The sequence below is a fragment of the Thamnophis elegans genome, chromosome 14 (genome assembly GCF_009769535.1).
Source record: "Thamnophis elegans isolate rThaEle1 chromosome 14, rThaEle1.pri, whole genome shotgun sequence".
Taxonomy (NCBI): Eukaryota; Metazoa; Chordata; class Lepidosauria; order Squamata; family Colubridae; genus Thamnophis; species Thamnophis elegans.
Window position 1 is genome coordinate 11,408,167 of NC_045554.1, and position 68,425 is coordinate 11,476,591.

Sequence of the window (68,425 nt, forward strand, 5' to 3'; positions counted from 1 at the left end):
TATAAATAAAAAGCCAAAAAGAAGCAAAGTGGCCTGCTTCCTCCAGAGCCCCCAGGCAGCCCCGTCTTCGTCTGGTCAAAGCAGGGACTTTTGTCTGGGGCACGTCGGTCCAACCCGTGGTCCCATTTATGTGGCGGTTTCCTTTTTCCTACGTAGCACCGGCAATCCCCTTGAAAAAAACCAAGGATTAAAATGGCAGCACGCTGCCCTCCGTATCAAACCCCCGCCCAGCCCTTGACTCGCCCCCAACCCCCCCCCAAAAAAAAACAGAAGAAAAATTGACGCCCTGGAGGCTGCTTGTCCTTTCCAGCCAGAGAAGGGGAAGACCTATTGCATTCTGGGAAAGCTAGCGTGGTGCACCTTTGCCCTTCCTCGCGCCTGGGCTCCCACCACACTGAGCGCTTCTTTGCAAACCCGTGGCTGTTGAGGGCGACAGAGGAATGGGTGACGTGCGGTGTCGACATCTGTACATCGGCGAGCAGGTGCATGCGCTTGGAGGAGACAGCCCTCCCCCACCTGTCCCGGGGGGGGCACTTCCTCCCCGCTAAGAGATCTTGCAGTTGTTCCGCGAGCAGTTCTGCGGCGGGCTCTGTGGGGGCGGATGGACTTGGAGCGCTTCAGGCTGTTGCCCTTGCTGCTGCTGCCCCCTCCGCTGCTCGCCAGGGAGTACGAGCGGCCGTGCATCATCACAGCGTTCATGCCGTTGGCCATGGAGAAGGATTTGAGGTGGCTCTTGATGGTGACGGGAAGCGGTAGCTTATCGATCAGGTGGACCGGCGTGCAGGAAACGATGGCCCGACAACAGAGGTCTTGGAGGCTGAAGACTGAAAGAGAGGGGGGGAGGGGGGAAAAGGGAGAAAAGTTTAATTCTGGAAGGGTGGAGTCAAGGATATGAGCCTAGTGTAGTCTGGTGGATAAGACACCAGGAGACTGGGAATTCTAGTCCTGTCACAGCCATGAAATCCAGCTGGGTGACTTTGAGCCAATCACCAGGAGACTGGGAGTTCTAGTCCCACTTTAGGCATGAAAGCCAACTGGATGAATTTTGGCCCATCACCAGGAGATTGAGAGTTCTAATCCCACTTTAGGCACGAAAGCCAACTGGATGAATTTGGGCCAATCACCAGGCGATGGTGAGTTCTAGACCCATGAAAACTAACTGGGTGACTTTGGGCCAGTCATTGGGAGATGGTGAGTTCTAGTCCCCCTTAGGCATGAAAGCCAACTGGGTGACTTTGGGCCCATCACGGGAGATTGTGAGTTCTAATCCCACTTTAGGCAGAAAAGCCAGCTGGGTGACTTTAGGCCAATCACCAGGCGATGGTGAGTTCTAGACCCGCGAAAGCTAACTGGGTGACTTTGGGCCAATCACTGGGAGATGGTGAGTTCTAGTATGGGCTTATCCACAAAAGCCAGTTGGGTGACCTTGGACCAGCCACACTCTCTCTCAGTCCAATTCACCTCACAGGGTTGTTGTTGTGGGGAAAACAAGAGGGGAAAGGAATCTCTGGAGATGACCATTAAACTGGCTTCCCTGGCGGAAGACCGAATGTGAGAATCCCGGCCTAGTTTAGAGGTGGTCCACATAAGCAGCAAACCAGCAGCCCCTCACCCGGTGCAGACCCTGAAAGTCCCCCGCTTTCCAATGTGTCATTTGGCCTACGGGCCTCAAAAAGGGGTGGCAGAAGATTGCAACTTTCGGGATAAAAAAACGACGGGGTGCTTCTGTGCCAGCCAAGAGATTCGTATCCGGCACAGAAATTAGGCATTGCCATCTTCTGGCCAATAGATGAGCTGCACCTCCGAGGAAGACAAGGAAGTGGGCGTGCCAAGAAACGTTTGCAAAACAACAACAACAACAACAACTAAGGGGGCTATGTGGGCAGCTGGCAAGATGGTGAAAATGATCACCAAGGCCCTACCAATTTAGGGCTTTCCTGATTGGTGAATTGAATCTAATTGATTAATCCAATTCTCCTTCTGCTGCGGTGCCTGCCTTTACGGAACCTCCTTCCCCAGCCCTGGAATTAGATTAGCTTCATTATTTCTTTTGATGTTCCGGAAGGACCTCAAAAGCTGGTTATGATATCAGGCCTGGGGGCTGCAAGAGGAAGCGGAGATGTTCTTAGGTGTTTCCGTTGCTGAGCTGCCTATTTTTATTCCCTCTTCACTTAGGCACGTCTCTTGCTTTTATAATATTTACTGTTAATATGATTTATGTATGTATGTATGTATAAGTGTGTGTGTGTTTTGTCAAAGCACCTAGTATGTCCAAATATGTGAGGGTGCATACTGCTTCCCTTTTCCCCTTCAGCCCCAATCCAGGAGTCACATATTTGGGCATATCAGGTGCTTTGACATAACACTTAATCATTTCCTTGGCTCAGCTGATTAGGCTAATACAATTGCCTAACATGTAAAAAAAGCCCAGGTTCAAATCCCAGTAAGGGTATGGCTAGCCGATGAGAGCTAAATAGCTTGAAATAGATCTATACTAGTCTCCCTTCACTTATTATCAGCCAAAAAAAAGTAAGATGATAATATGTGTGTGTGTGTGTGTGTGTGTGTTTATTTGTGCTGATGAGCCGATTGACAGATAATGGAAGCTGTTAGTTTCCTCCCATAATTGGGGCTTACCAGGGGTTGTGACACTAAATATATACCTTCTTCCCTGGCTTCAGCTGATAAGGAGGAGAACTTGTGGCTTAGAGGCTAATACAATTGCCTAACATGTAAGAATAGCCCAGGTTCGAATCCCAGTAAGGGTATGGCTAGCTGATGAGAGCCTAAATAGCTTGAAATAGATCTATACTAGTTTCCCTTCACTTATTTATCAGCCAAAAAAAAAGTAAGATGATAATATATGTGTGTGTGTGTGTGTGGTGTGTGTGTTTATTTGTGCTGATGAGCCGATTGACAGATAATGGAAGCTGTTAGTTTCCTCCCATAATTGGGGCTTACCAGGGGTTGTGACACTAATATATACCTTCTTCCCTGGCTTCAGCTGATAAGGAGGAGAACTTGTGGCTTAATGGCTAAGACGTTTGCCTAAGAGGTAATATAGCACAGGTTCGAATCCCAGTAAGGGTATGGCTAGCTGATGAGAGCTAAATAGCTTGAAATAGATCTATACTAGTCTCCCTTTATTTATTTATCAGCACAATATAACACAAATATAGATATATGTGTGTGGTTGTGTTGTGTGTATACACATACATATACATATACACATACATGCATATCATATACATATACATACATATACATACATACATACATATACATACATAGACATACATATACATACATTACATATACATATACATAGATGTTTTTTTATTTGTGCTGATAAATAAATAATATCAGCACAAAATAAAAAACACACAATATAACAAAGGCAACAGTAACAATATTGGGTTTCTGTCATGATGGACTCTTGTGACAGAGCCGAATGACAGATGGATGAAAGCAGTTAGCTTCCTCCCATAATTGGGGCTTACCAGGGGTTGTAAAAAATCTAATATATTATATATATGGGTGTTGGCCGTAAGATGGCGAGTGAGACCTCCCTGAAAAGTTGCCAAGACAATCTTAACCTTGCATGGGAAAAGACCCGAATACAACAAGACCAGCATACCTACACCCGTGAAAATCTACGAAAATATATATTCACAGCATCCTCCTAATTCAGTCCCTTTATAAAGGATTAGGGATTTGTTAAGCCACGTCTGCAACTACGTTCAAGGGCAAACTCTGCTCCAAGGATTCACAGGAAGGGCACATGGCAGGGTTTAATTCTCAATACACAATTTTCTACCAATAGAAGAGAGTGTATGTAACTCGGGGTAGAATCCTCGGTGCTCTCTGAGCTTGGTTGTTTTCTCACAAGATGTTTCAATACCCAACTAGGTAACATCATCAGCGTTAAAATGGAGTGGGTTTTCTCTCTGCTTATATACAAATGGCTTGCCTCTACACAACACTCCTACTGACATTGACAGGGCAAACCACTTGGATATGAACAGAGAGCAAAACCCCCAACTCATCCCACTGATGACGTCTTCTCGCTGGGTAATGAGACATCTGTGAGAAAAACTCGGAGAGTACAGAGGAACATAACAGCAAATATGGAATGGAGCCTTTTAAATTATACGATAAATATGATGAAAGATTGCAGGAACTGGGCATGGCTAGTCTAGGGAAGAGAAGGACCAGGGGAGACAGGAGAGCAGTCTTCCAATATTTGAGGGGCTGCCAAAGAGAGGAAGGGGTCAAGCTTTTTTCCAAAGCACCTGAAGGCCAGACAAGGAATAATGGATGGAAACTGATCAAGGAGAGATTCATCCTGGAAATAAGGATACTCGACTGCCATCTGTCAGAAATGGTGTAGGGTCTCCTGTTTGGGCTGGGGGGTGGGGGGGTTGGATTAGATGACCTACAAGGTCCCTTCCAACTCTGTTAATCTGTTAAGGATTCCACAGGAGCGAATTAAGCTTACTCACCTCTGTTGGGCCTCCAGATCTTCTCCATGCCATGCCTCATCAGCACAATGCGGGACAACTCGGTGAAGGATTCGATCACATTGAAGTTGCACAACGGGCTGACCTCAAAGAAGGTCATGCAGTTCTTCTCTGCGTAGGATCGGGCTTGCTCCGTGGGCACCTGGCGCTTGAAGGCCAGGTGTAGGCGGTTGCCGACCAAGATCCGGGGCACCCCAGGGGCGTGCTATAAATAGACACAGAATGATGTCACACTCATTGTTACTCAGGTGCCATTCAAGCTTCTGTCTTAAGCATTTTTAGATTTGGCAGCCTATTGTACCCATCCAGCAGTTCTGTGGAACTTTAATTAAACTTTATAATTTAATTAAACTTTGTAATTTAAAGGAGGACTAGGGGTAACATGATAGTATTATTCCAATATACTGTGTGTGTGTGTGTGTGTGTGTGTGTGTGTATGTATGTATGTATCTATATCTATCTATATCTATCTATCATCTATCTATCTATCTATCTATATATCATCTATCTATCTATCATCTATCTATCTATCTATCTATCTATCTATCTATCTATCATCTATCTAATCTACAGTATCTCTCCCTCCCTCCCCCCTCCCTCTCTCTAAATTTTTTTGAACAGTTTTTTCTGGGTTTTGTAACACAGTTGTCATCTTTGCAACATTTCCGCATCAGTATACGTCCGTTATACCTCCAGTTTCCCTTTATATCCATACATGTATACATATAATTCTTTTATACATATTAATAGTGTACTAATTTATATACATCTTACAAGAAGAGGGAGTCAAACTATTCTCCAGGACACCTGAGTGTAGAACAAGAAGCAATGGGTGGAAACTAATCAAGGAGAGAAGCAACTTAGAACTGAGGATAAATTTCCTGACAGTTAGAACAACTAATCAGTGGAACAGAAGTTGCCTCCAGAAGTTGTGAATGCCCCAACCCTGGAAGTCTTTAAGAAGATGTTGGATAACCATTTGGTGTAGGGTTTCCTGCCGAAGCAGGGGGTTGGACTAGAAGACCTCCAAGGTCCCTTCCAACTCTGCTATTGTATTGAATAATCAAGGAGAGAAGCAACCCAAACTAAGGAGAAATCCCTTGACTGGACTTTCTTAAGTTTTTTTTTTTAAATGTTTTGCTTCTCATCCAACAAGCTTCCTCAGTTCTGGAACTGAAGATGTTCTTGGAGGAGAAGCGGAATGTTTTTGAAAAAAAAATAAAATAAAAAATAAAAGCATCTTCGGGTCGACCATTTGCAACTGCAAAAAATATATTGATAGAGTTAATGGAGCAGCTCTCCACTGATTTAGCTTTCCTTTTCTTTACTTCTCCAATGCCTTTCCTTTCCTTACCTCTTTAATTGCTTTTTTTTTTAACATGTCACGTAAGGTGGCTGACCTGAAAAACGGAGCAGTGTGGCTGGACCAAATTAGACCACTTTTACTGTATTTAAGAGCCTTCAAAAACCCAGCTCTGCCCTGCTTACCTCATCGATCTCCTTGATCCATCGGTCTATTCCATCAAAAGACCAGCGATTGGTGATGTCGTACACCAGGAGGATGCCCTGAATGAAAGAAAAACACACCGTTTATTGATATATTCGTTGATCAAATTAATACGGCGGCCCATCTCACAAGAGGGGACTACCCAACAGCAGTGGTCCCTAAATCTGTGGTCTGTGGCCCACTATCAGGCTGCGGTCTGTTGGCCACCGGGCTGTGTGAGTGGCTGGCCAGCGCACATAGCCACACCCATACCCACTTTGCGCTGGCAGCACTGCAAGCTTTGTAAGGGTGCTTGCGGCCATGCTCGTGTGTAAAGGTACCTGCCCTTCCCCTTCTCTGGGACACCATCTCAGAAAGGTTAAAGGTAAAGGTTCCCCTTGCATATGTGCTAGTCGTTCCTGACTCTAGGGGACGGTGCTCATCTCCGTTTCAAAGCCGAAGAGCCAGCGCTCTCCGTGGTCATGTGGCCGGCATGACTCAATGCCGAAGGAGCACAAAACGCTGTAACCGTCCCACCAAAGGTGGTCCTTATTTTTCTACTTGTATTTTTTACATGCTTTCGAACTGCTAGGTTGGGAGAAGCTAGGACACGTTAGGGGAGCTCACTCCGTTAAGCGGTGCTAGGGATTCGAACCGCCAAACTGCTGATCTTTCTGATCGGCAAGTTTAGCATCTTAGCCACTGAGCCACCTTATTAGGCAGCTGTAGAAATCGAATAAATAAATAAAATGAGTAAAACCTAGGTTTGCTCTGCCAAATGGCATCTCCGTGTCAGAATGTCTTTGCACTGAAGGCGGGCACGGAAGCTACCAGCCCTTTGGCTTCCATGTCATGCCACTGAGGTGATTTCTTTGAAGCGGCAGAATAATTGTGCCAGGCAAGAAAGCGAACTGCCAAATGCAGAAAGCTGACTTTTCGTTTTGCTTATTCCCCATAAGCATTTCATACTGGATATATTTTGCACACAGGGAGACAAATCAGATCATCGGAGCTGAGAAATCTGATGCTCGTGGAGCCCTCGTGGGACCTACTCCGTCTCCTGGCTATAAGTCACAGCTATTCTGTGAAGTGGGTTCCTGAGATTTATCAATATGGGTGTTAAACTTGCTCGTTACTATGAGTAAAACAAAAAACACAACTTAATAAAACAAGAACAAAACCATTGACATGTACTCATGACAAAATGAATCAGCCTGCTTTAATACTGAAAGTAATCTGAAAGTTCACACAATGCACACACACACACACACACACACACACACACACACACACACAGTGTTTCCCTTTAAATAAGACAGTCTTATTTCTTTCAACCCCCGAAATAAGCACTTAGCCTTATTTTTGGGGAGGTCTTATTATTTTTGAGGTACAGGAGATGGCGAGTGTACTCACCTCATGGTTGCTGCTATGTTGTAATATTTTCGGGGAGGGCTTACTATTTTTGAGGTGCAGGCGGTGGCAAGCGTGGTCACCTCATGGCTGTTGATGTGTTGCAATATTTTCGGGGAGGGCTTATTTTAGCACATGCACTCAAAAGCCTGATTGGGCTTATTATCCGGGGAGGTCTGATTTTCTGGGAAACAGGGTATTTGGATATAAACACAGCCCCAAGAGAGAAACGACCAGTTGTCAGAATTTAAGTTGAACAGGGAAGGAATCTTTTAAGAGCCGAAGTGGCGCAGTGGTTAAATGCAGCACTGCAGGCTACTTCAGCTGACTGCAGTTCTGCAGTTCGGCTGTTCAAATCTCACCGGCTCAGGGTTGACTCAGCCTTCCATCCTTCCGAGGTGGGTAAAATGAGGACCCAGATTGTTGTTGGGGGCAATATGCTGACTCTGTAAACCGCTTAGAGAGGGCTGAAAGCCCTATGAAGCGGTATATAAGTCTAACTGCTAACTGCTATTAAGGCAGTGGCCCCCAACTTGGGCACCAGGAGGGGTTGTTTCACACACTACCTAGGTCCCAGACATAGACAGATGAAATTTTGCTTGCTTGCTTGAGCAGCCTGGTTTCTAATGGGCCATGGACCAGTATCAAGCCTACCGCTCAGCGGTTGGGAACCCCTGCTTTAAGAGAAGCAGAAATGATTATGGCAGGACTCTCATTCCAACTGGTGTTGTGGCTCGCCAGTGGCCAGCAGAGCTGGCAGCAGATTTGGGCACTGAGGAGGTTGGGGGGGAACACGGGCCAGTCCTGGAGTCTGGGGAAGGCTCTGATGAGGGCTCTGTGTCGGAGGCAGAGAGGGAGCCAGGGCCGTATGCCAGTTATCAGCTGCCTTCAGAGTCAGACATCAGTGAGGCAGAAGAACAGCAGGAGCCTGTTCCCAGTGTGCGCAGAGTTGCCAGACAAAGGGAACAGCTAAAGGACAGGGGTTGACGGGAGTAAGGCCACAGGTGGACGATGAAGGGCCCCTCCCAGAGGAAATAAAAGGGGAGCGAAAGGGGAGTGGAGTTTGCAGGAGACAATTAGTTTGCTTAATTGTGACTCTCTGAGACTCCTTGCCAAGTTTTGCAGATATAGGCCTGGCAGCTCCCCAAGCCAGAGAAGGCCTGTGACTGTAAATCCTCCCTTGAAAGACTTTGCTGGATATGAATGAGCAGAATTCACAGTCAATTAATCAAAGGGGTTTTTTGTTGGGCCCAGGAGTCTGCTTCATGCTCTTGTCTGGACTGAAGAAAAATAGCAGCAGAATTTAATATTGCTAGTGGGACTCACCTGGGCTCCTCTGGAGTAAGATCGAAAAATAGTACAGAACCTTCCTTGGCCAGATGTGTCCCTGGAATAGAGAAGGGGAAGAGGGTTTAAATCACAAGCATATTAGGAAGCTTTGAAAGGTTTCCTCACCTCACCAAAGGAAGTATGAGACAGCTGTACACTTGATTGTCCACTGGCCAACATTGGAACATATTAACCTGAGCAATTATTTTAATTTCTGAACGTTGCTAAGCCATATCTCTGCTCAAAGATGGGGTGGGGGCTTCTTAGGCATGAAGGATCCTTGGTGATCTCTGAGCTTGCTTGTATTTATGCAGGTGTCTCATTAGCCAAACTAGTAACATCATCAGTGCTAGAAGGGAGTGGGGTTTACTCTCAGTTTATATTCTGGTCAGTGTTGGTGGGGGTGGCCTTGGACTCGGAGGTTCTACTGCCCCAATGGCTGTTGGTTAGGCTGTTAGCTTGATTCTACCCCTATTGGGGCAGCAGAACCTCCTAGACCACTCCCACCAACACTGACCAGGCAAGCCATTGGAATATAAACCGAGAGCAAACCCTTCTAGCACTGATGATGATGTTACCTGGTTGGGCCATGGAATGTCTTCAAGAAAACGACCAAGCAGAGAGAGCACCAAGGATCGCACATTTCAACCCTGAGTTACAAATGTTCTCCTTTTGTCGTCATCTAGGGTAGAAGTATGAGGGGGAGGGAGATAAGAAAAGACAACTCAAGCCTGTAAATAAAAAAAACTTTGTCCCTAGCCTCTCTTGTATTTTTGTTCTGGATGCTGTCATTATACAAGGGTCGTCCACTGAAATAACAAGTTATTTCTTTGAAAATATTTTACAATGCATGAATATGTGTCTGTCTGTCTGTCTGTCTGTCTGTCTGTCTAGATAGATAGATAAATAGATAGATATGATAAAGATAGCTAGATAGATATAGATAGATAAAGATAGATGATAGATGATAGATCGATGGATGGATAGATAGATAAAGATATAGAGATAGATAGATAGATAGATAGATAGATAGATAGATAGATAAAGATAGATGATAGATAGAAAGATATAGATGATAGACAGACAGACAGAGATAGCTAGATAAAGATAGATGATAGAGATATAAAGATAGATAGATGATAGATCGATATAGATGATAGACAGACAGACAGACAGACAGACAGATAGATGGGTGGATAGAGATAGATAGATAGATAGATAGATAGATAGATAGATAGATAGATAGATAGATAGATAAAGATAGATGATAGATTGCAAGATATAGATGATAGACAGACAGACAGACAGACAGAGAGCTAGCTATAAAGATAGATGATAGAGATAGATATAGATATAGATAAAGGGAAGCAGATAGATGATAGATCAATATAGATGATAGACAGACAAACAGACAGATGGGTGGATAGAGATAGATAGATAGATAGATAGATAGATAGATAGATGATAGATAGATAGATAGATAGATAAAGATAGATGATAGATCGAAAGATATAGATGATAGACAGACAGACAGAGATAGCTAGATATAAAGATAGATGATAGAGATAGAGATAGATATATAGATAGATAGATGATAGATCGATATAGAGATAGATAGATAAAGATAGCTTGATAGATATAAAGATAAGATAGATGATAGATCGATATAGATGATTGATAGACAGACAGGCAGACAGACAGATAGAGATAGCTAGATGATAAAGATAGCTAGATAGCTATAGAGATAGGTGATAGATAGAGATAGATACATAGATGGATAGATATAATACAAATGAGACCCAAGCACAGAGAATGTGTATAAAAAATATCCTATCAGCTTTGGCAGAGCAGAGGCCTTTAATGTTTTTGCCTGGTCATCCATATTAAACCAGGTTTCAGTGGTTCAGTAATATGTCATTTATTAACACAGATCGTTGTCCCCCCCTCCCCCCCCATTCTTACTGGCCGTTCTTTGCAACCCTTGTCAGAAATGATACTCAGAATCTCTGATCTCTTCTTCGTTGTGCACTTAAGACAAGAGGAATCAAGGCTTTATTCATAAATCGTCCTCCTGCTTTGGCCAAGCAAGTAGCTTTTTTCCCCTGGGCCTCTTTCTGAGCAGAGGTTCCAGCAGGACAGAAAGTGCTCTGAGCTTTATTATTGTATAAGCTATAAAAACAGATCTCCTTCTGTCCAGAAAAGCAAAATAGTGGGGCCCAGCCATCAAGGTCGACGGCCGAGGCCAGCGATACATCACTCGATGGTTACAACTGTGTTTGTTTAGGAGTACAACGTGTTCCGTAGTAAACAGATGCAGGGTGCCTTAAGGATACCAGCTGCCTCCACGCGGGCATCCGTGTTTTTCTCGCGCCTTTGAATCTACCTAAATAGGAGAGCGCACCAAGGGGTGTCTCCAGGCAGCTGTGATGTTACGGGGAGGGCGGAGGATACGCAACTGATGGAAAACGCAAGCGGAGGTCAGCTTCAGGGCGGCTGAGGGATCTCATCACGGTGCTTTGGGTCCTGCTGGGTTCCTAATGATCTCGGGAGGATCACGCCACCAGCCGCTGGAAGCCTCATTAGCTGACATTTCCTACGGGCCCAGGTTTTGATTAGATTTGTCTGTACCGCAAAACCAGAGGGTCCGCCACACTTATTCAATCGGCACTCATTATTATGGAACGCCTGCAAGGAGGCATTTGGGGCAACATTTCCTAGAAAGTGTCTTCTCTCTGCAGAAGCAACACTATGCAGGCAGTCCTTGAGTTGACTACAGCCTGCTGACTACTACTTGACTGCAGTCCTGGATTACAGAAGTGGTTTAATTGTGGCTTGATTTTTTGAACCCCGCAGAGCTACACCCCAGGGTTGCATGTTGAGTCCTTTACTCTATACTCTTTTATGTGCATGACTGCATTCCTACTCACGCTAGTAATACTATTACTACATTTGCAGATGATACAACAGTGGTGGGACTAATTTCTGGAGGGGGGGATGAGTCTGCCTATCGAGATGAGGTGGAAGGGTTGCTTCCGTGGTGTGGAGACCATAACTTGGCCCTTAACACCAATAAGAAGACCAAGGAGCTTATAGTGGACTACAGAAGGAATAGATCAGACGTCCAGCCCTTTTATCAATGGAGACCGAGTGGAGCAAGTGGCCAGTTTTAAGTTTCTGGGTATTAGAGGACTGACCTGGGGCAACTCACATTGCAGCCCTGGTCAAAAGGGCCCAGCAGAGATGAAACTTCCTGAGACTTCTCAGGAAACGACAACTGAAGGGAAAACTGCTGGTGACCATCTACCGCTGCACCATAGAGGGTATTTTAATGTATTGCTCCTGTGTCTGGTTTGCCAATTGCACAGGGGCAGATAGGACAGCGCTCCAGAGGGTCAACGTCGTTGCCCAGAGGATCATGGGTTGCCCCCTCCCCTCCTTGGAAGAGCTTGGTAGCTCCTGCTGCCTTAAGAAAGTTCAAAACATCCTTAGAGATCCATCTCATCCTGGACTCCCTTTTTTTGAACTATTACCATCTGGCAGACAGTACAGGACAATAAAAACAAGGACAAATAGGCTGAAAAACAGCTTATCTCCCAGAGCAGTAACCCTACTGCATTCTACTGCCTAGTACAATATTAATGCAGTTATCAGAGGTTTTCAATTCAATTGTATAGACTGTGAAGGATATGTGTTTGTGTTTTTATTTGTATAGTTTTCTTATGTATGATACACACTGAAGATGGCATCTAATGTTGATGTACGAGGTGCAATGACAATCAAGTAAACTGAAACTAAACTTAGAACAATTTACTTAGCGAACGTTCAAAGTTACGGCACGGCTGTCACCAGAATTTTGAACATCTGTGTTTAAAAACCAGAGAGACTCTGTGTTTCTTCTTGGGATAACTTTTCCACCTTTTCTTTAGACGTCTCCTAAGACGTCTGCCTAATATGTAATATAGCCCAGGTTTGAATCCCAGTAAGGGTATGGCTAGCTGATGAGAGCTAAATAGCTTGAAATAGATCTATACTAGTCTCCCTTTATTTATTTATCAGCACAAATAAAACATAAATATAACAAAGGCAACAGTAAAAATATTGGGTTTCTGTCGTGATGGACTTTTGTGACGAGCCGATTGACAGAGAATGGAAGCAGTTAGCTTCCTCCCATAATTGGGGCATACCAGGGGTTGTGATATATATATATATATATATATATATATATATATATAGATAGATAGATAGATAGATAGATAGATAGATAGATAGATAGATAGATAGATAGATAGATAGATAGATAGATAGATAGATAGATGATGAGAGAGAGAGAGAGAGAGAGAGAGAGAGATAGATAGATAGATAGATAGATAGATAGATAGATAGATAGATAGATAGATAGATAGATAGATAGATAGATAGATAGATAGATAGATAGAGTTTAGTGAGCCAGTCTGGTCTAGTATCTTGTCTAGTCTAGCACCAGGCTAAAAACCAGGAGTCAGTGAGTTCTAGCCCTGCCTTATGTCTATGGAGATTCCCAGGCATTGAAGACATTTCACTTCTCATTCAAGAAGTTTCTTCCGCTCTAGATGGTGGGGAATGGAAGGATTTATTTGCAGAGGATGCAAAGGACCAGCTGTCTGCAAGGAGTATAAATCCTTCCATTCTTCACTACCATCCAGTCAGAGCTGAAGAAGCTTCTTGGATGAGAAGCGAAACGACTTCAAAAAAACCAGAAAGTCCGATTGCCTCTTGAAAAAACCTACCTTTAGGATAGCCCTGCCTTAGCTGTGAAAGCCAGCTGGGTGAGTTTGGACCAGTCAATTGTTTTCAATCCAACTCAACTCACGGGTGAGTTGTTGTGTTGTTGTTGTGGGGGAAATAGATGGAGGAAGGAGTATGCAATATGTTTTGCTGCCTTGTTTATATAAAAAAATATTATAGGCAGGACATAAAAAAATAAAAATAGTAAAATTTTACAGCATAACTAAAACAGATGTTAACAACTATTTAAAGTTGCAGATTATTTTAGTGAATTAAAATTCTCTGCTTGGGTTTTCCATTCCTTTGAAAGATTTATATAATGCAGACTCACCAGAGTTCCAGTTTGACCCTCCTGCCATCTAACAGAATTGTTGTGGTTTTGTAATCAATTCCTGCAATGAAAGAATAAAATAGGGTTCCATAAATAATGGCATATGGAGATATTTAATACCACGCTGTTGTCAGTGAGATGGTACTTTAGTATGTAAGGGGGAAAAAAGTTGTCGCTTTGAGAGGCTTAGTATACCTAAGTCAAGGGGACAAAGTTTGCCACGATCACGTATTCCCAAATATTTAGCAGAAGGAGAATGAAGTTATCAACACTAAACCAAAACCTTCGGTGTCCTGCTGCAGAACCGTTTCAGCAATGTTAGAGATCTGCACATTTGTACTAATAGTTTCTACTAGTCACCTCTGTTTCTACCCCTCTGAATATTTAATCGGCACAGTTCTTAGTAAAAATAGGTCTATTGGACAGATTCAATATTTTGTTAATTGGCTACTTTAAGGTACCCACATTCTGCCTTCCAGGAGATCAAGAAACATTTCTTTCGGACAATTTAAACCTTTAATTAATTAATGTCAATTGGATCAAGTAATACCGTTTATGGACTGGGTGATTTGATTGACATTTTGCATCATGCCAAGATAGCCACAGGCTGCATAAGGTTTGAGGAATTAAAGGACAAGTAACTTTGGCTAAGGAAATAAACAGTTTTCAGTGTTTTGATTTCCAACCTGAACTTTTCAACTTGGTGACTCTAATCTCATTTTAGCATCTTACTAGTACAATTCAGGACACAACCTGCTCACAGGGCACACTTAAGTATCTTCTATTAGTACATATTACTATGGGCATCCCATGTTAGGGGTTAGTACTATTGTTTGATTTTGATTTTTGATTTTACCTTTATTTGTATGCCGCCCTTTTCCCTGAAGGGACTCAGGGCGGCTCACAATTCAAAAGGGAGGGGGGAGACGACAAACAATAAACAATACAGCATATTAAAGAGAAAAAACGCAACAATCACACCATTCGAGTGGGGCTATAATCTTAGCACCAGGCCAGCTGGGACAGCCAGATCTTTACAGCAGCGCGGAAGGATTGGAGGGTGGTGAGGGTCCGAATCTCCACGGGGAGTTCGTTCCAAAGGGACGGAGCAGCCACCGAGAAGGCCCTCCTCCGGGTAGTTGCCAGTTTGCACTGGCTAGAAGATGGGATTCGGAGGAGGCCTAATCAATGCGATCGAATCGGTCTGGTGGAGGTGATTGGCAGTAGGCGGTCTCTCAAGTACCCAGGCCCACTACCATGTAGGGCTTTATAGGTGATAAGTAGCACCTTGAAGCGCACCCGGAGATCCACAGGTAGCCAGCGCAGCTCGCGGAGGATAGGTGTTACGTGGGTGAACCGAGGTGCACCCACTATCGCTCGCGCGGCCGCGTTCTGGACTAGCTGGAGTCGCCGAATGCTCTTCAAGGGCAGCCCCATGTAGAGCACATTGCAATATTCCAGCCTAGAGGTCACAAGGGCACGAGTGACTGTTGTGAGGGCCTCCCGGTTCAGGTAGGGACGCAACTGGTGTACCAGGCGAACCTGGGCAAATGCCCCCTGGTCACAGCTGACAAATGATGTTCGAAGGTCAGCTGTGGGTCCAGGAGGACTCCCAAGTTGCGAACCCTGTCTGAGGGGCGTATAATTTGACCCCCCAGCCTGAGAGATGGAGTACTTGGCCAATTCTTGGGAGGGAAACACAACAGCCACTCGGTCTTTTCTGGATTGAGAACAAGCTTGTTGACCCCCATCCAGTCTTTAACAGCATCCAGCCCCTGGCTCATCACATCCATCGCTTCATTGAGTTGGCACAGGGCGGTCAGATACAATTGAGTATCGTCCGCATATTGATGGTACTTTATCCCGTGCCGTCGAATGATCTCACCCAGCGGTTTCATGTAGATGTTGAAAAGAAGGGGGGACGACCGAACCCTGAGGCACCCCACACGTTAGGGGCCTAGGGGTCGATCTCTGCTCCCCGACTAACACCGACTGCGACCTGTCCGAGAGGTAAGAGGAGAACCACTGTAAGACAGCGCCTCCCACCCCCACCTCCCGCAGTCGTCGCAGAAGGATACCATGGTCGATGGTATCGAAAGCCGCCGAGAGGTCAAGGAGCACTAGGATGGAGGCGTGGCCTCCATCCCTGGCTCTCCAGAGATCATCGGTCAATGCGACCAAAGCGGTTTCTGTGCTGCAGCCAGGTCTGAAGCCAGACTGGAACGGATCGAGATAGTTGGCTTCCTCCAAGGACCGCTGGAGCTGAAAGGCCACCACCTTCTCAACAACCTTCCCCACAAAGGGGAGGTTGGAGACTGGACGGTAGTTATTTAAAACAGCTGGATCCAAGGATGGTTTCTTCAGGAGGGGTCTCACCACCGCCGTCTTTAAAGCGGGGGGAAAGATCCCCTCCCGAAGTGAGGCGGTAACAACCGCCTGGATCCAGCCTCGTGTCACTCCCTGCTGTTTACAACCAGCCAGGAAGGGCACGGGTCCAGCACACATGTGGAGGCACCTACAGCTCTCATGGCCTTGTCCACATCCTCAGGGGCAACCGCCTGAAACTCAATCCAGCGATGATTTACCAGATCATCCCTTAGTGCCTCGGCTGGAACTGCGGGATTGGAGTCCAGGTCCGCCCGGAGCCGAGCAACCTTGTCTGCGAGAAATTGGACGTAGTCCTCAGCCCTGCCCTGCAGCGGATCGCCCGTTCCCTCCTAAATAGGAGGGATACGGGTTATCCTAAACAGGGCGGCTGGGCGCGACTCAGCAGACGCAACCAGAGAGGCAATGTGTGTTTTCTTAGCCGTCCTAATTGCCCGAACGTAATCTCTGGTGCAGGTTGTCAAAAATGCTCGGCTCGATTCGGATTTGCTGGACCTCCAAAGGTGCTCTAGGCGTCTCCTTCGGCGCTTCATCTCCTGGAGTTCCTCAGTGAACCAAGGAGCCTTCCGGGATCCACTGCCTCGGAGCGGCCGTAGAGGCGCAATCCGGTTAAGAGATCCCAGGCAGCAACCAGAGTCTCCACCAAACTGCGGGCGAGAGTATCAGGAATAACCCCAAGCTCCGTCTGGAACCCCGAAGGGTCCATAAGTCGCCTGGGGCGGAACCACCTGGTCGGTTCCTCCTCCCTACAGTGGGGGTTTGGTCTCCGAAAGTCAAGCCTCAATAGGTAGTGGTCTGACCATGACAGGGGCAAGATCTCGCTACCCCTCAGACCAAGATCACAATTCCACTGCTCCGAGAGGAATACGAGGTCAAGCGTGTGACCCGCTGAGTGGGTTGGTCCTCGGATTACTTGGGTCAAGCCCATGGTTGTCATGGAAGCCATGAACTCCTGCGCTCCATCAGAGTGTTCACCGAGCGAAGGCAGATTGAAATCCCCCAGAACCATAAGTCTGGGGAACTCAACTGCCAGCTCGGCTATCAACTCGAGGAGCGAGGGGAGGGCTGTTGCAACGCAGTTAGGAGGCAGGTACGTTAGCAGCAGACCCACTTGACCCTTGAGGTCCAACTTCACCAGCAGGGACTCACACCCAACAAGCTCCGGAGCAGGGATCCTACGAGGTGCTAGCTTTCTAGAAATCAGCTTTCTAGAAATCAGCCTATATTTCTGGAGAGTTTCTGGCAGAAAGCCCACTAAAAATCCAACCACTATCTTCCTTAGTATTACTATTCTCATCCTTCCCATTACCTATCTCTTTCCACTTATGACTATAACCTTGTTGCTTGTATTTTTATTGTTTTATTTAGTTTCCTAATATGATATTGATTGCCTATTTAGTATCCTATGACTATCACTAAGTATTGTATCTTATGATTCTTAATGAATGTATTTATTCTACCGTATGTACCCCGAGAGCTTATGCATCGAAGACAATTCCTTATGTGTCCAATCACACTTGGCCAATAAAGAATTCTATTCTATTCTATTCTCCTCTCGTCCAGCCCAGTCCATATTTCTATTCTATTCTAATTCTATTCCATTCCATATTCTATTCTATTCCTGATATCTATTCTATCCTATCCTAATTTCATTCTTCTATTCTATTATGTTATGTTCTATTCTTATTCTAGTCTATTCGTGATTCTCTATTCTATTCCTGATTCTCTATTCTATTCTATTCTATTCTATATCCCCTATCCTATCCTATCCTATCCTAATTTCATTCTATTTTGTTCTGTTCTATTGTATTCTATCCTAATTTCATTCTACTCTAGTCTGTTCTATTCTACTCTAGTCTGTTCTATTCTATTCTTATTCTATTCCTGATTCTCTTCTATTCTATTCCTGATTCTCTATTCTATTCCTGATTCTCTCTTATCTTATCCTATCCTATCCTAATTTCATTCTATTCTATTGTATCCTAATTTCATCCTATCCTATCCTATCCTACTCAAAACAACCTTTAATATTTTTCTCCCCTACCCAGGAAGTCACTGAAAAACCAACAGCTATTCAGAGGAAGGAAGACATTCCAAGCCGCATTACTAAATCTGTTATGTCAACCTTATTTCATCCACTGCAGCCTTTCTTTACAATCCTTCCTTCACAATCATCTAACCACGAAGTTGGTTGTTTTATTGAAACACTCAAGCCCAGTGTGCTGCACTTCAATGAAATGATAAATGCTGCCAGAAAATAATCCATGCAATTACAGGTAGTCCTCGATTTGTGACCACAATTGGGGCTAAAATTTCTATTGCTTATTAAGTGACCATTTTACCACCATTCTTTCAACAGTTGTTAAGTGAAGCACTGCAGTTAGTATTTAACAGGGTTGTTAAGTGAACCTGGCTTCCTGATTGACTTTACTCATCAGAAGGTCACAAAAGGGGATCACAAAACTCCGGGACACTCCAACAGTCATTAATATGAGTCAGTTGCCAATTGGTCAAATTTTGATCATGTGACCATGGGGATGCCTCAATGGTCCTAAGTGTGTAAACAGTCATAAATCACTCTTTTCAATGCTATTGTAACTTTGAACGGTCATTAAATGAATGGTTGTAAATTGAGGATTACCCGCATGTTTTAAGAGCTGTCTGATCAGTTCACTTGTGCCAAGCAAGGCCTTCATAAAATTCACTGCTACACTGAATATCCTTAAAAAAAACCAATCTATCTGCCTTCCAATTCCTTTAATTTGCAATTTAGAATGCAGCAATTCCTTTAATTTGAAGGAAACTATTTCAAAGTTTTTCTTTATGCCAATGCAGACAAACAAAACAACAGAGTTGGAAGGGACCTTAGAGGTCTTCTAGTCCAAGCCCCTGCTTAGGCAGGGAACCCTGCACCCTTTCAGACAAATGGTTGTCCAATCTCTTCTTTATTTACATTTACAACTTCTGGAGAGAAGCCGTTCCACGAATTAATTGCTCTCACTGTCAGGAAATTCCTCCTTAGTTCTAGGTTGCTTCTCTCCTTGATTAGTTTCCACCTATTGCTTCTTGTTCTACCCTCAGATGCTTTGGAGAATAGTTTAACTCCCTCTTCCATCGCTTCTTGTAGGTGCTTTGGAGAACAGGCTGACCCCTCCCTATTCTTTGTGCTAGGCCCTCAAATATTGGAAGACTGCTATGTCTCCCCTAGTCCTTCTTTTCATCAAACTAGACATACCCAGTTCCTGCAACCGTTCTTCATATGTTTTAGCTTCCAGCCTCCCAATCATCTTTGTTCTGTTCTCTGCACTCTTTCTAGAGTCTCTGCATCTTTTTCATATCGCAGCGACCAAAAACTGGATTCAAGATTCCAAGTGTGGCCTTACCAAGTCCTTATAAAATGGTATCAACACTTCACATGATCTTGAATATCTGAATAGGTTGACCCTCCCTCTTCCTTTGGGGCTGCCCCTCAAACATTAGAACCCTGCTATCATACCCCGCCCCCCAATCCTTCTTTTCCTTAAACTAGACAATAGGCAGCTATTTATATGTTTCAAATCCCCAGACACTCACTGCAGCCATGCCATCAACACCCCTGTCTGGGTTAGCCTCACATATTGCAATCGCTGGCAGCTACAGGAAACATTGCAGAGGGTGTGAAAAAAATAACCCAAGACTTTTGTCACTTTGGCAAGTCTGCACAGTGCTAACGGGGGGGGGGGGGGATGACACTTTCAAAAAAAGTCAGATCTCAGGGAAATATAGAAGCTGTTATCCCGTTTCATACAACACAATAGCAAAGTTGGAAGGGACCTTGGAGGTCTTCTAGTCCAACCCCCTGCCTAGGCAGGAAACCCTACACCATTTCAGACAAATGGCAATCCAACATCTTCTTAAAGACTTCCAGTGTTGGGGCATTCACAACTTCTGGAGGCAAGCTTGTTTTCACAGTCAGGAAATTTCTCCTTAGTTCTAGTTTGCTTCTCTCCTTGATTAGTTTCCACTCATTGCTTCTTGTTCTTCCCTCAGGTGCTTTGGAGAATAGCTTGACTCCCTCTTCTTTGTGGCAACCCCTGAGATATTGGAACACTGTTATCCTGTCTCCTCTGGTCCTTTTTTCATTAAACTAGGCATACCCAGTTCCAGCAGCCATTTCATATGTTTTAGCCTCCAGTCCCCTAATCCTCTTTGTTGCTCTTCTCTGCATCTTTCTAGAGTCTCCACATCTTTTTTACATCGTGGCGACCAAAACTGAATGCAGGATTCCAAGTGTGGCCTTACCAAGGCATTATGAAGTGGTATTAACACTTCACGTGATCTTGATTCATTTTATAGTAGCTTTTCCCCACCCCCAGAAGCTTTTCTATATCAGGGACTGATGGACTTTTCCCCTTTTTATTTTTTAATCCTTTACTTTGGCACGATCTCCTCCCCCCACCCACCCCACCCCATTGCAGGCAACAGCTCTGCGTTTCAAGCTCACTCCCTTGATGATTTGCACACCACTGCAATTTTTAAGATTGCAACGGCACCTATTTTAATCCTATTACAAATCAAGGAGCCCTTTCCAACACCAAGTCTTTCATTACAGCTGCTGTTTGTGTTTGAAATCCTATCAGGCCCGTTCAGACAAGTTGCCAAAGCAGAGAACTGGGCTGTCCAAAATATGCTTGATAAAACATTGAAGCAATCGAGGCGGATTTAACCTGACTTTACCGCTAGAGGGCGCTGCAGCATAAAAGCTTCTAAAGTTTGTTCTTATTTGATATAAAATAAAAAAATTGTAAAATTTTAAAAACAACAATTTGACACAAAATTAAAAGCAGGAAAGATAAACATAGCATGTATGCTGTGTTTATTTTCCCTGTTTCTAATTTTGTATCTTCTCTTTTTGTTAAACTGAAACAAGATTGTATTTTATCTTATAACTGTATCCATATTGCAAGAGAATTGGGAAGTGCTTTTTTTTAAAAAATATTATTTTTTGGTGGGGGATTAGCCATTTTTCCAACCTTCCCTTATTGCCCCCCTCTCCCGGCTTTCCCTTTATATTGTAATTTTGCATAATAACTTTATTTTTGAAAATGAATAAAGTTCTTTTAAAAAAATCCAATCACAAAACACCATTGCTACGGGGAAAAATCCAGGTGAAAAACTCTCTTAACAAAAATCTTGCTTAGAGTTTGGATTCAACTGTGGTTGTAAGTCGAGGACCTACCTACATTATTTATTTATTTATTATTTATTTATTATTTGTCTTGTATGCCGCCCACTCCTGGAGGACTCGGGCGGCTCACAAAGACAAGGGAAAGGGGGAAACGAGACAAAGGACACATATTAAAAACAAAACCAACATTCACAATTTTTTGGAGGTAGATGCTTATAAGGTAATGAATAGCAGTAGGCTTTGTACTATTCGCTTTGTTGTAACCTGGCAAACCAAAATCAACACTTGTGTTATAAACAATCTCCTGCCACTGGATAATTCTTTGTATTAGGTGTTAAAAAGATGCCAGAAAAGGAAAGTTGACTCTCAAATAAATCATCCAAAGCGATAAAAAAGGAATGTTTCAAGTCCAATAGATACTTGCAGAGATATCAGTGAAACAGACTATTGAAATATTTGAGTATTTTATGGAATAGACAGATTTTAAGACGAACCTAGAACCTGTGAGCCCACGTGGCAAACAGCCCTCTCTGCAGGCACGCCAGCTGTCACCCCAGCCCAGCTCCACTGCGTATGCGCCTCCCGCCAGCCAGCCTTCGGATCTCTACCGTGCATGCGTGGGTGGGGGGGCAGGATGCATGCACCGGGGGGGGGATGCTAGCATTGCATTTTGGGACCTTGTATGGCGCCCCTGCGCCCCGTTTGGTTTCCAGGTTGGTGCAGGAGGCTTTCCAGGCCCAAAATGGGGCGTGGGGGTGTGGCCCCCTGCAAACAACCTGGAAGCAAAAAATGGGCGAGGGGGGGCATGCATGGGAGGTCACGCACACATGCTGAGGGGGCGCATGGACATGCGTAGGGGGTGGGGCACACCCGGGCGGCACATGTGCATGCATGGATGGGTGTGCGGGGGCGCGCATTGCATTATGGATGCAGGTGTGCTCTTGCGCACGCTTGCGCTTTCAGCACACAATGACAAAAGGTTAGCCATCACTGCTTTGTTGTCAATTATAGCATGATCTTCGCAGAAAGAAGAATTTTCTTGATTCCCATGCTATGCCAGGCGTTATAGCTTGACCTCAAAGAAATCGTGCCTAAGTGAGACATCTTAAAAATCATTATTGTATGAGCACAAGTTATCTGACCCTCTTAAAATCTTGGCAGCAGTTCAGCTCCTGTTTAAGGGCTAACAAGGCCTACCACAAGCAATGAGGGAAAGGGGCTTAATTCTGATCCTGATTATCACTAGAAACAGACGTTAAGGACATTATAATCCTACCCTGAAACTGCTGATAAATCTTTCTCCTGTGTTCATGGGTTTTTTTTTTAAAAAAAATGGCATTAATACTTTGGATCAACTCACTGTTAATTAGACTTTTAAAAACATTGTTAATTAGTTTTGAATATTTTCCAGAAAAAAAAAAGATCTGGGATTCCGTTAAAAATTCCGTTCTAGTTTTTACAATTTGGACACCTAAATTACTAATCTATTTGGGGAAAAAAGGTTTTGAGGTGACTAAATTTGAAGTTATTTTTTTTAATGTACGATGGAAAAGTAGTAGCAAAATATAAGAAAATGCAGTAAGCAATTTGGAACGAAGAAATGGAACATTCCGTTTTAACAAACAATCCAAATAGGTTTTTTTTTAAAGCAATGTCAAAATTAACATCTTGTTGTCTTAAGCACAATTAATAATAATAATAATAAAAACCCTGGCTATTTTGGACAACCAGATGGGTGGAAAAGGTTTTGTTTCACTTCTGTATGTTGGAAATGTAATATTTTAGAAAGCACAATGACTCCATGTTGGACTTCATCAAGTTATTAATAGGGTTCGGGAGGTTGGGGGAGAAACAAGTAGGTTAAACATGGCAGTGTATATTAACTTGTATCTCCCCCAAATTGGCAACTACTGATAGAAATTTGTAATTGCTGTGGGGGACTGAGTAAAGATTGCTTACACTGGCAGAAAGATATGAAAGTCTAAAACAGTGTTTCTCCGCTGGCTGGGGAATCTGGAGTTGAAGGTCCTGACCTCTTCAAGGTTTCCAAGGTTGAGAAACCACTGGTCTAAAATCAATTGTCAGGCCTGCAGTTATATCCTTTAGGATCTTTGCCTGCCACACTCTCTATTATTTACTATGCTGTTTCTAGTAGTGGGGTAATTGGGAGGAGAATAGGAAGGAGTAGAATGTGTTGTTGTCAAATAAAACATTCCTTTTCAAGAAGCCCAAGGTCATCCTTTGTCTCCTGCACCTCTGCGCCTGACCGGAACTAGATGGGTGGAAATGCCAGCATGGCAGTAGAAGATTGGACCATGTGATGGACTTGTAGGTGTGGGCAAGAGGATGAACTTTCAACTGGGTGGAAACCCAGGAAGCTTTCAGATTCAGGTATTCCACAGTTTGTACCAACATGTTTCTCTTATTAAATTGGAACTTTGATGGAAGCTATGCCTTGAACTCTGATTTAATTCTGGATGATATTTGGAAACGCTGTCATCAATATCTTCGGAGGGGGGATATGTGTTCACTTTCAACACGGATCAATCGGACGATCAACATTATTCTACATCAGGGTGAAGCCCCAGTCCATGCCAGCCACTCGTCCACACGAGCAAGCAAAGCGCCACCCGTGGGATTGCAGGCAGCACATGAAACCACACAGCCTTCGATCCATGGAAAAAAACTCTCTCCACGGAAGCAGTCCCCTGGTGCCCCAAAAGGTTGTGAGCAATTGCTCTATATCAGTGTTTCTCAACCAGGTCAACTTGAAGATGTCTGGACTTCAACTCCCAGAATTCTGGGAGTTGAAGTTAGACATCTTCAATTTGACAAGGTTGAGAAACACTGCTCTATAGGGATCAAAGTTAAGCAATAGCAATAGCACTTAAAACTTATATACCACTTTACAGAGTGCTTTACAAAGTCAGCCTCTGGCCCCATACAATCTGGGTCCTCATTTTACCCACCTCGGAAGGATGGAAGCTGAGTCAATCTTTAGACAGCCAGGATCGAACTCCAGACTGTGGGCAGAGTCAGTCTCCAATACCACATTCTAACCATCACGCCACCAGGGCTTCTATTGCAACATCCAAACAACCACAGCAATAGCAATAGCGTTTAGATTTATATACCGCTTCACAGTCTTTTACAGCCCTCTCTAAGCGGTTTACAGAGTCAGCATACTACCTCCCACAATCTGGGTCCTCATTTTACCATTTCAGAAGGGTGGAGGGCTGAGTCAACCTTGAGCCAGTCAGGCTTGAACTCCTGGTTGTGGGTAGAGTTTGCCTGCAATGCCGCACCTTAACCACTGGGCCACCATGGCTGTGTTTAATCTGTTGTTTAAACTTGAGGTTTTTTTGTTTCGTATACATTTATTTCAATAGCTATTTATTTCCGGTTTATTTTTGTTTGCATTTTTTCATCTCACTTTTCCCCCCCAAAAGGCTGCCTCAATCTGCAGTTTAAAAAACACAGGAATACATAAGGTAAAGGTTCCCCTCACACATATGTGCTAGTCGTTCCCGACTCTAGGGGGCGGTGCTCATCTCTGTTTCAAAGCCGAACAGCCAGCGCTGTCCGAAGACGTCTCCGTGGTCATGTTACCCTTCCCACCAAAGATGGTTCCTATTTTCTACTTGCATTTTTTACGTGCTTTCGAACTGCTAGGTTGGCAGAAGCTGGGACAAGTCACGGGAGCTCACTCCGTTACGTGGCGCTGGGGATTCGAACCGCCAAACTGCCGACTTTTCTGATCGACAAGCTCAACATCTTAGCCACAGAGCTACCATTCTATATGTTTAAATCATACATGGTTAGGCATATGCTTTTTTATATATTAATACCTAAAATTAAAAAAAGAATGAAATATTAAACCATATTTCATGCAGCCATCCGGGACATATTTTCCCAATAATGACTGTGTTTTTTTATAAGGAAATGGATGCTTGCAACATATGAACTGTTAAAGAATGCTTGATCCCTGCGGAACGTGAAACAGGATTTAGAACAACAGGAAGTTGCTTCCATGGAATCTGCACATAGACAAATCTACTCCTTCAGTCCAGAGGCAGCTTAAAGGATCATTCAAATATTTTAATTACATATGCCAAGAGACAGTTTGATTAATTCTCTTTGCAGCCTGCGTCTATATTCACGCAGAACCATTGATTATGATGAGGTCTGGCTATCCACCCAGCCTCCCCATTTAATCACTGGCTCACAGTTCTCTCTGAAACTAGGGCATAATAATCATACTTTTAAAAAGATGGAGGAAGGGGGGGATGAAACCACAATGAGCTGGCTAAGCTTTTAATTAGCCAAAAGCGCTTCTCCATTGCAAACTCGAATATCGTATTAATTAAGCTACTAAAGTATTTCTCCGGCAGGGCAGCAGACAGTTGCAGACCATGGTTAGACAGCGTTTACTATCTCAGTTAAGATGTGGGTATGGCCCATAGGGACGCGGTGGCTCAGTGGCTAAGACTGAGCTTGTCAATCAGAAAGGTTGGTAGTTTGGCGATTCGAATCCCTTAGCGCCTCATAACAGAGTGAGCTCCCGTGACTTGTCCCAGCTTCTGCCAATCTAGCAGTTTGAAAGCACACAAAAAATGCAAGTAGAAAAATAGGAACCACCTTTGGTGGGAAGGTAACAGTGTTCCATGTGCCTTTGGTGTTGAGTCATGCCAGTCTTCAGACAGTGCTGGCTCTTCGGCTTTTGAAACGGAGATGAGCACTGCCCCCTAGAGTCGGGAACGACTGGCACATATGTGCGAGGGGAACCTTTCCCTTATGGCCCCTAGAGACCGCCTAAAGGGCCTGCCCCCCAAAACCAGGGAAACTGCTTCAACTATCTTGCGTTCCTGAAAATCACAGGTAGTCCTCAACTTAGGGCCATTTGTTTTAGTGACCGTCCGAAATTACAATGGCACCAAAAAAAGTGTCTTACGACCATTTTTCACACTTCTGACCATCGCAGTATCCCCACGGCAATTTGATTAAACCTCCTTGCTTAGACACAGAAATCGGGGTTGTCAGCCGAGGACTGCCTGCCCGGCTACACAACTGAGCCGAAAATTTCTGTTGCAAAGCAAGAGTTGTGAAGTGAATTTTGTCCCCATTTTACGACCTCTCTCGCCACGGTTGTTCAGTGAATTACCGCAGTTAAGTTTGTAACACGGTTGTTCGTTGAATCTGGCTTTCTCGTTGGCTTTGCTAGTCGGGAGGTTGCAAAAGAGGATCCCAAGGACACTGCCAGCGTCATAAATGTGAGTTGGTTGCTAAGTGTCCAAATTTTATTCCTGTGACCAGGGGGATGCTGCAACGGTTGTAAGTGTGGAAGAACGGTTATAAATCACTTTGCCGTGGTAACTTTGAAGGGTCACTAAATTAACAGATTAACAGAGTTGGAAGGGACCTTGAAGGTCAGCTAGTCCAACCCCCTGCCCAAGCAGAGGACCCTACACCATTTCTGACAGATGGCAGTCCAGTCTCTTCTTGAAAGCTTCCAGTGATGAAGCTTCCACAACCTCTGAAGGCAACTTCTGTTCCTTTGGTTGATTGTTCTCATTGTCAGGAAATTCCTCCTTATTTCCAGGTCGAATCTCTCCTTGTTCAGTTCCCATCCATTATTCCTTGCTTGCTTTGGAAAATAGCTTGACCCCTCCTCTGTGTGGCAGCCCCTCAATATTGGGAGACTGCTATCCTGTCTCCCCTGGTAACTTCTTTCACTAGACTAGCCATGCCCAGTTCCTGCAACCGTTCTTCGTATGTTTTAGCCTCCTGTCCCTTAATCACCTTGGTTGCTCTTGGATGAATTGTCGTAAGTCGAAGGGAAGATGGCTGTGAAATCTTTCTCATTACGTTGAGCTGGTCCCAAGATTTGTTGCAGGGGAGAAAGAGTTAAAGAGCCCCATCTGGAAAAGGGCCTTTACATAATGAACCCTGAGGCTTCTAAATCTTCATTCAGCAGTTATGTACCCCATAGGAGTTCTACTCCAGGCAATGGACAAGTGATTTATATTCCTGGTACCCACAACTCGTATATTCACAGATGAGGTCCACTTAAGTTTTCCATCCCTAATCATTCAATCTCATATGTAGGAGCCTTTGACAAACTCGGCTTCCCTCGGTATTAGCTCTTCATTTAACAGCATCTGCCCAACTATCACAGGCAGTCCTGGACTTACCACCACTAGCTTAGTGTCCATTTGAAATGACTACAGACTTAGAATAACTTTATTGTCACTTTATATGTACAGTGATCAGCATGTATTAAAATGAAATTTCGTTGCTTGCAGCTTGCTCAAAGGGTCACCGCCTCCAATATATACTACATAAAGGTAAGGTAAAGGTTCCCCTTGCACATACGTGCTATGCATTCCCAACTCTAGGAGGCGGTACTCATTTCTGTTTCAAAGCCGAAGAGCCAGCGGTGTCCGAAGACGTCTCCATGGTCATGTGGCCGGCATGACTCAACGCTGAAGGCGCACGGAACGCTGTTCCCTTCCCATCAAAGGTGGTTCCTATTTTTCTACTTGCATTTTTTTAACCTGCTTTTGAACTGCTAGGTTGGCAGAAGCGGGGACAAGTCACGGGAGCTCACTTTGTTATGCAGCATTGGGGATTCAAACCGCTGAACTGCCAACCTTTCTGATCGACAAACTCTGTGTCTTAGCCACTGAGCCACCGCATCCCTTATATACTACAGAAAAACGACCGAAATATAAATAAATAAATAATTATAAATAGACCCACATATGTTATATGACACAGAGAAACAACAAAGTCCAGTTCGGATGTATGCATGTACATGGTGAGAAAAATGGGGGGGGGGGGGGAACCAGCAACCGTATCGTGTGAATGGCGCTGAAAAAAATGACCGTTTTTCACACATTCGACCGTTGTAGTTTCCGAAGATCAAAATTCAGAAGCTTGTCAACTGGTTCATATTTATGACAGCTGCACTGTCCCTGGAATCATGGGAATCCCCTTTTGGGACCTCCTGGACAACCAAAGTCAATGGGGAAGCCGGATTCACTTCATAGCCATGTTAACTAACAACTGCAGTGATTCACTTAACAGCAGTAGTTCGTAAAATGAGTCAAAACTCAATAACTGTCTGATTTAGCAATGGAAATTTTGAGCTTAATTGGGGACGTAAGTCGAGGACTGAGACGGGACGGCTTCTGACTTTCCTTCTCCGAAAAACAAAGTATATAGCGGACCGGTTTGTGATGGACTAAATACAGGTAAATACAATTGAGCCCAACACATCTGTTGTTAAGTGAGACATTTGTTAAGCAAGTTTTGCCTCATTTTACGACCTTCCTTGCCACAGCTGTTAAGTGAATCGCTGCATCTGATAAGTTAGTAACCCATTTGGTAAGTGAAATCTGGCTTCCCCATTGACTTGGCTTGCAAAGTCAATTGCTTTCCGTTGCAGTCAGTTGCAAAAGGGGATTACGTAACCCCTGGGACACTGCCACGGTTGTTAAGTATGAACCAGTTGCTGAGCAGCTGAATTTTGATCCCATGATCATGGGAAAGCTGCAAAGGTCGTAAGTCACTTTTTCCAGTGTCGTTGTAATTTCGAACGGTCACTAAATGAACCGTTGTAAGTCGAGGACTGCCTGTATAGGTCTATAAATCCTTCTTTTGTACAGTAACTTGAATGAAGGTTTGGGAAGCAGGAAGCACATCAATGCAAAGAAGTCTACCTTGTTTCTACCAGCAGACTTTCAACCATGAAAGACCGGGAAGGGCTTTTGACTATACAGGTAGTCCTCACTTAAGTGACTTTTTGTTCAGCAACCATTCGAAGTTACAACAGTGCTCAACAAGAAGACTTATGGCCAGTCCTGGAAGTTGTGGCTCTCGCAGTGTCCCCACAGTCACAGGATGATGATTGGGGCGCTTGGCAACCGGCACACAGTTACAATGGTCACAGCTTCCCATAGTCACATCATCACCCCTTGTGATCTTCACTGACAGCTTCCAATATGTCAAGTCAATGGGGAAACCAGCCACCACCTGATGTCTTGCTTAATGCCTGCACATGATTCCTTAACAACCACAACCTGAACTGTCATTGCACATGGAATGTGGCATTTAATTTCGTTGTACAAGGTGTAATGACAGTAAAGTCAACTAAACTTTCCCCCAAATGCCAAGAGGAAGCAAAATTACGAAAACCTGAACTCGATGGTAGATATTTACAATCTTGGAATCAAAGCGTTCGAAATGGCAACCTTCAAAACTGCAGCGGTTGAAAGTCAATGAATGTATTAAATCTGCCACATGACCACGAAGTGTTTTGTTTCCTATTTTTCTTTTGTCGGTTGTCTTCCAAGGATACGATTTAGTTTAATCTTGACACGGAGTGATTTTGTAATAGGCCAAAGAAATAACGTACAAAAGAATGCCTTTTTTCCCCCTTAGGTTTCCAATTCACAAAGCACCAAGAGGAAGGTGGAAGAAATAAAATCAAATGCCACGTAAAGGAAAAATTGAGAATGACTGCAAATACGCAGCGCTTTGATGATAAAAAATCTTGTTCCCTTTGAGGGCAGGATATAGAATTGTCATCCTCATTCTCTTACTAATGCAAACAGCATTAACACTATTCTGAAAATCATCGAAGGTTTTCAGATGGTATTTTCAACGGTGTACAGATTTTATGTAGGTATAAGGAGGGTCTCAAATGCCAATAGGTAGTCCTCCATTTATGACCATAACTGAGCCGGAATTATGGTCATGGGCTTGTGGTTAAGCAAGTCACCATGTGACCACACCCTAGTTTACAACCTTTTTGTGTGTGATGGTCGGTAAGTGAACACCAGAACTGTTAAAATGAATGCCGCGGCCGTTAAGCAAAGATGTCAGTTGTTAAGTATCTTGTAATGAGTGTTACTTGCCAAAATCAGGAAGGAAATGCTGATTTTTTTTCAGCCAAAAACATCATAAATCGCAGTCGTACGATTGCAGGATATGGCAAATGCCCATAAATTTAAGTTGGTCCAACGGCTCAAATTGTGAAGGCATGATTTGCACTGGGTCTTTGAATCAATCAAGTGCTCCCCTACGGAAGTAATAACCATCCTTCGCACAAGAGAAACCGTGTAATAACTCATTAATTAATTAAATTTTTTATAGAGCCATGGTGGCGCAGTAGTTAGAATGCAGTATTGCAGGCTAATTCTGCCAACTGCCAGGAGTTCAATCCCGACCGGTTCAAAATTGACTCAGAATTCCATTCTTATGAGGTTGGTAAGATGAGGACCCAGATGGTTGGGAGCAATAGGATGACTCTGTAAAACTGCTTAGAGGGCCGGCTGTAAAGCGGTATAGAAGTCTATTGCTATTTTTATACTGCCCATGTCACTTATAAGTTGGCCATGGTGGCGCAGTGGTTAGAATGCAGTATTGCATGCTACTTCTGCTGACTGCCGGCTGCCTGGAATTTGGCAGATAGAATCTCACCCGGCTTAAGATGGACTCAACCTTCCATCTTTCCGAGCTGGGTAAAATGAGGATCCAGATTGTTGAGGGCAAGAGGCTGACTCTGTAAACCACTTAGAGAGGGGTATAAAGCACTGTGGAGCGGTATATAAGTCTAAGTGCTACTGCTATTGTTATAGTTGATTAGATGTTGCAATAGGAGCCCTGGTGGTGCAGTGGTTAGAATGTGCTATTGCAGGCTGACTCTGCCCACTGCCAGCAGTTCGATCCCGACCGTCTCAAGGTTGACTCAGCCCTCCATCCTTCCGAGGTGGGTAAAATGAGGACCCAGATTGTTGGGGGCAATAGGCTGACTCTGTAAACCGCTTAGAGGGGGGTGTAAAGCACTGTGGAGCGGTATACAAGTGCTGTTGCCATTGTTACAAGGTGACACTGGATGGCTTACAAGATTGTAACTCTATTTAGACGGCCATCAACACATTGCAGCAACCCTGAACAGCAGACAAGAGAAACAGATCATCCCTATAAATTTCTTCCAACAAAATGGATATCCACACAAAGTTATCAAAAAGTGCCTGACCACCCAACTCAATATGGCACAACCAACCAATACCAGCTGTAAAACCCCTGCCATATTTCAAAAACATTTCAGGAACTACCAACAGACTATTGCAAGCACATGGCATCAACACACAAGCCACCTCAAAGCCCTCCAAAACACCTAAGCAAAAGAAAAGTAGACCCAGCAGCCTCAGTAAAAAACAAGGTCATTTACAACAGTGTAAAGACTGCAACAGCCACTATGTATGACAAACAGAAAGCAGAACAATCAACTAGCTAGTCAGAAGACATGAAGGAAACTCTAATTTCACAACATACGGACAGACCTAACCAAAGTTTCAGCTGGGAAACCACAAGCATCCTAGACCATGCCACACCCAAAAATTCTAGGGAATTTCTAGAAGTCTGGTAATAATCTGACAGATTAGCCATCAACAGACACATAGCCATAAGCAACAACTACACGCTGTACAAAAGAGACAATCAACAAGTCAAAAAGGAAAAAAAACGCACCCTAAAACTAAAATAATTAAATTGAATTGTTAAATTGTCCTGCGGTGAGTTGGCTGTGGTGAGTTTTCCCATTCCTTGCCACAAGAAATATCACCATAACATACTTTGATTTCTGAAGACGCCATCTAAAATGGTAAGGATTCTCTCATATTCCTCCACCAATAGCTGGATACCCATGCTTCACTATGAAGCTATGTGATTGGGCTTGATAAATTGACACTTAAAGCTTGAAAATGAATGAGTAGTTATGATTGGGCTTGATACATTGACACTTAAAGCTTGAAAATTAATGTAGAATGTGTAACTCCTTAGCATCAGAGCGTGTTAATATAAGGCAACTGGCAGTTGGAACAGAGTTCTTTTCAGGTGGGGAGGGGGAGTAGACCCTGATGCTAAGGCAGTAGGTCCTTAGCATCAGAGCTTGTGAATATACTATATATGAAATACTAATGATCTGATGGTCATTTTGAAAAATCTTTTCTTAGTGAGCACCTAGAAGCCAAGAGGAACATACGTGCCAAATTTCAAGTTTGTAGGCGTTACAGTTCTGGAGATTTTGTGATGAGTGAGTGGTATTTGGCTTTTATATATATAGATTAAACCTAATTAAAGCAAACCACGCATCCTTTATTCCTTCCTACATTCCTTTTGAATTGCAGTTCCACCCAGAAGTGATAACCACTCAATTTCTTTGTTAACAAAATACCAACGGTAAATAAGTCAATGCAAATATTAGCATTGGATTGAATCTGTTTCCAAACCCTTTTGAAAACCAGCAGGCTGATATGCTTCTAAACTGATTTTTTACAGCGACTATCAGGGACACACAGAGGTTAAGGATTAGGAAGGAGTTACAAGACAACCCTAAACCAAAAGGAAGCAAATTGCTGGTCTGCCAACTTCTCCAGAAATTCTCATTTGCATCAGTACAAAGAGAAGAAAAAATATACTATGTTTCCCCGAAAATAAAACGGTCTTATTTTTTTTTACACCCAAAATAAGCGCTTGGCTTATTTTCGGGGAGTCTAAGCAGGGGTTGGCCTAGAAGACCTCCAAGGTCCCTTCCAACTCTGTTATTCTATTCTATTCTATTCTATTCCAATTTTACTCTCCTCTCCTCTATTCCTAAATTAAGCCCATGGGTATAAGAATGGGAAGCTTCTATGTTGTGATGTATGACTTCCTTCTCAGAGAAACTCTCATAGTACGAGCTTTGGTATCTCCTTGGCATTGGGAAAAGACTTTTCTTTTTATTTACTCTGGCATTTTGCTGAGGCTTTTAAATTTCTTTTTAAAAAATATATGCTGCTTTGATCAAGCGCTTGAAGCTTCATAATATAAATATCTGATAAGCACATGTGAGATTGTTAATATCAAACCTCAGGAAAAGAACAGGTTACATAACATTTTGAAAATTCCTATGTAATCTAAACTTAGGTCATGTAGGCTAAGTATGCTGAGGTTACAGGAAATTCCGTATTTTTTGGAGTATAAGATGCACCGAAGTATAAGATGCACCAAGATTTTGAAGAGGCGAATTAAAAAAAAAGTTTTTGCACTGCAGACCTCCCAAAAGTGGCCCGTTTTTCACGAAAACGGGCCGGTTTTTAAAAAATAAAGAGCATGAATAGCCTGCTCCTGGGGGTGGGGGGCGGGGCAAAATTGAGCAAAAATTGGCCCATTTTTCGCTTATTTCTGCCCGTCCCGTCCCCAGGAGCACCCTGGAAGCCCCCAAAAGGCTCTGCATGGCCATTTTGGTGAAGGGGCGGAGTTTCGGGAAGCAAAAAAATGCTATATTCAGTGTATAAGATACACCCAGACTTTCAGCCTCTTTTTTGAGGGAAAAAGGTGCGTCTTATACTCTGAAAAATACGGTAACAGTTTCAGAGGAAATACAATATTGAACAACAAAACAATAAAATGTAAGCAAACCAAAGCTCATGTAACTGCCCTGTTATAAAATCTATCATATGTAACTAGGTACAGTAGTTCTCAACTTATAACAATTCATTTAGTGACACTGGGGGAAATAAGGACTTACGACTGTTTTCCCCACTTACGACCGTTGCAGGATCATGATCACGTGATCGAAATTCAGGCACTAGTCCCCGGGGTGTGTGTGTGTGTCACATGATCCCCTTTCGTGACTTCCTGACAAGCAAAGTCAGAAGGATGAGCCGGATTCACTTTACAACTGTGTGACTAACTTAACAACAGCAGTCATTCACTTAACTGGGGCAAGAAAGGTTGTAAAATGGGGCCAACCTTACTGCTTCTTTCACTCACTTAACAACCATATTGTTTACCAATGGAAAACTTGGGCTCACTTGTGACAATAAGTTGGGGATTACCTGTAACAGACAGAATTTTATTGGTTCATTCGTTTATAAGATTCCTAGGCTAATATAGAGCTGGCTGGGTGATTTTGAGTCAGTCACTTTCTCTCAGTCCAACCTGGTCTGACCAAGGCTTCTCGAACGCATGAAGCAAACTCCTTGTCCCGACAAAAAACTCTTTTATTAATTGACTGTGAAGTCTGCTCATTCACATCCAGCAAAGTCTTTCAAGGGAGGATTTACGGTCACAGACCTTATCTGGCTTGGAGAGCTGCCAGGACGATATCTGCAGAACTCAGCAAGGAGTCTCGGAGAGTCACGAACCAATTAAGCGAACTAATTGTCTCCTGCAAACTCCCCTCCCCTTTCGCTCCTCTTTTATTTCTCTGGGAGGAGCCATTTATCGTCCACTTGTGGCCTTACTCCCAAGTCGACCCATTCTTTAGCTGTTCCCTTCTCTAGCAATTCTGTGCATGCGCATACTGGGAACAGGCTCCAGCTGTTCTTCTGCCTCACTGATGTCTGACTCTGAAGGCAGCTGATAACTGGCATAGGGCTCTGGCCCCCTCTCTGCCTCCGACACAGAGCCCTCATCAGAGCCTTCCTCAGACTCCAAGATTGTCCCATGTTCCTCGCCAACCTACTCACTGTTGGAATCTGCTGCCAGCTCTGCTGGTCGGCCACAACACAACCCTACCTCACAGGGTTGTTGTTGCGGGGAAAACAGGAGAAGTATTAGGCACGTTCCCTGCCTTCAGTTACGTACAAAGTAATAAAGGCAGAATAAAACTTGATTAAATAAATTAAAAATGCTATGTATGTTGCCTCCAATGGTAGAATTCCTTCTCAGACGGAACATCACAGCCTAAGGGGACATTAATAGCAAAACAGGAGAGAGCTCAAATATGATCAAATGACATAAACATCAGCACTTGTCGCTTATGAAGCAGGAAAAGATGAAATGGAAATTGCAGATGTGACTGTAAACACAAGCAGCAGAGACCCTACGTCTTCTGCTCGTTAAATCTGCAGGATCCTCTTAAGAGAAGAAATGTTTCTTCCCTATGACGTAGGCTTGCAGTGTCTTTCCAAAACCACAATGGACTTTTAGAGTTAGTCCTTTGATTTACAAGCACAATTGGGCCTGCCGTTTTGATCGTACATTGTGCCTGATTTTACAACACTTCCCCCCCCCCCGCACACACACAAATAAGTCCTTAAATGAACATGCGACAGTTGTGAAGTGAACTCAGCCTTTGCTAAATTGTGTTTCTTCGTTGGAAATAAATGCCAGTTCCCTGAAAAACTGTAAATCACAGTCCCGTGGCTGTGGGATGCTGAGAACGGTCCAAAATGCAGGAATGCAAAATGTGGTTGCGTGATCCCAGTGGGGGAGGCAGATGTTTGAATCTGGGTCGTGAGTCCCTTTTCCAGGGTTCATCGTGACCAGCCACTAAGCAACTAGTCATAAATCAAGGACTACTTATAGCAGGGGTGTCAAACTCAAGGTTTCGGCCCATGGGGTGCTTAGATCTGGCCTGCCGGCCCGCCCTGAAAATAGCGGACTGGTTCATGGTGCCTCTGCTAGTGAAAACGGAGCTCAAGAGGGCTACGCGTGGCCCACCCAGGCTCCGTTTTCAGCTGTGTTGGCCTCTTGCAGGCCTTTGCCAATGAAAATAGAGCTTGGGGAGGCTACACGCGAGCCACCTGGGCTCCGTTTTCAGCTGCAACAGCCTCCGGCAGCCCTCTGCCAGCAAAAACAAAGCCCGCACCGACATGGTGTTAAACGGAGCTTTGATGAGTAACATCAAGCTGGCCACACCCCCGTCCACACCCACACCCGTCCCTCAAGGTCAACCACAACCCTAATGCGGTCCTCAATGAAATTCAGTTTGACACCTCTGACCAAACATACTAAATGTAGAAAGCATTCCCACTCGTATATAAGCCGTAACAATTCCACTGGGATTTTCCCCAGTCCTTTCTCATTTTATTTTCACTGGAAAAATATGAGCCCCCCCCCCGCCTCTCAGGAAGGAAAAAGCGTGGTTTTCTTCTGCCTCAGGTTTGCCCATGTGCCATCACACCTCCCAGGAAGTCTCATAAATTTGTTTTTGCAGCCGTTCCTTAGAATCACAGCTTTTATCTCCTGGCAATAATCTTAATAACCTGCGGCCTCTGAAGCTGTTATTTGCAATTACAAAGTGCAATGTATCTGTAAACACTCAGGTAAGGTACACACCGATAGCCCGATTATAAAATTCCCCCTTTTTGGCTGATGTTTAATACAAATTGACTTTTTTTTCATATTTGCAGAGCTCTCTATTTACATGGCATTCCCATCTAAATTTATCTTAGGAAAATACCATACTTTTCAGGGTATAAGACACAGTTTCTCCCCCACCCCAAGAGGGCGGAAATGTTGGTGTGTCTTATACACCAAATACGGCCAATTTTGTCCTCCCAAAACACGCCCCGTGCATCTGTTTTTGCCAAAAACGGGATGCACAGAGGGTTTGGGATGCCTGAAGAGTGCTCCTGGGGGCCGGAGAGAGCAAAAACCGGATGCGGGAAGGCCGAAAACTATTTTTCTCTTCAAAAACATGGTGCGTCTTACACTCCGGTGCATCTTATAGTCCGAAAAATACAGGACATGAGAAAAACCAAAGAATCTGTGGGGAGCTTCTCTAGTAGAAATTTACTCACATTTCTTCTGAAAATTAAATTGTGCCCAGCCCAGAACCAGGGCTGCAGCTGAAGGAAGTCACACCGAGCCATGCTTTTTCACCAGTTTTGATTTGGAAGAATTTTTAGTCCAGGGGCAAACTTTCTAGTCTTCCATGCAGCTTTGAAAAGACTGAGGGGGGTGGGGGGGGCACGAGGGGGTCCAGGAAGGATGTCTCAAGCATGGGGAACAAGGCAAGGCACCCTAGCAAGCAATTTTTTCCATGAGCAACAGCGGCTCTCGCCACTAATTCACATGAAGAGAAGTATGTTGGAAGTCCGCACAGGGGAGGAAGTTCGACATATTATGACCCAGCTGTGAGCAAGCTCCCTCCAAATCCCTTTGTGTGGTTGTATGGTCATTTTTGTTTGGTGTGCAACAATCCAGAGTAGGACAAGGCGTTCACATGACTCACGCCTTCAGAATGCACACCAAACAGAGTGTTAATCCAAGAGAAATCAACTGGATATGATTTATTGCAGTGGCCTGTGTTTAAAGGAGAGGTTTTCATTACGTGACACATTTTGCTGTCTTTCATTGGGAGGCAAGTAGATTCCATGGAAAAACAGGGAGTCCTCAACTTTCGACCACAATTGAGCCCCCACATTTCTGTTGCTAAGTGAGACATTTGTTAGGTGAGCTTTCCCTCCACAGGGAATCCCTGCAGTTGTTAAGTTAGTAACTCAGTTGCTAAGTGAATCTGGCTTCCCCTAACTGACTTTGCTTGCCAGAAGGTCGCAAAAGGGGATCACGTGAGGCCGGAACATTTGAGCCGTCATAAATATGAGTCAGTTGCCAAGTCTCTGAATTTTGATCCTGTCACCATGGAGATACCGTAATGGTCCTCGGTGTGAAAAACAGCAACAGCATTTAGATGGATATACCACTTCACAGTGCTTTACAGCCCTCTCTTAAGATTACCCTTTAGCGATAAAGTGAAAGAAAATTATACATTGAAGCTTGCAAGATTGATGCTAGATGAGATAGCTAAACTAACTCTATATTTTATTGTAAATCTATATTAACAAAATCTGGCAAGTTTGAAAACATAATAGCAATATCACTTAGACTTATATACAGCTTTACAGTGCTTTACAGCCCTCTCTAAGTGGTTTAGAGAGTCGGCCTCTTGGGTCCTCATTTTACCCACCTCAGAAGACTGAGTCAACCTTGAGCCTGTCAGGGTCAAACTCCTGGCTGTGGGCAGGCAGTCTGCAATACTGCATTCTAACCACTGTGCACCATGGATGGATGGATGGATGGATGGATGGAAAGACGGAATAGCAATAGCACTTAGACTTATATACCGCTTTCCAGTGCTTTACCAGCCCCCTCTAAGCGGTTTACAGAATCAGCCTCTTGCCCCCAACAATCTGGGCTCCTCATTTTAACAACCTCGGAAGGACGATAGGCTGAGTCAACCTTGAGCCTGGTGAGATTCGAACTGTTCAACTGCTGACAGCTGGCAGTCAGCAGAAGTGACTGGTCGTGAGTCACTTTTTTTCAGTGCTGCTGTAACTTCAAACAGCCACTAAATGAACTGCTATAAGTCGAGGACTACCTATATTTGGAGGATGGGCTTAGCTGTCTCGAAATGTCTACCCATAAACCTTCCAAGACCTGTGAATATTTCATCCAGAGGAGCCCACCATGAATCAAGCAGTTGAACTGAACCGCTGTTTTTCAGTCCGCTGTGAAATACAATCGTTAATGGACAAGTTCTAGAACGAAGTGATGCAAGGCAAGTATTGCAAGCGTTCTTCCTGATACTTGCAACAGATAAATGGCTTAAAGCCAAACCGGGGATGCGGTGGGGGAGAAACCTCTGCAATGTGAATTCTAAGTAGAGAAGAAAGATCACACAAAGCTACTGGTGGTTCAGGAACTGTTTTAATATGCTAAGTCAGTTCCTCATTATATCCCATGGCCAGATCAATAGAAATCAAAGATCAGTTCTGTGCAATGCATAATCATCCCACTTCCTAAGAGCTTCTGTTTTTCCTGGTGGACTAATCCTGAAATGCCTTTTACTTCAGCTCTAGCTGCCAAACTCACGCAGAAAAAATATATATCGAAGGACACGATCAGGATTTATTCTTCACTCTCCTTGCAAGTAAAATCTCCTGTACATGAGTGAAAAAAATAAAGCTTTTAAGATTTTTTTTTTAGCTTCCCTTCAAGAAAGACGAGGTTTTATTTCATTCTTAAGAATTGAGAAAATGATTGGATTTCTACTGTTTTTTGCACAATGACGACGCAACAGGCACAGCAAGAGATGGAAAACTAAGCTTTATCTGCCTTTCAAAAAAGAATATCATCAAGACATAGATCCGTGATGGTGAATGTGTGGCATCAGTGCCAGAGGTGGCACACAGAGCCCCTCTCTGTGGGCATGTGTGCCGTCGCCAGCTTCCCTTTTGGTTTCCAGCACATATGCTGGTCTTTGCAGAAGCCAGCGCCCTGGAAAACAGCCCAAAACACAGCCAAAGAACAGGCTGTTTTTCAAGCCAAAAATGGACATGCGCGCACCAGCTAGCTGGTCTTCGGATTTCCGGTGCTCCGATGCGCACAGGCACGCACGTTCCGGTTTGGGCACTCGATGCCGAAAAGGTTCACCATCACTGACGTAGATTGTTCCCAGCTCATACTTCTGAAACAAACTTTGGGATTGTCTTTAGGATTATAGCAATTTCACACTCCAGAGAGAAATCTTCAAGAGGACAAATAGATGGCACACTGGAGCACCGGTTTACAACGGGAAACTACAATGTGTGAACTGTAGTGGTTTCCAGGTTTTTTTGGGGAAAAAAAGAGCCTCAGCATCAGGCTTCAATTTTGTGGTCTGGTGACAGTTTTATAGCTTGTTAAGATCAGGTCAGAAGAAAATTAAACATTTCACTCCTGGGTTACTTGTTCCAACTCCATCATCTGTGATTACAAATGCTGCAAAGCAGGGTTTCTCAATCTTGGTAAGTTCTACAGAGGAATTATTGAGTCTGTCATCTGCAACCTCTAGAACTGCCTGGTTTGGTTCTGCAACCCAACAAGACAGACACGGACTTCAGAGGAGAATCAGAACTGCAGAAAAAACAATGGCTACCAACCTGCCTTCCATTGAGGACCTGGACACTGCAAGAGTCAAAAAGAGGGCTGTGAAAATATCTACAGACCCCTCACATCCTGGACATAAATTGTTTCAACTTCTATCCTCAAAATGACACTGTAAGGTACTGCACACCAGAACAACTACACACAAGGACAGGTTTTCCCCAAACGCCATCACTCTGCTAAACAACTAATCCCCACAAGACTGTCAAACTATTTACTAAGTCTGCATTACTATTAGTTTTCTCATCGTTCCTATCACCCATCTCCTCCCACTTATGACTGTGTGACTGTAACTTTGTTGCTTGTATCCTTACGATTTATACTGATTGTTTCCTAGTATGATTTGATTGCTTATTCGTACCTTCTGACTATCATTAAGTGTTGTACCTTATGATTTGTGATGAATGTATCTTTTCTTTTATGCACCAAAAACAAATTCCTTATGTGTCCAATCACACTTGGCCAACAAAGAATTCTATTCTATTAAGATGGGTGGACTTCAATTTCCAGAATTCTGGGAGTTGAAGTCCACCCATTTTAAGCCTGCCAAGGTTGAGAAACAATGCTGTAAAGGCATAACTGTAAATATTATGATTTATTTAATTTGTTTGCTACCCCTCTCACCCACAAGCTATCATAATAATTTAACAAACACCCCAAACCAGGCTTTTTAATTTCCCATAGTAATTAACAACCTGGCCTTAGAAATTCCAATGCAGGGCATAAGAAAAAAACTTTCTTCTCAATTATGACCACGCAGAGCCATTAGCGTCACCAAACTTCGAGGCAAAATGCATCCAATGTGATTGAAGCTACTGGCAGATATTCTATGCTAGTGAAATGAGCTGCACCAAGAAAATCTTCTGCCTTAAGAAAAACCTAAAAGTCAAAAAAAGCGTGATCACACTCCTCTTGTTTTTTTGTTTTTTTTTTGCCACTAAGAGTAACAAATGGACAAGTATGAAAAGTCACAACGTCTCTGCATTTTCATTTTTTCAAGAGGGTTTTTTTTTATTTTTCCTAGAGAATCTAAAATTCCATGGAAATTCTGACTGCCTGAGGCCCAGCCCAATCTAACTGCCTATCTGCAGCATGCTCACCAAATATATATAAATGCGCTAAAACACTTTTGCATCCAAAAATTATTTAAGCGTTCCTTCATCCCAACAATGACTCATAGTACGGAATGCAAATGGTTAGAGCAAAGAGGCCAAACTGATGTCAAGGATGAGGCGTTTTTGCTGCTTAGCTGGGAGTGAAGAAAAGAAAAGAAAGCTTTCTGGAATGCTGAGTGAAGAATAGGAGAATCAGCTCTGGATGCAAGTAGTCCTCAACTTACAACCATAATGGAACCTGAAATTTAAGTGAGACGTTTGTGAAGTGAATTTTGCCCCATGTCGTGACCGTTCTTGCCACAGTTGTTAAGTGAATCACTGTCGTTGTTAAATTAGCAACGTGGTGGTTGAGTGACTCTGACTTCACGTGTCAGAAGGTCGCAAAGTTAATTGCATGATTTCAAGACATTGCAACCGTCATAAACACGAGTCGGTTGCCAAGCATCTGAATTTCGATCATAGCAATAGCAATAGCAGTTAGACTTCATAGGGCTTTCAGCCCTCTCTAAGTGGTTTACAGAGTCAGCATATTGCCCCCAACAGTCTGGGTGCTCATTTTACCCACCTCGGAAGGATGGAAGGCTGAGTCAACCTTGAGCCGGTGAGATTAGAACCGCCGAAGTGCAGATAACAGTCAGCTGAAGTAGCCTGCAGTACTGCACTCTACCCACTGCGCCACCTTGGCTCTTGATCATGTGACCATGGGGAGGCCGCAATGGTCGTAAGTGTGAAAAATGATCCTAAATCCCTTTTTCCCCATGCCTTCACAAAAGCTAGCTGCCAAGCATCTGAATTTCGATCATGTGACCATGAGGATGCTGCAATGGTGGCCAATTTTTCCCAGTGCCGTTGTAACTTTGAACGGGCGCTAAATGAACTGTTGTAAGTCGAGGACTACCTGTACTTCGAAAGTCATAAACAAACAGTCTTTTTTCTCTCAGATTCTCTCGAGACTCTCTTGCAGAATGTTAGGTGCCAAGCGCTCAATCCAAAGCTGGTATAAGAACTGGCATTTTTCCTCCCAAGGTTTCCTTACAGAGGTTGCACAGAATTCTAAACGGCCAGCGGTACCACAGCTTGCAAAAGACACACAACCCGACACAGCCCGGCTATACAACATTACATTTTTAACTACCGTGAAAAGGACACAAGGGAAAGAGTGATGCCGAGCCTTGGTTCTTAATCACAGTCTTCTGGCACAACAGTTAATGATCTCTCCAGATAATTTTTTTTTTTTAAGAAAAGGTTTAGTGGTGCAGAAGGAAGCTGGCTTTAGCTCGGCGCTCTTTTTACCCAGGCTCTGAAATGCGATACAATTGAGCTAATCCTGCTGCCGTGGGCTTGGGCTCTTCGGAACCGTACAATACGCGCGGCACGCTTACCGTTGCTGTAGGCGTAGGGCGATTCCGACGCCCCGTCTTGGAGACTCTCGAGGATTTCTCCTTTGCCCACGTCGCTGTCCCCGACCAACAGGAACTTCAGCAGGTAATCGTAGCTTTTGACGGGGCTGCCCTGAGTTCCCATTCTCTCTCTCATTAGTGAAGCCCCACGATTTGCAGGCTAAGAACCCGGCCAGACTGAAAGATGCCGGAAAGGCCAAACTCCCAGGGGAAAATCTGGAGAGAATCCGTGCAATGCCGCTTTCCCTCAAAGTGGACCCGAAAAGGATTGTTCTTCTCACGTGAGTCTCGTCATTCCTTTGTGAATGAAGGGCTGCTGTCAAAAGATGTCAGGATTCTGGAGGGTGGGGGAAAAAAAAGAGAGAGAAGGGAAAGAAGATGACCTACTTACTTTGTTCAAGAGTTGCAAAATACAAGCTGGCTTTTTTTTTTTTTAAAGTCTCTAAGCTACCAAGAAGGATATGAACAATAGCCAGATTGGTGACTCTTCCAGATCTACATATCAAATAAGGAAGGAGATCCATTCATTGCCACTTCAGTGACAAGCTAATCTAGCAAGGAAAAAGTATCTTCTGATTAAAAAAAAACCTATGTCATATACATTAAGGGAAAGGTTCTCCTCGCACATATGTGCTAGTCGTTCCCGACTCTAGGGGGCGGTGCTCATCTCCCTTTTAAAGCCGAAGAGTCCGAAGACGTCTCCGTGGTCATGTGGCTGGAGGCGCACAGAATGCTGTTATCTTCCCACCAACAGTGTTTCCTATTTTTCTACTTGCATTTCTTACGTGCTTTCGAACTGTTAGGTTGGCAGAAGCTGGGACAAGTAACGGGAGCTCCCTTTGTTACACGGCGCTAGGGATTCGAACTGCCAAACTGCCATATGCATACAGCTACCCTATTGTGAAGAGACTGTTCATAGATCGGAACATCAATCTAGGGGACCAGTGTCCTAGATTGGATACTGTAAGAGAAGGGTAACCACAATTTATGTACACAAAACACACAAAAGAGGTTTTAGATTTCTTGTCCCTGCCCTTCCTTTCTCCTATCCACACCCCCCGCCCAACATCTTTTGACAGCCCTGTAAGAGAAATCTGTGTGTGTTTTTGTGTTTCATTTGACTTTCCAGATCAATAAAGTATAATTACAATTAATACGGTGTCCTGCAATATTGATATGTTTACAGTGCCGGCCATTCGCCTTACTCTGCCTACTTTTTTCTGTAAGAGATAATTATTATTTCCTGCCTTTCCTAATCTTTTCCAAGGCTAACTGCAGTTGGATCAGGATTTTCCAAAACAAATGGATAATCAAGAAGGAACCATATAATAAACCATTCTCCCTCTCATTCTCTCTCATTCTCTCTCATTCTCTCTCATTCTCTCTCTCTCTCTCTCTCTCTCTCTCTCGTATTTGGAAAAGAGAGCAAAATTGTAATAAAAAATGGAGCAAATTGTTTTTCGTTCAGGGTATGCTTCCCCCAGAATTGTCGGCTAATAAATCATGTCAACCATTGCAATTACAGAAAGAGGGGGTGGCTGAAGATTAATTAACAAGGAACAGAAGGTTGTGAAACCCCCGTGCGGGGAGAAGTCCAGAAAAGGACAAGAATAAAGATGAGGTATGAACACCAAGGTGTAGTGACACAGTGACTGGAAAGAGCATAAGGAGAAGAGTGTGACATCGAAAGGAAGTCAGGATATTAAACACTAGACAAGAATGGATAAATGTGGCAATGAAGAAAGAGAGCCTAAGGGAGTCATACAAGAGATAGTATCTTCAAGTTAGTTAACTATTTATTCATGTTATCCACCTACGGAGAAGAAATGTGTGGCTTCTTCCTCCAATTCCATTTTTTTTTTCCACAAGAAAGGTCAAGATTAAAGAACAGAAATTAAACCTCATGTTAACAGTGACAGCTGACAAGAGTCAGTTGTGTACAGTATAAGCAGCTCTAAGAAAGACAATGCATGATAATTTAGGGTCTGCAGAAAGGAAATTCTTCCAGGGGGAAAAATAAATCACATTCCTTTGCATTTAAAGAAGTCTAGATGCAAACAAACATACGGAAAAAGGAAAAAAAAAAATCAAAACTAGAAGATAGGTTAGCTACAGCCCTTCTATCACTTGACATTCTCTGATCATCTGGTGGCATCTTTTTTTCCAAGACAATCCTGAAGTCTTAGATGCCCTGTTGGACTTGGGGGCTGAAGGACAAGAAAAGCATCGCCGTTTGACAAATACACAGATTGCAGGTATCACAGATTGTTCAATTTTATTTCTATCGAGAGGGCAAATGCTGAACAAAGCTGCAGGAAGCCGTTTCCTAGCCAGACCAACTCCGATTCAGATATGAGACAATGCTAGATCAAAGCCTCCTCCAAATACCCAGATTGGTTTGGACTGTTCGAATGGACTCTGTTAAGATATTCAGAGATTCTCAATCATCCAGGCCACGGTTGTCCCAAAGGTGCTTTTTCCCCAAAAGGCAACTGGACTTTTTTTCCCTTGAACTGAAGAAGCTTCTTGGTTGAGAAGCGAAAGGTTTTCGAGGAAAAAAAAAACCTCAAGAAAGTCCAGTTGCCTTTTGGAAGAAACACCTTTGGGACTCTGTTGAGATGCACACAAACATCAGGCTGAGATGTGCACCTTCAAATAATGCACACCCACACCCACACCAGCTCCCCATCCCGTAGTCAATTCTTTTCTTCTTTCAGACTCCCCTAAACGCTTGGTCCCTGTCATCTGCCTATCATTCCAGCCCCCCTCCCCCAATTCTTTCCTTAGACAACTGTTAATTACACCATAAAAGCAGCCAATCTAATGGGTGGCTTGGATCTGGGTGGATAGAGGGAACCAGGAGGAGGGCAGTATGGTGGGTAAGGCATGAGAGACCCAGACAGAGGTCCCTTTCAGACATGGACCCTGGAATGGGTGAATTTTGGCTGTCTCTCCTTCAGATGAGCCTACCTTACAGGGATGTTGCAGTGGGATAATATGGGGAGACCTCCCCTCCCCATATACTGACTTCAGCTTCCAGAGGGATAGAGATGATGTTGATGATGATGATGATGATAATAATAATAATAATAGTAATAATAATAAGCTGAAAATTGGAAAAACAAAGCTATGCATAGCCAATACTTGAAAAGTATTGAAGGCAAAGCTGACCAAAGCTAACTTGGAACTGGTTAAGATCAGGAGCACTGAAAAAAGAAACAGAAGGCTTTATTTTGGCAGCTCAAGAACAACCCTTAGCCACAAAGTACATGAAGGCAAAAATTCAACATGTTACCACCAACAGCAAATGTCGCCTCTGTAATGAGAAAGACGAGACAGTCGACCACTTGATCAGCAGGTGCAGCAAAATTTCACAAACTGACTACCTACAACGCCATGACCGTGTTGCTAAGATCATTCACTGGAAATTGTGCCAGAAGTTTGGATTTGAGTACAGCAAAAACCACTGGGAACATCAGGTTGAGAAGGTTTTAGAGAATGAGAAAGTCAAGATCTTGTAGCACTTCAGAATCCAGACTGACAGGCACTTGGCCCACAACACACCTGACATAACAATAGTTGAAAAGAAAAAAGTATGGTTCATTGACATTGCAATACCTGGAAATGCACAAATTGAAGATAAACAGCAAGAAAAAAATCACAAAGTACTGGGACTTGCAAATTGAGGTTGAGCGACTGTGGAAAAAGAAATTGTGTGTTGTCCCGTAATTGGAGCCCTTGGAGCAATACCTAAAGGGCTACCTCGCTATTTGGAAATTCTAAATTTTCCGGACTTGAACATTCTGAGTCTACAAAAAACCACCCTACTTGGAACAGCTTATATCCTCCGACGTTACCTTAACAATTCCTAGGTCCTTGGTTAGGACTCGAGCTGTTAGGCTGCCAACCAGCCCCAAAGGCTGTGAATCTCACCAAAGATTAACATAATAATAATGATGATGTTGTTGTGATATATAAGGAGGGGGAGGAGATGGGGAGGGCAGAACAAGCCTAAACACGGCTTTGAGACGGGTCCCACTGTCCAGCCCCTTCCAGGGAGGCAAGAGAGGCTAAATCACGCCCTGCGTAAAGCTCCGCACGTGTGAACTCACCCTGACACGTGTCAAGGGGGACAGGCGGGTTTGAAAGGAGGGCGGGGGGCGTAGGGACCCCCCCCAAAAAAGGACTGACTTCGGGGCAAGCCGCCACGGTCACTCACTTCTGCTCCCAGGCAGCCGACACTCACCTCTCTCTCTCTCTCTCTCAGGCCGCTGAGGCCGCCCGTTCCGGGCTCGGCCGCCCCGTCAGCGCCGCGGCTCTTCGGGAAACTGCGCTGGGCTGCCAGCCACCCAGGCCTCCCGCTCGCCCAGCGACAGCGCCGCCCACCCGCCACTGGCTCCCGGCCGCGTCAATCCCCTTTGCCGCCTCTCCTATTGGCCGTCGTCCTCCCGCTCCACCCGCCTCATCCAGGAGACGCCGCCTATCAGGAGGGAGGGGCGGAGAAAAAGCTCTCGGGACGTTTCCTTCTCTTCTTTTCTAGACCTTGACATAAAGAAAGGGAGGGACCACAGGTCCCGGCATGCCTCGCGCCGGCTGCCTTCGTCCGCGGCCACGGTCGAGTGACCGCCGGGGAGGCTGGGAGTGGTAGTAAAGGCGCGTGGGCGTGGCACGGGAAGAGATGCTGCTGGTTTGTTCGGCATTTAAAGCTCGTTTAATTGGAGAGAAAAAAGGGTTTTAGGATGCGTTATAGTCAGAGATCGGTAAGAGGCGGAAAGAGGCTTGGACACTATAGAATTTCACCCCTTTAGGGAAAATTATACCTTAGGATAAATTATAAACAAGAATGAGGATTAGATGAAAATACAAACACACACCCCCCCCCCAATGAATCATTCAACAAGAGCAACAATAAATTATATTTAAAAAGGCACAGCATGAAAACCTTCTGCTTGGAATTACAAGTCTTGACTGAGGCATTCAGGGATCGCTTTGCCGCATAAATTATTATCTTTGTAAATTTAATTGTTTATATTATTTAGTTACATTTACACATTTAGTTGAAGGAATGTGGTGGCTCAGTGGCTAAGACACTGAGCTTGTCGATCAGAAAGGTCGGCAGTTCGAATCCCTAGCGCCTTGTAATGGAGTGAGCTCACCTTACTTGTCCCAGCTTCTGCCAACCTAGCAGTTCGAAAGCACCTAAAAAAAGGCAAGTAGAAAAATAGGAACCACCTTTGGTGGGAAGGGAACAGCATTGTGTGTGTCTTCAGTGGTGGGTTCTAACTTGTTTTTTGCTTCTGCGCATGCATCGAACAAGTTTTATGGCATGTACGATCAATTGCGCGTGCACCGAACTGGGAGTAATGCCGGCAGCAACTCACCCCTGCCATACATAGATAGAATTGTATACTGTAGTTTAAAATTATATTAAGAGCATTAAGGGAATCAGGGAGATAATTCTCTTCTAGTTGTGCCAGCCTAGATAATTCATTTATGTGAGCCTATCCTGCCACCCACTCACTCACAGAGTACATGATGTTACAATGAGGCTTGACTCTGCATCACTTGTGACTAGATTAAATACATCTTTTTGAAAAGAGGGGGAAAAAGGAAAACCTCTATTGCCATCACCATCTGTGACCTGCTGTGTTACAAAAAACCCTTTGGAAAATATATTCGATATAATGCACATATTAGATATTAGATGCAATATGTAAATATTAGATTAAATATGTTCTCAGAGCATTGGGTTAGCTTTGCATATTGGGTTAGCTCATATTGAACTGAGCCTTCTCGTTAAACTATATTCTAATGTGAAAATACCTACAGACCCGAAATTCCAGATAGCCTATGCTTAAGATCAGGAATAATCTAAACTGTTCAAAGTTAGTGTAACAGGAAGAAGCTGAGTTCAATGTAGAGATGTTATTAACTTCTTTTTTTTATTTCTTTTGTCTCAATATATTTTAGACTGTGTTTGTTAAAAATCTATACCATGTACGGGCTCTGGGAAGTCAGGGGGGGGAGGGAGGTGGGGTGTTAGGGGGGGAGGGTGGGGTAGGGGGGATATATACTATGTGTTAGATTTCAATGTAATGCGATTTCACATGTATACTGTTTCTCTTTAATTTCTCTGTAAAAATAGGACAAGCTGAATATATTGACATATAGTAGAAATACACCAAGGGGAGGAGGAGTGGGATAGAAGAAAGAGGGGTAGAGAGGGCGGGAGAGAGGATGGGAGGGAGGGTGAGAAGGAAGGGAGGGAGTAGACTGGGAGAGAGGAGTGGTAGAGGGGGAGGGGAAGTAGGATAGAGGGGAATGATGGAGGGAAGATGGAAAGTTGGAGGGGGGCGGAAGAAAGAGGTGTATGGAGGGTCGAAGAGGTATATTGGGTTTCTATTTTGGGGGAGTATTGTTGACAAGAGGAATTGCTGTGATTATTGTTTAATGTTGTATGGCCCCGGTTATGCACATTATATATGTGACTGTATGAAAATGAAAAATAAAACATTTTACTAGGAAAAAAAAATACCTACAGACCCCTCACATCCTGACATAAATTGTTTCAAGTTCTACCTTCAAAACAACGCTATAGGACACTGCACACCAGAATAACTATACACAAAGACAGTTTTCCCCTGAATGCCATCACTCTGCTAAACAACTAATTCCCACAACTTTGTCAAACTATTTACTAAGACTGTATTACAATTATTCCTCTCTTCCTTCCTAGTATCTATCTTTTCCCACTTACGACTATAACCATATTACTTGTATCTTTACAATTTATATTTTTATTTGTTCTTAGTATGATTTGATTGCTTATTAGTAAACTATAACTATCAATAAGTGTTGTATCTTATGATTCTTTATGAAAGTATTTTATTTTTCTTTATGTACACTGAAAGCTTATACACCAAAGACAAATTCCTTGTGTGTTCCACCACACTTGGCCAATAAAGAGTTCTGTTCTGTTCTGTTCTGTTCTGTTCTGTTCTATTCTATTCTATTCTATTCTATTCTATTCTATTCTATTCTATTCTATTAATTTCTTTGGACATGGGAGGCTGTACAAACATAGCAGTTGTATTTTGCTTATGGACTTGTGCTAAATCTGCATGAATATACCTACAAGTGTGGTAGGTTTTGCCATCATTCTTCGTCCATTAAAATCTAAATGGGAGCAGAGGAAAAACCCCAAATACTTAAAGTCAGGAGGAGTCGAGTAGCAAATTAGAAGTCTTTCCTGACAACAAATTGTAGGGAAAGGCCTTGGAGCTAAAGCCATCAGATCTACTGAGTCAAAAATAGGCTACTACAAGAGAGTTTAGAAATATGGTACTGCAAGCATCTTACAACACTAAGCTTCAAATTGGCGGTCAAGACCTGGTTGTTTTGAAAGAGATACCACCTCCAATGTTAAGAGCCAGGAGAGACTATGCTTTTTTGGTCGAAGAACTCAGAAATCGTCAGATACAGTATAGATGGGATGCACCATTTGGCATCATATTTACATTTGATAAGCAAAGGTACCGCCTCAACTCTGTATGGAAAGCCCGAGATTTTTATTATAATATATTGAAGGCCGGACACCCTGCACCATCTGGACCCAGAGAAAGACCACAAGAAAGACAGGATAGACAGCAAACTACACAACCATCAGACAAGATGGAGCATCTTTCTTCTCTAGAAGTGCAAGGTGCTATGGAACCAAGACCTAGCCGCATGACTACTAGACGTATGGAGAAACAAGCTAAAAAGCAACAGCATCAACAATCATCGGCCATCGATCAAGGATCTACAACAACAAATCTGGAAGCAATGGGAGGAGCTAGACCTAAGGTTAAACAGGCCGTGCAGGAAGCTCTAAAAATGCTTCAACCAACCAAAAATGACAACTAAGATCTTAACATGGAATGTCAATGGACTGAATTCTCCACAGAAGAGGAAGAAAATATTTCATTATCTCAAACAGTTTAAGAACGATGTAATTTGTTTGCAAGAAACTCATATCAAGTCAACTGATCAAAAATATTTGATCAACTCAAAACTTGGTCAACATTTTGCAGCTTCTGCTATGGAAAAGAAGAATGGTATAGTTGTATACTTAAGAAAAGATATGAAAGCTGAATTAATAGAAGCAGATCCCTTCGGAAGATATATTGCTTTAGACTTAATCTTAGAAGGGAAAAAGACATTACTTTTGGGAATTTATGCTCCCAATCAACAGCAAGATAGATTCTATAGAAATCTTCATGCTAAATTAGTACAGTGGGACTATAGTTCCTGTATACTATTGGGTGACTGGAATGGAGTGATAGACACTAAGAGAGATAAGAAGATTTCCCGCCTAAATACCAAGATGCGAGCAAAGTTACCCAAATCTTTCTTTGACATTATGGATGATTTTGAATTGAGAGATATTTGGCGAGAAAGAAATGCAGAGGAATACGACTTCACTTTCTTCTCGGACAGGCATCAATCCCTTTCAAGGATTGATTTTATCCTAACCACTAACGATTTGCTTTCTAGGGTCAAGAAAACAAAGATTGCAGTTAGGGTTCTTTCTGACCATAATCCAGTTTGGATGGAGTTGGGAAGGGTAGTGCAGGCAAGAAGGTCTTGGAGATTGAATGAAAACTTATTTAGATATGAAAAGTATATTAATGATTGTAAAAAATTACTATCTGAATATTTTGTTTTGAATATGAATAAGGGTACATCTATGGAATTTGTATGGGACGCAAGCAAAGCGTATATGAGAGGAGTTTTGATGAATATAAATAAAACACATAGAAATAAGCAAGGGTTAAAACGAACAGAACTGGAAGAGGAAATTAAGAGAAAAGAGCTGGAGTTAACAAGGAACCCAGACGATACAAAGGTTAAGGAAGCTATTAACATATTAAAATCTCAATTTGACATGTTGATCTCTGACCAGGTGGCTACTAATCTATTATATGCAAAACACAATACTTTTTGTAATGCAAACAAACCTGGCAGATGGTTAGCTTATCAGATTAGGAAAAAAAGGAAAACTCGAAATATATCTAAACTGTTTTACAGAGGGAAGGAGGTGTTTCAACAGGAAGAGATTCAAAAGGCTTTCTGGGAATTTTTTACAGAACTGTATAAAGGGGATAAAATTAATGGTTTAGACATAGACAAATATTTAGACAAAGAGAAAATACCTTCAGTTAGAGAAGAACACAGGCAAAAATTGAATCAACCAATAACCTCGGGGGAAATCCTGCAGGTAATTAAGCAATTAAAGTTAGGGAAAGCACCAGGTACAGATGGCTTGACAGCGGTTTACTATAAAAACTTACAGTTAGAAATGGTAGAACCTCTTAGAGAATTATTTAATATGATTCAAACGGAAGGTAAAGTCCCTCCATCTTGGAAGACAGCGTTTATATCTTTGATACCCAAAGAAGAACAAGATACTACTCAACCCAAAAATTATAGACCTATTTCATTACTGAATGTAGATTATAAAATTTTTACTAAAATATTAGCAAATAGGTTAATGTTGGTCACTCAACAATTGATACATACGGACCAAACAGGTTTTATACAAGGGAGACAGATGAAAAGTAATGTTAGATTAATTATTAATGCATTAGAATATTTGGGAAAGAACAACCAGATCCCTGCTGCGTTTATATTTTTGGATGCTGAGAAGGCCTTTGATCGAGTTAACTGGCAATTTCTGTTGAAGATACTGCAAAAAATGCAGATAGGAGATAATTTTCTACAGTCAATTAAAGCAATATACCAACAGCAAACAGCACAAATTATAGTCAATGGAAGTCTAACAGACTCTTTTCAAATTGGAAAAGGTACAAGACAGGGCTGTCCTTTGTCCCCATTATTGTTTATTATAACTTTGGAAGTATTGTTGAATAAAATACGGGGCTTGGATGGTTTAAAAGGGATCAAGATTAGGCAGCAAGAATATAGAGTCCGCGCTTTTGCGGATGATTTGGTCATAATATTGGAACAACCGCAGGAATCTAGTATGGTTTTAATGAATATGATTAATCAATATGGTCAAGTGTCGGGCTTTAAAATAAACTTAGGAAAAACCAAAATATTAGCTATAAATATGAATATTAAACAAAAGGAAGAATTAGGAGTGATGCTAGGATGTGAGGTAGTTAAAAAAGTTAAATATCTTGGAGTTAACATTTTAACTTCAAATGGGAAATTATATAAGCATAATTATGAACCACTTTGGCATAGCATACAGACAGAGATGAAAAAATGGGAGAAACTGCACTTATCTTTGCTGGGTAGGATAGCGGCAGTGAAAATGAACATTTTACCAAAATTTTTATTTCTCTTCCAAATGTTACCTATACTTAAAAAAGATGCGAACCTTTTAGAATGGCAGAAGGGTATCAACAAATTTGTGTGGGCAGGAAAGAAGCCGAGGGTAAAGATGAAAATAATGCAAGATGTACGTGAGAGAGGAGGATTGAAACTACCTAATTTAAAAATATATTATGATGCAGTGGTATTATCTGTAATTAGTGACTGGATTCACTTAACCAATGATAGAATATTGAACATTGAGGGACACGATCTGGTATTTGGTTGGCATGCTTACCTGTTATTCAACAAAAAATTGGATAAGAACTTTAAAAGTCATATTTTAAGAAATGCTTTATTGCGGGTCTGGAAGAAATATCAATATAAATTAAATGACAAGATACCCATGTGGGCAATTCCTAGACACGCAATTGAAAATATGAATACAGCACAAAAACAGGACAGAATTACCTACAGACAGCTTCTTACCTCGGAAAGGGGGGTATTACAATTAAAATCTTTAGAGGTATTAAAAGAGGAGAAGGTAGTTCAAACATGGTTCCAGTATGGGCAATTACAGGCTAGGTGGAAAATAGATCAAAAAATTGGTTTTATTCAAGTTGAGGATAACTTGTTTAAACAAATAAGAGATCAAAGCTTAATGCATATAAAGAGGATATATAATGTATTAATACAGATGGATTCGGAAACAGAATTAGTTAAAGATTGTATGATAAAATGGGCTCAAAATATTGAGGAACCAATAATGTTGGATACATGGGAAAGAATCTGGGTAAGAAATGTGAAATTTACACAAGCTCAAAATCTGAGAGAAAATTTTTACAAGATGTTCTATAGATGGCATTTAGATCCTAAAAAGTTGGCTTCTATGTATCCGAATGTACAGCCTAAATGTTGGAGATGTGGTTCTCTCGATGCTACATATTATCATATATGGTGGACCTGCCAAAAGGTTAAAGCATTTTGGATAAAAATATGGTGGGTCATGCAAAATGTTTTTAAAAGAAGGATAAAGTTTAGTCCTCAGCTATTTTTACTAGGTATATGTACTGACTTTACAGTGGTAGAGACCAACTTGACTCTTCACCTGATAACTGCAGCAAGACTGTTGGTGGCGCAATATTGGAAGAAGGAAGACTTGCCTACAATTCAAGAATGGACATTGAAAGTAACAAATTTAGCTGAAATGGCTAAAATATCGGCATATCTCAAAGATCATTCAAATGAGAGATATAAACGAGACTGGAAAAAATGGATTGACTATATACAAAATAAATACGGGACTAAGAAATTCCAGTTAGCCTATGCTTAAGATCAGGAATGATTTAAATTGTTTAAAGTTAGTTCAGTAAGAAGAAGCTAAGGTCAATCTAGAATGTCATTAATTTTTTTATTTCTTTTTTCTCAATAGATTTTAGACTGTGTTAGTTAAAATTCTATACCGTGTACGGGTTCTGGGAAGTCGGGGGGGGGGGAAGGAGGAGGGGGGGTGGAGGGAGGGAGGGGTACACACACAAAAAAAAAATTGTACTTCAATGTTTTAATGATTGACAAATGATGACATATTTGTGTTTTTTTTAAAGAAAAAATAAAAATAAAAAAGTTCTGTTAAAAAAAAAAAAAAAAAATAGGCTAGAATGTGGCCGTTCTATGCATCTAAGGAAGTTACAAATAAAAAATGAAATAAAAATTGAAACTCTTTTAATAAAATCTGTGAATCAGGAAAGACTTCTAATTTGTTGCCATTAGAGACTAACGTTGTTAGTCGCGAAGATGTGTCCAACCCATCGCAACCCCATCGTTCCTCCATGCCTTCCTGTCCTCTACCATCCTCTGGAGTCCATTTAAGCTAATGCTGACTACTTTGGTGACTCTATCCAACCACCTCCTTCTCTGCCGTCCCCTTCTTCTTTAGCCCTCAATCTTTCCCAGCATGAGGCTCTTCTCCAGGGAGTTCTTCCTTCTCATTAGGTGGCCAAAGTCTTTGAGTTTCCTCTTCAGGATCTGGACTTCCAAAGAGCAGTCAGGGTTGATGTCCTCTAGGACTGGCCGGTTGGATGGCCTTGCAGTTCAAGGGACTCGCAGGAGTCTTCTCCAGCACCAGAGTTCAAAGGCCTTCATTCTTTGGCGCTCAGCCTTTCTTATGGTCCAACTTTCACAGCCATCCATTGCAACTGGGAAAAATCATAGCCTTGACTATAGAGACTAACATAGAGAGCCAGTTTGGTGTAGGGGTTAAGACGTCAACCTATAAACCATGATTCCCACAGTAGGGACAAAGCCAGCTGAATAGCCTTGGGCCAGTCCCTTCCTCTCAGCCCTAGGAAAGAGGCAATGGCACACCCCTTCTGAAAAACATTGCCAAAAAAACCAGGAGGGCTTGTGCAGGCAGTCCTTGAGAATCAGACATGATTGAATGGAAGAAGAAAAAAACCACACTTAACATGATCTCCTACTTCTTGGCCCCAAACACTGAAATAATTGTTGAGAACACAGGATAACGGATTAACTTCTTGCCTTGAATGTTCTTCTTGCAAACTTGATGGGCCAAAGACCCATCCTTCTTCCCAATCAGTTTTAAAAAAAAGTAAGTTCAGAATCAAATGTCTATGGAGATTCTCAATCATCCAGGTCATGGATGTCCCAAAAGAAAACAGAACTTTTTTTTGGGGGGGGGGGTGTTGTCTCCTTGAAAACGTTTCACTTCTCACCCGACCTGCTTCTTCAGTTCTGTTCAGTTCACTTCAGAACTGAAGAAGCTTCTTGGTTGAGGAGCAAAACATTTCCAAGGAGAAAAAAAAAAACCAAGAAAGTCCAGTTGCCTTTTATTTATTTATTATTAATTTGTCAAGCATGGGCAGGATAGCAGGCATTAAGTATGGAACAGGGACATGAGCAAAGGAAATGAGTACAAATAAATGGGGACAGGAGGACAGGGACGGAAGGCACGCTGGTGCGCTTATGCACGCCCCCTTTACGGACCTCTTAGGAATGGGGTGAGGTCCACGGTAGACAGTTTGAGGTTGAAGCTGTGTGGGGTTTGAGGATGTGACAACGGAGTCAGGTAGAGCATTCCAGGCGTTGACCCCTCTGTTGCTGAAGTTGTGTTTTCTGCAATCGAGTTTGGAGCGGTTCACCTTGCGTTTGTATCGATGGTTTGCCCGTGTATTATTGTGGTTGAAGCTGAAGTAGTCATTGACAGGTAGGATGTTGTAGCAGACAATTTTGTGTACTAACAGCACCGCTGGGTGCCAGCAAGCAGAACAGTGACCCAAATCATCCAGGAGACTCCCCAAAGTTTTACACCAGAGGAAACCAGATGGAATTCAACAGCCGAGCTCGTCTCTGAGATGGGACGCTTTGGCTTTTGCCTGATGGGGCTGCGACGAATGGTTTAACTAAACCTCCATCCTGGAGAAATGCCACCGGAGCAGACAAAACTTCCTGTTCCCAGCCGTTGAAACAGCTCAATTGCTTCTGGGTCTTGGCCTTCATTTCCATCTCAATATTCAGGCAGTTGTCTTGCCATCCAAGAATCACACAGGAAGGCTGTTGTTTCCTTGGCGGTGGGAAGGTCTCTCCATCTGTTGAATGCTGAGAAGGCCGGCATTGTCTCGGCTTGGCAAGACCCAAGCTAGAATTCAAGGTCGTGATCGGCTGTAACCTGAAGCTGCCCAGAAAGCCATGAGGGTTGTCCGGATGTTTGGAGACGAGGACCACACAGCATCCTACAGAGATTGTATCCCTCTGGATATAATGGAATGGGACGGGATGGTATAGAATATTGAAATGAGAATAGGATAGGATAGGATAGGATATTGGAATGAAAAATAGAATAGAGTACAATAGAATAGAATAGGAATGGGAATAGAATAGAAATAGAAATAGAATAGAAATAGAATAGAAATAGAATAGAAATAGAATAGAAATAGAATAGAAATAGAATAAAAATAGAATAGAAATAGAATAGAAATAGAATAGAATATTGGAATGAAGAATAGAATGGAATAGGAATAGAATAGGAATAGGAATGAAATGGGAATAGAATAGAATAGACATAGAATAGAATAGAAATAGAATAGAATAGAATATTGGAATGAAGAATAGAATGGAATAGGAATAGAATAGAGTAGGAATAGGAATAGAATATTGGAATGAAGAATAGAATAGAATTCAATTTGTTATTGGCCAAGTGTGATTGGACACACAAGGAATTTGTCTTAATCCATATGCTCTCAGTGTACAAAGATACATTCGTCACCAATCATGAAGTACAATACTTAATGATAGACAGAGGGTACAAATAAGCAATCAAATCATACTAGGAAACAATCAATATAAATTGTAAGGATACAAACAACAAAGTTACAGTCATACAGTCACAAGTGGGAGGAGATGGATGACAGGAACTATGAGAAGACTAATAGTAATAGTAATGCAAACTTAGTAAATATTTTGACAGTGTTACGGGAATTATTTGTTTAGCAGAGTGATGGCATTCGGGAAAAACCGGTCCTTATGTCTAGTTGTTCTGGTGTGCAGTGCCCTATAGCGTCATTTTGAGGGTAGAAGTTGAAACAATTTATGCAAAGGGTCTGTGGATATTTTCACAGCCCTCCTTTTGACTGGTGCAGTGTCCAGGTCCTCAATGGAAGGCAGGTTGGTACGTAGCCATTGTTTTATCTGCAGTTCTAATTATCCTCTGAATTGAAGTGATGAAACACCAAGCTGTGCTCCCTGTTTTGGTTGTTGTTCAATGGGAAGCGCTTCCTCCATGTCTGTTAAGGCCTACTGCAGCTTCCCCCCCCCCAGCCTGACGATCTTCAGACGGGCAAGATGACAAGCCCCATGACTCCCAGCCTGCCTTGGTTATTGTCTGCACGGCCCAATAGGAACAGTGGTAGACCGGATTGAATAGAGGTTTCCTTTGTTGTTTTGTTTTGAAAGCCAAACGCCAGTGACTTGGCATGGGAAGTTTCCCAAAAAGAGCTGAAGATGTGCCAGGCGGAAATTTGGGACAACAGCTGTAAGTCAACGTTGACAATACGGACTTGGCTGGTGTGAGCAGCCAGTTGGGTGGCACTGCTTCAGACTGACACATTTTATTAAAGGAACAAGGTTTTGTGAGTTACTTTTGATTTGGGGCTGCCATAATTTAACCTACTTCTCCTTCTATGCATCTACTATCTCTCCCGCTCTCCCTCCCTCCCTCTCATCCATCCATCCCTATCTCTCTCTCTCTCATCTATCTGTCGGTCTGTCTGTCTGCCTGCCTGCCTGCCTACCTATCATCTATCTATATCTATCATCTATCTATCTATCTATCTATCTATCTATCTATCTATCTATCTATCTATCTATCTATCATCTATCTATCTATTCATCTATCCATCCATCCATCCATCCCCCCTCTCTCATCTATCTGTCTGTCTGTCTGTCTGCCTGCCTACCTGCCTGCCTGCCTGCCTACCTACCTACCTAACCTACCTACCTACCTACCTACCAACCATCAATATCTATCTATCTATCTATCTATCTATCTATCTATCTATCTATCTATCTATCTATCTATCTATCTATCCATCCATCCATCCATCCATCCATCCATCCATCCATCCATCCATCCATCTATTATCTCATGTATGTATAATTCAAAGATGTCCTAGACATTGGTATTTGAACATAGATATTTTTAACATCTATATTTTATTATGTTCTACTAATCTAGATGAAATGTTAGTATATATTCCTAGTCCATGTATGATATTCTATATGCTAAGTAGATTTATCTACCTACCTACCTACTTATCTACCTACCTACCTGTCTAGTATATCTATCTATCTATCTATCATCTATCTATCTATCTATCTATCTATCTATCTATCTATCTATCTATCTATCTATCTATCTATCTATCTATCTATCTATCTATCTATCATCTATCCACCCTACCCACCCACCCACCCACCCACCCATCATCCATCCATCCACCCATCCTATCTGCTGCTTCTCCCTAGGAGAATTCACAAGATAAAGCATTGCAATAAATTGAAACAGTAGTAAAAAGACATGACTTGCAACTTTACACAATCCAATCATATTGTGGTTATTCGACAACCACCCTACTTTAAAAAAAAACCATGGTTTTGTGTTGGACAAAGCTGCCTGTTGATACCCCTCCCTCCTTACTGGAAATGAATTCAGAAGGAGCCCTTCTTACAAAGTGTCCCAGAACAAATACAGAGAGAGTAACGAAGGAGTAACATGTATTTATATTTACTTGTATCTCGCCGTTATTATTATTTTTTTACAACTAACTCAAGGTAGCAATCGTATCTAGTGCATCTTCCTTCTCCTATTTTCCCTACAACGATAACCCTGTGAGGTGGGTTGAGCTGAGGGAGAGAGACACTGGCCCAAAGTCACCCGGCTGGCTTTCCTGGCTAAGGCAGGACCTGAACTCACAGCCTCCCACCTTAACTGGTGCCTTAACCACTAGGCCAGACTGGATCTCAACGATGCGAGTCAACATTTGTAGGTAATCAAGGAACTGTCAGCTATCAAGGAAGGCTCACAAGCAGGGGTGTGTTTCTGCTGGTATTATGACCGGTTGGGCCCGCAAAATTTGCGCCTAAAAAAGGTCTGCGCATGCAACAACATTAAAATGACATTTTTCCAATGAAGATTTTTCTGCATATGTGCAGAACAAAAAAATCAAGATGGCGACATCAAGCATAGAACCAGTTCGGGCGCGTGTTCGGCTGAATTACTACCTACTCATCCGAACCAGTAGGAACTGGTAGGAACCCACCTCTGTTCACAAGCATTCTCAAATTTGATGCAGATGATTAGTTCAGAAATGCAGAATGTTTGCATGTAAAGCCTATCTCCGAAATTGCTCTGGTATGAAGCAAGTGTCAGATTTTTGCATAACATATGTAGGCAATTTTATACAATACAATACAAGAGCAGAGTTGGAAGGGACCTTGGAGGTCTTCTAGTCCAACCCCCTGCCTAGGCAGGAAACCCTACACCATTTCAGACAAATGGCAATCCAACATCTTCTTAAGTGTTCCAGTGTTGGGGCATTCACAACTTCTGGAGGCCAAGTTGTTCCACTGATTAATTATTCTAACTTTCAGGAAATTTCTCCTCAGTTCTAAGTTGCTTCTCTCCTTGATTAGTTTCCACCCATTGCTTCTTCTGCCCTCAGGTGCTTTGGAGAATAGCTTGACTCCCTCTTCTTTGTGGCAACCCTTGAGATATTGGAAGACTGCTATCATGTCTCCCCTAGTCCTTCTTTTCATTAAACTAGACATACCCAGTTCCTGCAACCGTTCTTCATATGTTTTAGCCTCCAGTCCCCTAATCCTCTTTGTTGCTCTTCTCTGCACTCTTTCTAGAGTCTCCACATCTTTTCTACATCGCGGCGACCAAAACTGAATGCAGTATTCCAAGGGTGGCCTTACCAAGGCATTATAAAGTGGCATTATAAAGTATTATTATGAAGCATTTTAAATACTTTCAATACTAAAGTATTTTAAAATATATTCTTCCGGTGGGGGATGCACACAGAAAGGGTTGCGGGGGAAAGCCAAGTTCCATCCACCCCTGCTCCTCCGATGGTCCCAGAAGAATGGCTGGGCTGGGATAGTCGATTTAAAACTGGGTCAAAACCCAGCTGGGCTGTTCCTCCCCCCTCCCCCCCCCCAACACTGCAGCACTCTGTAAAAAAAATCAAATCTGCAGTCTGGTATCTGGAGCCAAAATGCAAGGACACTGTCAGTGAAAGACATCTGCATGGCACAATTTATTTTCACTGCAGCAGGACACAAACTGGGCCCACCCTTCACACCGGTGTCCCTAACGTCGCAGCTTACCAAAGGAGGACCCATTCTTATGACAATGCTCCATCCTACAGCCGGGGATTGGGAACAACAAGGAAAAGCACTGAATCCCCACCCTGATAAAACTGAATGGAATACTTTCTTTGGCCCAGAGGCAATTAGACGCGCAAGGAATTCGTCTTGGGTGCAGAAGCGCTCAGTGTCGGTGCAAAACCACCGGACGTTCGTAATAATGCAGGTCGTCCTTGACTTACGACCAGAAATGAGCCCCAAGTTTCCTTTGCCATTGAGTGAATTGGGCCCATCGCCCCATTTTACAATCTTTCTCGCCACAGTGGTTAAAGCAAATCACATACCCCATTGATTTTTGCTTGTCAGAAGGTCGGAAAAAGGGATGATGTGAGCGTGTCACTCGCTGTCAGAAAATTTCTCTTCTAGGTGGGATCTCTCTTTAACCAGCTCCCACCCCTTCTCATCCTGATCTCAGATGCTTTGGAAAACAAGTCAATCCCCTCTTCTCTGTCACAGCCCCTCAAGAATGGTTGCAGGAACTGGGTATGTCAAGTTTAATGAAAAGAAGGACTAGGGGAGACAGGATAGCAGTGTTCCAATATCTCAGGGATTGCCACAAAGAAGAGGGAGTCAAGCTATTCTCCAAAGCACCTGAGGGCAGAACAAGAAGCAATGGGGGGAAACTAAGCAAGGAGAGAAGCAACTTAGAACTGAGGAGAAATTTCCTGACAGTGAGAACAATTAATCAGTGGAACAGAAGTTGCCTCCAGAAGTTGTGAATGCCCCAACACTGGAAGCCTTTAAGATGTTGGATAGCCATTTGTCTGAAACGGTATAAGGTTTCCTGCCTAGGCAGGGAGTTGGACTAGAAGACCTCCAGGGTCCCTTCCAACTCTGCTATTGTATTATTGTATAAGTACTGGAAGACTGTTAGCATGGCCCCCCTACCCCCTCTCACTTTTTAGGCTAGACCTACCCTCAACACCTCATCATATGGTTTAGCCCCCAGACCCCTTATCATCTCCGTTGCTTTTCTCTGCACTCTTTCTAGGGTCTCCATATCTTTTTTTTTTGGTATGGTGGGGATGAGAACTGGAGGCTGTATTCCAAGTGTGGCCTCACTAGTGATGTATAAAAGCAGCATTATCACCTTTTTTGTGATCTGGATGCTGTCCGTCTCTTGATGCAGAAGGACAAAAAAAACCCAGATTAAACCACCATTTCCAGTCAAACCATTTCTCTCGCAGCAATTCTTAATTTAACACAGACACACCGACACAGGCACACATATTCAAGGGATGCCTGCTTCTTCTTCTCATAGTCCTCCCAGTGACCTCAAATTCTGCAAGGTAAAAAATTGCTTAGGCAATGTCCCCACAACACACACACAAACACACAAAGAGAGAGAGACAGACAGACAGAAAAACAGAGAGACAGAGACAGAAAATGTGAGAGACACAGAGACAGACAGACAGACAGACAGACAGAAAAAGAGACACACACATACTCAAACAGAGAGAAACAGACAGACAAAGAGAGAGATACACACTCACACAGAGAGACAGAGAGAGAGAGAGACAGACAGACAGAAAAAGAGACACACACATACTCAAACAGAGAAACAGAGAGAAACAGACAGACAAAGAGAGAGATACACACTCACACAGAGAAACAGAGAGAGAGAGAGAGACAGACAGACAGACAGAAAAAGAGACACACACATACTCAAACAGAGAAACAGAGAGAAACAGGTAGACAAAGAGAGAGATACACACTCACACAGAGACAGAGAGAGTGAGAGAGCAAGAGAAAAACAGACAGAGAGAGACAGACACACAGAGAGAAACAGATAAAGAGAGAGACAGAGAGAAAGAGGGAGAGACAGAGAAGAGACAGAGAGAGACAGACAGACAGAAAAAGAGAGACACACTCACACAGAGAGACAGAGAGACAAAGAGACAGAAAAAGAGAGACACACACACACTCAAACAGGACGAGAGAGAGACAGAGAGAAACAGACAGAGAGACAGAAAAAGAGAGAGATACACACACAGACACAGAGAGAGAGACTGAGAGAAAGAGAAACAGACAGCGAGACAGAGAAAGAGAGAGACACAGAAAAAGAGAGAGACACACACATACAAAGACAGGGAGAGAGACAGAAACAGACAGAGAGAGAGAGAGACAGAGAGAGAAACAGACAAAGAGAGTGAGAGAGAGACAGAAAAAGAGAGAGACACACACAGAGAAACAGGGAGAGAAACAGAGAAACCGAGACAAAGAGAGACAGAAAGAGAGGGGGGGGGGGAGAGAGAGATTCCACATGCTTTGAGTTTGGCCTCCTTGAATAATTCAACCCCCCTGAGCTTTTCAGCTCTAAGGCTTCCGCTGGAACATGGCAGCCCCCGTTGGCATTGAGAATGCGAAGGGAAATATGATCAAACAGGCATCGGGGTTTCAGGGAAGAATTTCCCGTTGGAGGAGAAGGGAGAGAAGCTAAATTGATCTTCCTGGGTTAGCAATTCTCGCCTTGAGGTCTCCATCGAAGACGGGAAGGTAGAGATCAGGGAAATGAGCGAAAAAGATATCTTTCCCTCGGCAAGAGAAGGTGATGCTAACTTTAATCTCTGTGTTTTGGTCTGTCTTTTACATCTGCCGTCCTACTTTTGCCTCTCTCTCTCTCTCTCTCTCTCAGTTCTATCTATCTATCTATCTATCTATCTATCTATCTATCTATCTATCTATCTATCTATCTATCTATCTATCATCTGCCTGTCTATCAAGGAAGGAGGGAGGGAAGGGAGGAAGGATACTCCTGATGTATGTAAAAAGAATAAAAGAGTAAAATAAAAATATTAAGTAAATAAACACGTTGTCTAAAGCTTCATGGTGTTTACAGTTTCTGAACATGCCATTACAGTAGCAACTTGTGATAGTATAGCAACTACAAATCACTATTGCATTTTAAACGAAGGATGCTTAACACAATATAAATCACAAACTCAAACATTCATCTCTTATGCCCTTAGTTAAAATGGTAACACCCAGTCCTATTCTGTCTAGGCCTAGGGGCTTATTCGTTGGGGGGTGGGTTGTAAAATCCTACCTTGATGGCATCATGGCCCCAAAGGTTCTGTGGGAGCACCCTGTGTCTTGGTTACATTGTGCTGAAATGAATGTTCTTCTCCCCCAAGCTTCCTTTTATTTCTATTTTTCTTTTTTTTAAACAGCTGTGATAATTGTTTTAATTGCTGGTTGTATGTCACCCAGGTCATGTTTGGGGAGATAGGTAGTCATATTAGTTAGGGAGAGGGAGATGATAGATAGATAGATAGATAGATAGATAGATAGATAGATAGATAGATAGATAGATAGATAGATAATATAAAGAATGTTTGAATGTTTATTTCATTTGTATGCTGCTCTTTTCCCCCGAAGGGGGACTCAGATAAGATAAAGATAGACATAGAGTGTAGAAAGAGACACAGAGATATATGATTGAGACAGAGATAATAGACACACAGAGGAGAAACAGATGGTAAATAGATATACATAGATGACAGAGAGGCAGACAGATAGTTATAGATGATAGGCAGATAGGTAGACAGATAGATATTGGCAGACAGATAGATGACAGAAAGACAGACAGACAGACAGACATAGAGTGTAGAAAGGGGATAGGTGATAGGCAGAGAGATATAGACTATATATGTGTGTGTGTGTGTATTTATATATACCGGTGTGTGTGTGTGTGTGTGTGTACTGTGTATGTGTGTATACTGTGTACTGTATGTGTGTGTATACACACACATATACACAGTATATATATATATGTTTGTATATGTATGTGTGTGTAGATATAGATAGATGGATGGATGGATGGATGGATGGATGGATGGATGGATGGATGGTTGGTTGGATGGACGGAGGGAGGAAGGGAGGGAGGGAGGGGGGGAGAGAGATGATCGATAGAGATACCAATTGAGAAATTGTTACAATAATTTGAATATATTTCAGCATGAAAGGAAGGCTGCTGACTCAAATGCCTTCTCCAGGCTGTCCAGACTCTTGATGGATGATTTCAAAGGGCTGCTTCTTAATTAAACAACAGCTGCCACCAGCCACATTAATTCACCTCTGACAGAACTGGTGGGAATTTAGATCTGCAGGGTTATTGTTTGTTGGCAGAGGAGGAAGAAATGTCCCAAATCTCTGGAAGGAAGCACATCATTTTACACCCCGGCAACCAGGATGTGAGTAAAACTATAATTTATAGTTTTTGATAGTTATAGTTAATTTATAGTTATTATTTGGCCAATTCCAGATTTCTAAAGCGAGACTTGTACTAAAGAATTTGGGATAAGCAAGTGGGAGGAATGCCTGTGGAGATTCTCTATCATGTAGGTCATGGTTCTCCCAAAGGCGGTTTTGGGAAAGGCCGCCGGACTTTGTTTTTCCTTGAAGGCATTTCGCTTCTCATCTATGAAGCTTCTTCAGTTCTCAAATGAGAAAGATGAGAAGCGAAACATCTTCAAGGAAGAACAAAGTCCAGCGGCCTTTTCAAAAAGCACCTTTGGGGCAAGCAGGAGGAATCCAAACATTTCTTGGGTGGAGGAGTTGCTGAACGGAGAAACATCTTGGACCTTTCTGATTTGTTTGTTTATTTTATTTATTTATTGGATTTACATTGCCGCTTATTCACCTATGGCGACTTGAGGCAGCTTACAGAATATAAAACCACATTTACAACAATAAAAAACAACAAAAGGACTCAAATAAATTAATATAGCATAAAATAACAAAATCATCCCCCCCACCTCCCATCCCTTGCTCTGGGGACAGCAGATCACAAGAGCCATTTATGATAACCTGCCGTTGCCCAAGTGTTTATTTATCCTAATCCTGTATTAGACCAGAAAAGGAATGAATTATATCTGTAGCGTCAAGTCAAAGTAATTCACTAAAGATATAATTGATTCCTTTTCATTTCAGCGGCCCAGGTGTTCCAGAGTTATTCTGGAACACACACACACGCACACAAACGAACTTGAATCCAAAATGCACACTATCACTGTCAAAAGTACTGTGACTTGACACTTTAGGTATAATTCATTCCTTTTCGTTTCTGCGGCCCAGGCATTCCAGAGTTATGGTGGAACACACACAGACATGGACACAACCCAAGGGATGTTAGGGATGTCTTACCCCCAGAGTATTTGTTTCCAGAGAGTAAGTCATCTGTGTACCAAGTTTGGTTGAAATTGCTTGAGGCGTTCTAGCGTTATCCTGCTCTACACACACACACACAGAGCCATATATATATGTGTGCGCATATATATATATATATATATATGAAGGAGGAGGAGACTGAAAGTCACTTGAACCTTGCATCATTTTGGTAGCTTCATTTTTTGGGGGAAAAAAGCAAAAACAATCCAGGTTAGGTCGTCTTCTAGGTTTATTATGTACCGAAATCCTTCCTTTCTCCCCCCCACAAGGTGCCACCCCGCCCCTATCAAAGCATTGCCAAAATGTACAGCTTGATCACTCAGAGCGAAGTCAACTTATCAAAAGCTTTGTGCTCTGCAGATTCTGGAGATTAGGTTCTGCCATTCTCTGAACGAGAAAAACATCCATGTGGAAAAAAAGTATGATACACACCCGGAAACTATTGTATTGGCATGTTTATGGAGAAGAAGGATGATCCATAGTTCCGTTTTGGGCTCGGATATGATAACATGTGAGGAATGCTCTGTTTTGGGATGTTATATATTCATTGTTGGTGGAAAGAATGCCACAAAGACATGCTAAGAATGCTGGAAGACACTCCTGCCAGCTCCACATAAGCCAGGGGCCCAAATTATCCAGCCCTTAAAACAACATCAGCTCGTGGTGGGTATTGACAAAAGAAAAAATTAAAAGAGCAGCTGTCTAGCTGGGATCATCTTCTTTCACCGTTTCCCTCTGCCCAAGCCTTCTCCTTCTTGCCAAAAGCTTTTCTGAAGACAGCTAGAAGAAAAGGCTGTAACGGATAATGCTCTCAGTGATGTAAGGAGAAGGGAGCAGGAGAGAGCAAGAAGCACAAAAAATGCAGAAAAGAGAGAGAGAGAGAAAGAGAGGGGGGAGGAGGCAGAGAAGAGAGAGAGAGTGAGTGAAAGAAACAGACAGAGAGAAGAGAGAGTGAAAGAAAGAAAAAGAGAAAGGAGAGAGAGACAGAGAGAGGAGAAAAAGAGAGAGAAAAAAGAGAAAAAGAGAAAGAAAGAGACGGAGACAGAAACAGAGAGAGGGAGAGAAGAGAGAGACAGAAATAGAGGAGAGAGAGAGAGATAGAAAGGAGAGAAAGAAAAGAGGAAGGAGAAAGAGAAAGAAAAGAGAGACGGAGGGAGGCAGGAGCTGAGAAAAGCAGTGGAAAAAGAAGGGGGTTAAAAGGAGAGGCTTTAATTCCTCCAGTTTAAAGCAGACACCTTCCCATCCACCTCCCAATCTTAACGTTGGAGAGAGCTGACAGTAAAAGGGGAATGGGAAGGCTTTGATCAGGCTTGCAAGATTTCTTCTCTCTTAAGGGATATTGAGAAATTCGGTGTGCAAATCTCCCCCCCCCCCCCATCCATCGATGCAAGGAATGAGGGATGAATTTTTACAAGGACAAAGGGAACGTCTCCGCTTTCTGGCGGGTTGAAGTTGCAAATTTAATGTGTGCTGAAACAAGGTGTGACTGTGTTCCTATCACATATGGGTTTACTGTGGACTGAATAAGCCATGATCGATGGGGTTCACACCAGTAATAGTATTCTGTTGTGGCCCAGCAGGTGCCATTGGAGCTGCCACCAGACTCCGACAGCGAGGGGCCCTCTGAGTCAGCTCTGGAGGAGGTGGAGGACCCTGGACAGGGTTCCGACTCCGAGCAGAGCGCAGAGATTCTGGTTGGCCACCAGGTGGCGTCTGAGCCTTGGACCAGTGGGGAGGAGACAAGGGGGAGTGATCCAGAAGCCAGCAGTGAGTTGTTCCTGGATGCACACCATCAAAGAGCTACTAGGCGTCAGGAACAATTACGCAATTACAGGAGGTAATTGCACTCAGCTGATGGTCATTAGGTTCCTCTCCAGACTATAAAAGCTACTTGTGCACATGGCCCTCTTTGTAGAAGTCAATGCAGGATTGAATGTTGGAGGACAGTACTGTGAGCTTGGCAGGCTGGAATGCTGCCAAGCCTTATCTGTGTTTATTGCTGCCTGAGTTTGTCTGAGTTGCTGCCAAGGTCCTTATCTGTTTGTTCTGCTTGGCTTTCAGCCACCGAGGTTTTGGTATCTTGCTAATTAAAGTACATTCCAGTTAAGCTTGTCTCGGCATTCATTACTGGATGGAGGAGGGAGTCAGAACAGTATTCTATTTTCTTCACTACTGGTTCGGTATTGGGAGCGCGCCCGTCCGACCATGTGCAGAACCTTCTGCGCATGTGCAGAAGGTCCTTGATAACATCTGGGTGGATGGGAGGAGCCTTGCACCGCCGCCACTACTGGTTCGCCCCAACTGGCAGCATACCACCTCTGGTTCACACCCCATGGGGTGTTGGTGAAAGAGGAGGAGGAGGAGTGAAATTCCTGACAGTGACAAC

The 68,425-nt window shown here is 43.0% G+C and overlaps 1 protein-coding gene across 1 annotated transcript; it reads right to left on the reverse strand.

Moving 5' to 3' along the window:
• Positions 1–451: 451 nt before the first annotated feature.
• Positions 452–46,966, reverse strand: RAB40C (RAB40C, member RAS oncogene family). Its single transcript, XM_032231184.1, is given in 8 exon segments — positions 452–600; positions 603–824; positions 4,503–4,725; positions 6,009–6,086; positions 8,743–8,803; positions 13,841–13,901; positions 42,595–42,949; positions 46,859–46,966. Coding segments are annotated over 7 exon segments (855 nt in total). The 5' UTR covers positions 42,749–42,949; positions 46,859–46,966; the 3' UTR covers positions 452–544.
• Positions 46,967–68,425: the final 21,459 nt, after the last annotated feature.